The sequence below is a fragment of the Gymnogyps californianus genome, chromosome Z (genome assembly GCF_018139145.2).
Source record: "Gymnogyps californianus isolate 813 chromosome Z, ASM1813914v2, whole genome shotgun sequence".
Lineage (NCBI taxonomy): Eukaryota > Metazoa > Chordata > Aves > Accipitriformes > Cathartidae > Gymnogyps > Gymnogyps californianus.
Genome location: NC_059500.1, coordinates 45,365,648 through 45,437,736, shown reverse-complemented (window position 1 = coordinate 45,437,736; position 72,089 = coordinate 45,365,648). Strand labels below are relative to the sequence as shown.

The 72,089-nt window shown below is 36.6% G+C and overlaps 1 protein-coding gene across 1 annotated transcript; it reads left to right on the top strand.

Annotated features, from left to right (window-relative positions):
- Window positions 1-17,535: 17,535 nt before the first annotated feature.
- Window positions 17,536-71,887, top strand: ALDH1A1 (aldehyde dehydrogenase 1 family member A1). The gene is made up of 16 exons (XM_050913592.1): window positions 17,536-17,638; window positions 24,070-24,151; window positions 34,886-35,055; window positions 35,356-35,474; window positions 45,634-45,738; window positions 49,968-50,108; window positions 53,537-53,666; window positions 54,722-54,783; window positions 56,850-56,978; window positions 59,824-59,937; window positions 61,595-61,697; window positions 62,261-62,445; window positions 65,585-65,749; window positions 67,701-67,858; window positions 69,410-69,484; window positions 71,815-71,887. The coding sequence occupies exons 1-16, from the start codon at window positions 17,536-17,538 to the stop codon at window positions 71,885-71,887; spliced, it is 1,914 nt and encodes a 637-aa protein (XP_050769549.1).
- The last annotated feature ends 202 nt before the right edge of the window (window positions 71,888-72,089 follow it).

Here is a 72,089-nt window from a genome sequence, read left to right as displayed (position 1 = left end):
TTGCTAACCTCACATCCCATGTGCTGCTTGGGCTGAAGCAGGAAGAAAAGTAGATCATGAGAAAATCCCCAAACCACTGTCATGATACTGAGATTTTTCTGCTTGCAGAAAGTGTGGAAGTCCTATTGTATTGGGTTAGTAATAATAAAGGATGAAGTTCATGAGATAATTCTGCAGTGTAAGGAGAGTGTACTAGTTCAGTGTGAAGAGCATTTCTGGCTGTCAGTTCTGTTGAAGTTATTGATAAAAATCTGCGTTATGTATTTTGGATTAGTTGTCATCCATCTTGCTCTTTGATATGCTAGATAAAAAATACTTTCCATTTGACCTTGGTAGTGTTTATCACCTACATTATGCACGTGCAATCAACTACTAGTCTGATTTAGCAAGTTTAAACAGTATTTATATGTAAAAATATTGTTGTAACCTGCCAGGCAAAATCAGTCATATTTGTATTTAACTATATTTCTATAATACATCTTGTGTGGTAGGAATAAAATAAACTTATTTCCTTTCCTTAATTTTGTCTAACATTCATGATTTTATGGATATGGAAACTACAAGGCCAAAACATAATGTCCCAAAATGTTTGCTGCTGATAACAACACCGATAGAGTTGAAGACAAGTACACAAAACACTTTACAGACTCTGAGATCATGTCAGAGCACTCTGTGCTGTTTAAGTCAAAAGTACTGACAGACAACTTTTCATATTGATGCACAGTTGCTATTTCTTCAGCTTCCTTGTGCTGACTGCCAAGAATCTCGATTGTTAAACTCACTTCCTATTTCTTTTCTCTGGAAAAGTGTTGCCTCCTTTCAATCTGAACAGTTAACTGATCCTCATGATTCAGCAATTATTTTTTATTTCACTCATGTTTTCCAGTAGGTGGAAAACCTGAAGACAGAAGCAGGACTGCTACAAAGCCATTCATTGAGCATATCTACAAAAGATACATGGTTGTGCTGTTCCCCTTTTAGAATTTAAGTAATCATTCTTCTGCTCACAATTCCTTGCTTCTTTTGCTCAGCACTTTATGCTGAATCTCTTTCTTAGCTCTTCCTTTGAAAGACATACTAACAAGACTAATCTGACTGAGATGGTAATATCTTTGCCTCAAAGCTCCCTTAAACAGTGCCTTAGCTATCGTATTTTTGCATCAGTGTTTAGGCCACATTACTCAGTTTCCGCTCACACCTCTCCACGTGTTTGGAGTGTGCTGGCTTTCATTGTTTCAGATATCTGTTCTCACAACTGAGCTTTATTGTTTCTTCTATTTACTCTGTGTGAAAAGGCATGATTACATTGCCCTGTGACTTTTCACTCAGCCTTTCTATACAATAAAGCCATATTCCCTTTTGTTCCTTGCATCTGTCATAATTTGCTTATTACTAACCTTCCTGAGGTTAACAGACTCTATTAACTTGTCCTCCCATGATGGGAACAAATTTATAGTATTCTGTTGTTTTCAAATTTTATCTTGTTTGTTTAAAAAAAAGTAAGAAAAGCTGATTGCATTTTTCATTTTTTTATCCTCAAAAGACAAAAATGTGTTTAGAAGAAATGCAAATTCTTATATGGATTTTTAAGGATAGGTAATGATCCTGGACATAACAAAAAATTCATCATTTGTCTGGTAAATATAGGACAAGAACTGAACTCCTAACCCCTTGCTGATGTAACATTTTGCTCCCTGTCCCTCCATGATGAGTGCCACTCCAAAGACTTCTATTATGGATACCATTTATTTATTCTATATCTGGGCAGTAATGCTAGATCCATCCTTATTACCTGCATGTGTTGTACCACAAGTTGAGCTGATTAATCTGTCTTAAAATTCAGTGCAAACTTTAACTACTCCCTAACAGTGACAACCGCTAGTAATCATTGCAGTGATCACTTTGTCCTGCAGAGAAAGGCCATCTCAGCAGCTCTATGCCTGTGTTCGTTTGCTACCCCAAAATGAAAATGACATGTTTGCAGAAAGCTGATGATGAATTTGTGTTTGTACTCCACGTCTCAGCTCCAAAACAACTGTATTGCCACAACAAACCAGAACATCTGCTACTTTCTTTCAGGGATCTGCTTTCAGTTCCCCCACTCGAACACCAAAAGCAATGCCTTGACTGAGACATGTAGCACATCCAGCACACTAACCTATCTGAGGGTGTTGCTCACTGGGTGCCACTTCAGTGATACCCCTTCCTGCCTAGAACTAGGAGCTGCAATTACCGGGGAGGTACCCCTTCTGCTGCTGGTGGCTCCCATCCTTGCTTATGCAGGCATATTCAGTGAAAAGGGTTGGGGAAGTAAGTGACAGTTTTAGCTATTGAATAGTCCTTGTAGTTGCAATGTGATAATTTTTCAGCCTGTTCAAATAGATGCTAATTTTCGCTTCTCATTGGAAGTTAAATGAGTGAATGACAATCAGTTCTTTAAAAGATTATGGACGATGAGAAACCAGACAGATTAACCGTTTCATGAAAAATCCAGTCCTCAAGGTTAAATAATTCTAAGGCAAGCGTTTAATATTTGGAAATAAGTACTGCTGTGTCATATGAAAAAAACTGTGTTGAAAAATATGTGGTGAAGTAGGAAACATACGAAGTTCATATTAAAGTAAATTCAGTTTGGGAATATCAGTGGTCCAGAAGCAATCTCTTTGGGTACAACTACATGGTCAAAGAGCTTTCTCATTTACTGGGAGATCTTGGGCCACTGTACTTGTTAGTTTGCTTTCAGTTTCTCTTCCGAAGCAAACTACTGAGCTGCTTCTGACACAAAATCCAGGTGGGGTCTGGAATACGTCCTTCAGGGAAAAACCTTGTAAAATTGTGAAGAAACTGCACTTTCAGCAAGCTTCTGGCTTCCTTCTTGGCAACTATCTGTGCCACAGATACTCTTGGAGAAGAGGAAAACAGCTTCACGTTATTTCAAGAAGTTTGGACTGAAACTGCATACATAGAAAACGGCACCTTAAGGGCATGGGTGAGCCATCCATAGTGTGACTCAAGCCCCTTGGCACTTCAAAGGCTAGTCTTAGGCAGCGTGGTCAAAACCCACTCTGTGTCATTCAATCCCAGGGGCCAAGGTTTCTCTGGAATAGATGACAGGGTGTCATGACATAGCATGGTGGTTAGGAAAAGGAGCTTTGGGTTTTTGCGGATTGTATCATCCAGAAATATAGTGTGAATTACTCCATTCTGTCTTCAGTCAGAATAAACTGTGGAATACAAATGGTAGATGGTGGGAAAAATAGAGGAAGGAGTGGAAATCCTCCAAATTCTCTCCACACCACATTAGTTAAATAGAAATACTAAGCCTCTTGACTGAAGTCTTGGACTGAAGTCCCAAGGACCAGGGTTTTCAGATTTTTAAACAGCCTCATATATCGCCTCAGCTTTTGCAGAGGTTTTGGAGATACAGATCATGAAAGTCTGAGCACTCCAGCCAGCCAGCAGTCAGGACTCCAGGCAAGATTTTCTTCTTTCTTTTGCCTTGGTAAAACAGCATTTTGATTGACATTCTTTCTTTTGCCAAAAAAGTCCTTATTAGGCCAGTGTAGTGCTGTGGGGAGAACTCTCCAGCAGGAATTTTGCTTCAGGCTAAGTTCCACCCCCTAAACTAGAAATGCAACTCCAATGCTTCCAAAGGCATGGCATACTTCTTCCTGTGTATTCAAGCAGTCCCTTGTCAGCTGTGACTCCTTAACTCCTTATTCTGCATCTTTAAATATTACTGTACTGTACTGGAAATGCATGCTGGAAATGTAAGCAAATGATTTCTACCTAGTTCTGCAGTCATGTTGGTAAAAGGGTCACAGTAAATTGTGTCACCCAGCCTTCACTAGGTCTGTTCTAATGCATCCTCAGTGGATGCATTCCAAGATGTAAGAACATTGAGTCACCAAAGTCACTCAAGTTTTGTGACGTTCACAGCCCAAGGTTGCATGGCTGCAAGTTAAGCAGTAGTAGATATTTAACTTCAGCATTTAAGCACAGATTATTTTAAATCTCTGGCAATGTCTTCAAAAAGCCTGTGTTGCGGGAGTCCTAGTTTCTATTGACTTCTATGTATCTCATTATCTCAGTTTCTTATTTACCTTGCTCTGCCACAGATCTCTAAGGTTTCTGATTCACCACAATGTTACACTACTTTTATACTGAATCCACCACTATGCTTGGCAAAATGGAGTAACACAGTGGTGTTATCAATGAATTTTTGATTTTAAAATCTTTGAATAATATCATTACCAGGTCATTTAACACATATAAAATAAAAACACACAGACAAGCCTTATACTGAGTTTGAGTCTGGAAATGTACCACCCTGTAAGTTGAAATCAGTGCAAAACTTTATAGCTTTTAGTGGTATAACAAAAAGCAGATGCAGAAGACAGTCCAGCAAGGCCAGTAAATCATTAAGAGTCTGTGAACATGAAATTGCTTTATGAAAAGATTAAGGAACTCCCAAACATTACTCAAATAAAACACCAATACAATTTTACTCTTCGCAGATAAAGAACAAAGTTCATTCTTATTTATATTAGCACCTGAGCTTAGATTGCAGTTAAAATCATCATACCACCACTATATCACTATCACTTCACTGATGTATTATTTATGTAAAGATCTGGCTAAGAGCATGATTTCCAGATATCGCTCCTAAATATAGGCAGTGTTTAAGCTATATATCAACACACAGAGGTAGCTTTACGGTTGTGCTGTGTCTGTATAGTCTTGAACAGGGTTCTAGACATTTCTCATACAGATGTAACAAAGACAACCACAGTAAGCAACTATGAATGAGCAAAAAAAACATTCAGATGAAATCTCAATGTATATATAGTAAAACTGACACTCTATAGAAAGGATAGAAAGTATTTTCAATAGCTGTCGCCTGGTTCATCTCCATTCTGAATTTCTAGAAAAGAGTGTTCCGACAACCTAGAAATACAATAATACCCTTAAAAGGGTTGAGCAAAATGAAGCTGGTGAAAATTCCACAGTCAAGCTTGTTCTTCTAGAGCATGCTCAATCTGGTGCCCATGATTTCAGAATCCAGACTGAGCCTTTCCTTGAAAGTGGTCTCTCTTCATTGCCTCCTGCATGGTCTCTTCTGCCATGACTGCTTATAAAGGTGAGGATCTCATCATGATGAAAAACTGGCAGTTTTAAACAAAATTCAAAACATAGGCACAAACACAAGAGGTATGCTGCTCTGATGAACAAGTTGTGTAGGAACTTTTGTCAATGATGGGACAGTCCCCCTTCCTCCCTCTCTATGTTAGTGAATTCCAGGAGCCAACAATATTCAGAAGCACTGCTGCAAAGCAGTAGAGTAAGGCATGGTAGGAGCACTTTAGACTGGAAAATAGTAAAGAGCACAAACACCTATAACTTGTAATCCCCAATTTATCTTTTTTTTTTATCATGTTTGATGGCAAAAATTAATTTTCTCATTTGACTTTAATCTTCCATGTTAAGTAGATTGTTAAAAAAGTTAAGCAATAATCTTCTAAATTAACAGCAATAAAAAGTATGGTAGCCTGAGTTCGAACAACCTTCAGGACTTTACAAAGCATCTTCCTTAAGAAGTATGTGTTTCTGTGTTTAGGGCAGGGAATTGTGAAGAGAGATACATGCACATAGTGGAGATGAGAGTCTTTAGTACCCCAGAATGAAGGATTTCAGTAGCAATAGGCTGAGGTGGGGAGGAATGGGACACCCATTCAACTGTATCTCTCCTGGGACTCCAGGATCATGGATTTAGAAGAACTAATATTTTATTCTTCAGGTTATAGCAATGACTGGGTGGGTGGAAATGGGAAATAGGAAGTGGGTCCCTGTCTTGTATATCACTACACGTCCCTGTCTCCTGGCCCTTGATTAGGTAAACCAATATCACCTTTCTATTTACACATATTCAGAAAACCTAGACTTCAAGGCTAAATTAATTTTACCCTTACTTTTTAATGAGATTGAATGTCCATGGGTTATAATGTATTACATACCTTAGTACAAAGGCAGTTTACTAAATACAGGTTAATGGAAAACAAAGCTGCCTGCAGAATTCCTTCTTTTTTCTTTTTTTTCTTTTTTCTTTTTTTTTTTTTTTTTTTGGCCTTTGATATAATGTTGATACTTGGCCTTTATTCTTTAGATGTCTTCTTCAACAAAATGGTTTCTAGGCATTTTGAAATCTTCCACTCAATATAACAAATATTTATTACCTGTTTAATTGCAATCATGCATTAATAGAAGCTGCTTGGTTACCTGAGACCCAAACCTTTTTTTCATGTGCAAGCATAGACTTGAAAATCTATGCAAGAGTTTAGTTTTAGCAGCCCTTTTTTTTGTTTGTTTTAACTGAGAATAGTTGGCCTTTGGTCTCTGGTTACAGTGTTTTTGAAATTAATTGGAAAAGATTTATTAAACCAGTGCTCATGCAGAAATCACTCCTCTTATGACCAGAATTTACAGATGTTAGATTTTTCTTCGGGAAAAAGTTCACGTCCACTTGCTGCACTAACTTGGTTAAATTAGTGAGCATCAACTTAACAATACTGAAAAAAGAGAAACTTTAGAAACTTCAGCAAAAGAATGGAAAATAAATGCTGACAATGAAATCTAATGAGATAAAGAATTAGAGCCTGTAAATTAAAACCTAGCTAATAAAACTTAATGCGCGAGAGTCCAAGTAAGTTAATCGATACATAATAAATCAAATTCTGTCTGCAGAATTCCACAACTAACCAACAATAATTAAATGGTATTCAGGATTACCTTGATGAGAACAAGCAGATTACTTTCATTCACTCTTGTGAAGGACTCAAAATAGTTTGGATAGGAGAAGGAACAGAACAGTGAGTAGCATTTGACAAATTCCTTGGTTCAGAGCTTTTTCAAGATTTAACAATCCAATGAATACATTTTTATTCTTAATCTTCCATCTATCAATTTTTTTCTGTGAGAAAGAGTAGGAAATTTTTGAAGGAAGGAGGAAAGAGATATTTAAAGATGTAATTCCCTATTAAGACAGCAGGTTTCAAGAAAACTCAATAGAGAAAAAAATTATCAATATACACAAAAGTCATTTATTTCAACACCCATGGTGAAACAGAAAATAAGGTACCTTAAAACCTCATTTGGATATACAAATTTCACAGAATGAAATAAAAATTATAATAATCAGAGATTTTTATTATGAATATAAACATAGCCCCAAAAGTGTATAAGAAGAAATGATGAAGAAAGGCATGAGACATTGTAACAGCAAAATATGAGAATAAAGGTAGTCTTTCTGATGGAGCAGCTACATTCTGGAATTGCATATTAGATGTGAGTGTTACAGTGGGAAGAAAGAAAATAACTCTGGTGGTGCAAGCTCCCCATTAAAGTTGTAAGTAATTTTAGGGTATTTAAACTTGGAGAATAATGTGCTTTCTAGGAACTAACTCCAACTTCTGCTGAACAGCTTGAGCAGAAAAACAAGCAAGCAAAGTCAATTAAAGTAGGTGGTTTTGTTAATGTTTTTACTACATTTTAATATAAAATTAATTTTCCTAATTATACACTGGCCAAGTCTTATGAAACCTTCCCCAATCTCTTACTAGTTAAAGAAGGTATGTGCAAGCCTTGCTTTAGCAACATTTACTGTACAGAAATTGGAACAGTTCAATTTTTAAGTACAGTATTAAACCCCATAGTAAGCCAAGCATTCTTAATTTTTCTACATTAGGTCTTCATTTGAAATTGTAGTCTACATAACTGCAAACTGACATTTCAGTCCTGCTATTGGATGTAAAAAAGAGGAACTTGTCTCTGGTCAAGTGGTGTAAATGCTAATTGATTTGCTAAAATATAGTTAATTTCTACTTTGCCATGTGTTTTTATTTCTATTTCATATTAACAGTTCTAAAAAAACTATAGGATTTTCTTCCTTTGCTATTTTGATTTTCTTTTTCTAATGCCTAGTGACAATTTGAAAACTCTTTGGTCAGCCACCAATATTAGAGGTGCACACAGAGGCTAACTGGTCTTTGCGGTTACAGCACCAACAGCACAACTGTAACTGAAGTCTGGTCTTTTCTTTGGTAAATACATGTTAGCTCAGAACTTAACACCTTTCAGACTCCCACATTTTGATATTGGCCCTTTTCTCACTTACACCAGTTATTTACAGCTGATTAAGACCCAGTTTGCAACACTAAAATGGAATGATAGACAGTAAAGGAGTAAAAACACTACACACTTCTCTTGCTCCTTTTTTTTTTCTGTTGGAGACAGCAAAAGATAACCAGGAATAATTGCTGAGCTTTCTTTGCTTGACCTACTGTTAGAATATCTGCAGTGTTAATGAAAGTAACAATACCTGAAGCAGGAAAATAGAAGGATTTTAGGAAAGGCAGATGTAACCTCAGAAGAAAAACAGTTGCAACTATTGAGCATAGCCCTTTGTAAAATAAATAGTGATTATATCCATTGGACTGAGATGTCACTTCAGATACAATCTTAAAAGTGCTACCAATAACTATTAACAGAAAACTAAACTGCAAGAAGTTTCTCAGATAACGGTAAAAAAATTTAACTGATTATTAATGCTTGGGTATCTGACCAAAGCACTTTTGATAATGTAGCATAAAAATCCAACCACATCTGCTTTCATCACCACAAAGCCAAAGGGCGTAATCCTGATTACACATGCTATAAATTGAAATTATTCCACTGTTAATCTGGATTTGCTAAGCATGGATGTAAATTAAATGAGAACTGAGCCCTGAATTACTTTGTTTTCCTTTATTCCAAGAAAGACAGTTTACTAATACTTCCCTGACAAATCCTAATCATGTGCATAGCATTTCAAGTGGTCGAAGTATACTATGAACAGTAATGAATTGGCAGTATAAGAGTATTTACTACTGCAATGTTTCAAGTAACTTGAGTAGGTTTGAGGGAATTCAGCCATGAAAGTTAGGTCTTGAATTCAACAGATTTTTATCAATGGAAATAGTGAATAGGTAAGAAGCAAAAGACTTGAACTTTTACTAAACATTTTGTAATAGTCTGTTATGTAATGTTTATAGTAGATACTGTGTTCATTTATCAGGTTTTCAGGAATAACTGCATTTATATTAAAGATAGGCTGCAAGATAATTGATTTTAACAATTCATTAGTCAAGTTTTGAAGGACTTTATTAACGCCGTTTGAAAGAAAACATAATACAAGAAGTACTGAGGATTGATCATGTGTATACTGAAAATCTGCTGTTGATACCTCAATCATAAATGAAGCAATATCATGGGATCTCTATAGTACTTTTGAGAATGACATTTAATTATGAAGAACAACATGTTAAAATGCCAATCAGAGAGCAATGTATATCTGCTGAGTACACAGTCTTAAAAAATCTTTGGGACTCAGTCAATATTAATTCAGTCCACATGTCCCCTAGGAGCAGCAAAATTTCTTTCAATACAGAAGTTCTTTTAATACAGAAAATAGCGGATTTGAGCAGTCATACTCAAGCGACACTTTTCTGATAAAGCAGCTGTCTTCAGAAAAGTCTAACACCTGGTGAAACATGAGAGTTCATAAAGGTAATAAAAACCCACTCAAAAGAATGACTAAACAGCTAAATTAAATCTCTTTGCCCAGTAAAAGCTCTTCTTCAGGTTTATTACAGGTAGTCATCCGCAGAAGAAAACAGCAGCAGAAGAGGTTTTTTTATTCAGACACATTGCTATCTTCAAAGACATCACAAATTAAAAAGACAGCCCTTGAAAAAAAGCAGGGTTCATTTATACGAAGAAATAAAAAATAAATCTTCATGTGACAGGCTCTTTACACAGCTCGGTCACCTCTAATTCAACCAAGATCACCATGACAAGGTGCAAATAGATCTCCTCACAGTTAACTCCTTCTTCCTTAACAATAAAAAAGTCAGAAACAACAAACACCAAGATAGTACTTTAAGACAGTAATTAACACAAACACTTCCAGGTAGAAGGACAGACAGATCCCACCTGCCCCAAGCAATTTTGATTGTCCCATTCCGGGCATCCCAGGGAATCAAGCGCTTCAGAGCCAACCTGTCAGCTCACATACAACCTGAACAGCGCTGCACTCCAGGGGCTTCATCCTCTGTTCCTTCAACATCTGAACACTTCTTAAAACTCAGGCATTTTCCTGACTGCTCTGGTGCTGTTCTTTTCAACTGCAAGGACACACGTTATAAAAGGTAGCACAATGACTAAAGCATTTCCCATAAAATTGTCTGCTGTACTAATTTTCCAACAAGTGGCAAAGACTCATCGATTACTTTTGTTTTGAGGGACACTTTTCTAGTTGAATTTTTTTACGGGAACATGACTGTGAGTTTTGGAGCTAGAGGTCTGTTGCTTGGCAATAAATTTAGCAGTGTTGTGCCTAGAATTTTCCTAAATAACTTTTTCCCAGACTTCATTTTCCCAGATACAAGTGTTTTATGGATAATAGAACATTTAAACATTTTTCTCTCTCTTAATGAAAATCTGACTTACAGTTAACATGGAGCACGTGCTAAATGTTTGTATTATTTCTCACTTAAGTGAGCATGCTGAATACTTCCTTTAGGGTGGCAGATATTTGCCGCTTACCTTAATTTCCAATATATATCAAGTTAAACTGAACTGTGCTTTTTATGCTGCATACATGTGACAAAAAGAGTGTTTTATCACTGAGGTGCCACAGACAAGTAGTTCACTTCAAGAGGCTGTTTTGTCCTGAAAAAAGTGTAATAACAATAGTGTACTGTATGACACAATTGTTGCATCTCCTCCGAAATGACATACATTGTTTCACTGCCATGGACATAGATATGCTTGAAATAAATCCATAATAAATGAGACACTTGTAGATTCAGTCATGCTAGACATCATTGAGAGGATGGATTTGTCTGAAGTCCCTAAGCTCCTGGTAGCTTGACTTGGTGACTGCTAGTACATTTTACAGCAGAATGAAGACCAAAATTGATGGACAAGTGCCAAACAGTCCTTCATCCTCCACTGATCTTCAAATGATTGAGTCAAAAGGTGATGAGTAATATGACAATTTCTCTATATGTTAACATACTGCTTCCCCTCTGCAGAGTGCATTACCATCTACCAGGAGATATTCAGCTTTTGTGAGCATAACATTACACCACATTTACGTTTCTCAGGAATCCACACTAGAACTAATGGAGACACAAAAGGTGTTAAAATATTTGCAAACTGTAAAAACACATGCAATCCAAATAGCAAAAAAACACACCTAAAATGTAAATCACCTCTTGTTATAAAGGCCTGACCTTGTTCCACTGCTGGAGTAGTTTAACAGTAGCGTGACTAAACTCATTGAGTTGTGCTGATGTAAAGCTGGTATGACATTAGCTTCAGGCATAAGTCTACATTGAGTGCTGATAACTATTTTAGAGCTCTCCATGCTCCAAGGCTAGAAAAAGAAAGATGTAGAAAGGGCTTACATGCAATGAACAGACTTAAAACCTAGGGATGGATTGCCAAATGCTGCATCATTCAGGTAACTGACGCATGTACAAGTGGATAGGGTAGTCACAGTACAGACAAGTGCTGGCATAATTTATGCAGGACGTACAGAATTGCTAGAAGTAGCTGCTAAGGTAGCTGACCACTCTGGTGTGTTCACATCTGTCTGGGCACTAATGCCTGTGCTTGACAACCTCAGTGACAAAAATTCATCAAGGTGCTCAGGAGGGATTGTTTTCAAGTTCAGGCAAGTGGCTTATACCTGCCTGTTCCCTTGAGTCTGCTCCTAGTGTGTTGGCTGCTGTAGAGCTGCCTGGATGACTGGATCAAAAGCCTCCTTCCCATGAGTATGGCAATTCATTCCCTCTCACATGAAGAGCACTAGGAAACTCCTAAGTTTCCTAAAGCAATAGCTTTAGGAAATTCCTGCTAGCACACAGTGGTAGAAAACAAAATGTGGCCTGTGGCAGCAAAATGGAATCCTTTGTGATCCAATAATTAATCCAAAATTGAAGATACAGATATCCATGCCATCTTCATTTTAAAAAAAAAGTTTAGATTTGTTAGCTACATAGCTCAGCAGTTATAAAACACTAAATTGGATAGTGCACAATTCTTACAGTGATTTTTTTCATGCTCTCTGAAGTCTCAGGCAGGTGCCTACTCATAGAGACTCACTGGGTTCCCACATGCAGAGTTTTCAGAACAATACTTTTCTTAGTAAAATGTAAAATCCAATGTAAATGTGATTGCTGAGTAATCACAATATCTATGGGACTTTGCTTACCCCACAGTAGGGTACATGTTGAAAGTGGGGTTTTGTTATGATGGGTTTTTTTGATAATAGATTTCCAGAGCAACTTTTAATACAGTTAGAATATGTATTGCTTTTTGAAAGCAAAATCTAATTCTGAGGTGATTTGCCCAAGAAGTCTATGACAGGTATTATGCAGAAAACATTATTAATTGCTTGACTTTGCACCCTTCTTCTCCAAACACAAATTTTATTTGAATAACTTGAAGTTAATTACACACATATAAAAAAGAATACCTTGATATAAAGAGGAGGAATGAATAATTCTATATTATTCAGTGGAATTCAAGCTGTAATGAAGGACTGCTACAGGTAAGCGTGACAGAAAGTTTTTAGCTGGTGTTACTTCATTGATTCCAACACATACCAGTAATCTGAATGTAGTTTCTCGTTATTTACACCGTGTGACATAAGCCTTTCCTTTTTTTCTACATTAGCATTATACCAGAAGTGCACATTATTCTTTTTTTTTTTTCTCTTTTTGTCATGAAATGACTTTGTGTAAGTTGCTATGTGCGTTTTGTTTCTACATATTTTGGAAAACCTTTTGTTCTCCAAGAAGTTGATTTTTATTTTTCTGCAGTCATTCCCATTACTGTGTCAGTTTGGAAAAGGACAGACTAATCTAACCCTCTTTTTAGCAAGCTATTCCAAGAAGCAGAATGGAAAAAGGTGCAAGCTGGGGCTGTATCCTTTCCTTATATCCTCAATCCTCTGTCCTCCCTGACCTTGACACAGAGTATACCACACTTACAGCCTCCCTGAGAGCTGGAGAGATCAAACACTCGATGTCTAATCCTATGGCACTCTAGTTTCCAAAGTCTCACAGCAGTTGTAAACCTACATTTCTGGCAGCCTTTTGTGCCAGGATACCCATGGTTGGAGTGGTCTGTTACAGCTTCATTTAGTCAAAGAGTGATACACTAGTCTAGTCTGGTGAGACAGGACTGTCTGCCTTAGCTTTGTGTAAATATATAGCATAATGTGTGTATGTAACAGGTTTCATGTCAGTTCTCTACAGACTTTTGCCTATTTGTGCTGGAACTTCAGCCAAATTGTCATCACTTTTCCGTTTTTCTTCTGTTTTCTCATGAATAGAATTTTTCAGGTGACATACAATATTCATCTGGATTTATGAATGTGTGCAAATCTCTTTGTTAAGGGAAGAAAAGGGATTATACACTGTAGAAGTGTATATCAGAAAGATAAGTTAATTTACAACTTTGTAAATTGGATCTTTCTCATTTACTTTTGTGTGCACCCAAGTGCAAAACAGAAGGGTCTGCCAATTAAAGCTGGCAAAACAGAGACCAACTTTTCTTTTTTTTGTCTTTAAAAATCTCTGTGTGTTCTTAATAATTATTGGGAACCATTGATTTCTAACTTGTGTATTTTCCAGTGCAAAGAGAAAGAATGTTGGCCTGAGCACAGATATGTTATGTTCTAGATAATCAAGTATAAAAATAGTAAACCCGTTGCCTTTTTGGCATCCTGCACCCAGCTGACTGCCTTTGACTCCAAGCAGCACTGTATGTTAACCATAATATCACTTCTGTAAAATACTAATCCCTAGTGCAAGATTTACACAGTGAAATGCAGCAGCCTAAACTTACCCACTGTTACAGCTTACTCTTGTATTTTTGAAACGTCACTATAAGATGAAAGTTAAATCTACCCTACTCAGAACAAACGTATATTCTACTGGTTTTGCATTACTAAGGGCAATAAACTGTAGTATATATATTTTTTTTTTCCTTTTCAGTAATCATTTTCTCTTATTATTTCCTTTTTCAGGAAATTACAGTAGCAGGGGATGCAAAACACAACTGCCCTATAGCTACATATATATTTGTCCAGATCTGTCTTTTCTTGCTTCTAAACCCTAGTAGCAGTTAGTTCGTAGTTCCCATGGGAAGAACTGTTTAATGGTAACCAGAATATTCCTTCCATTACTTTAGCTTTTTAAATTATAATTCACATTCTCCTTGTTTCTTTGCTTTGTCAAACAGCTAGACTTAAGCACAGGTTAAAAGAGAACATCCCTAAGTGTACTTCAACAGCTTCTCCTAAAAGTTTTCAAGTGAGGTACAGTTATACAGTAAATTCTCTGGGCCATGTGGACCTGGATATATACACATGTCCACAGAAAGAATATTCCTGTAATTATAGAAACACATGGTCAACAGCATGTTCAACTTATGATCTATTGCAGCCTTACCTGTTTGCCAATGATGTATGTTAATGTCTTTGGATGCCCAAAGTCACTTAGTGATTGCAAAGATACAGGTGCTCATATACTTAGGGCCCAGAAGTCAGGCTGTTTATCATTTTGCTATGTCACTGAATGCATTTTGGAAGCTAAAGTTTGTGTCTCTCTCACACACCACATGCCCCCCTCCCTGCAAAAAAAAAACCCCTCTGTTGCTAATGAGATGAAGATGTGAGAATTTTTATTTTTTCCTATGTGAAGTGGATGTGTCAAAAAATTCCTTGGAAAAAGAAAAAAAAAATCAAAGAAAACCTTGTTGCAAAGTTCTGTGTCCCATTGGCCGAGTTTGTAATTAAACTCGTTTTTGTGCTCAGTCTGAAACAAGGTGTTGTAGGGCCCGGTTTTCTGTCCTCCCTCCCCAGCTCCTTCTCCCCTGGACCCAAGCCCAGGCTGCGTCCTGGCACCCTGCACTCCCGCCATCCCTCCCCTCACTCTCCCAAAGATGTCCAGGGTGGTTAGGATTCGTCAGGTCACACCTCGGCCTGTCAGGACGCGGCGCCTCCTTTGCCCTGCTTCAGCCCATCGCTTCATTTCATCTGCACAGAGCCTGGCGACGAGCTGGCCTTGTTAGACGCAAATAACCACAGCCGGCCGAATCGAGCTGGCTATTTCCTTCCCGCTTACCTGTCACATCCCCTCGGCTTTTGTTAAACCAATTAACCCCAATCCGGGCCACGGTAGAAAGGCAAGCACGTATATGCACGCATGTGCACATGCGTGTGCAGGCACACACAGGCATGGAGTCCAACAAGAGCTTCTGGTTTTGGGATGAGGCTACACCCTCAGCTCTTGCCTCTCCTGCTTCCCTCCTTTCTCCTCTTCCTCTCTCCACTGCACGCCACCTGCAGAAACTCCTCCTCACCCAGCCCCACTCTATTTTCGGCCTCTCCCACCTCTCCGCATGTTGCTTTCCCAGTATTTCCTTCATTTCCCCAACATGAAGATTTGACTCCTTCCCCCGCTTCCACTCCCTTGATCTGACACCATGTTTTCTTCACCGCACTTCTTTTCCTTCAACTTGACTCACAGTGATTCCCCCCAGCCTGCCCTCCTCCCTGTCATCACCAGCTTTCCCTTTCCACCTCCACCTCTCCTATTGCTTCCCTAGCTTTTACCGCCCCTCCTTCCTCCTGCCCAGCCTGAATCTGGAGCAGGGACATGTGTTGAAGAGGTGAGGTCTCACTTCTGGCAAACCCTACAGCCTCAGCTGCAACCACAGCAAACACACTCCGATCATCTCCTCCGCCTTCAGCAGGCTCCCATCCCCACCTCTGCACGTGGAGAGAGGAGACCTCAGGCACGGAAATGTGGGATTGTTGGCCATAGTCTTCTCCTGGGGCTGGGGCAAAAATGTACCCCTCTAAACATAACATTACACACAGTATGTGCACACCTGAAACTCGACTCTTATTTCATCCTTGCTCTACATTAAAGTTGGTCACTGCCATTTTATTATAGGTTGTTCTATCAAGCCCAACAACTAACCTACTGGTAACAGCAGTGTGAGAGCAGAATCAGGACAGCACTGAATGTATTTAAGATCACTAGAGATTCAGATTTGTGTTTTTACATGGGAAATCTTCCAAAGAAGGTCTACCAAAAAATGTGTTGTAATATATTCTATATAAAGATGTCTACACACAAAATAATTTATGACAGTAAAAGTGAAGATTGAAAACCTCTTTTGCATGAACACAAAAACTAGAAATTACTCTATTCATAGCTGAGAAAATAACACATTGTTTTTACACCAGGATCATTCCGTTCTATCTTCCTTTCTGTGCATGTGTGCCTATTTCTAACTCCCAGCATAAGGAAAATTACATTTAAATTTCCTTGGTACAGTACGACAAACCTCACATTTCCCTGGCATTTTTTGTGAGGCTTAGAAAGAACAGACCACTTTCTTCCATGAATAGTTTACGTGGTATTTTCTTGGCAAAAATAACTGCATCAATAAATTGTGGGTACATGCCAGATAAAGCTGTTGATAGCAGAGCAATAGCTGGATTTTGGAATCTGAGCTGTTCTCCAGTGGGTGCTGAAGTATTTCCTAACAAGACGTAAGAATCTGACTTCAGTACAACGTTGGATTGCTTATATTTCTTTGGTGTTTTTGCAAGGCATCTTTGCCTTTTCTTGGAAATGAAGGGCAAATCTGTTCTCAGGCGCTTCTTCTCCCCTACTTTTCAGCCTAACTGTATCTGCACCTCCTCCCCCTCCCTCCTTTTTCTTTTCCTTTCTCCATCCCCTTTAAGTTGTAATTCAATCTCTTCCAACTCATGATCTCTTTTCTCTTTTTGGCACTCCCTCCACCCTCTCTCTCTCATTAGTTTAACTTGAGTTAATTAGGAATAGTAGGCAGCCCTCAATCTGTTATGTGTTAAAATAGAACAATCCAAAACAGAGAGGCACAGACACAACTATGTGATTTCATTGTCTAAGGGAGACAGAAAACCAGTGGGGATTCTCTTATCTAGACTAACATCTTCCCAATGGTTAATCTAACTGGCTTTAAAATGTTCCGCAAATGCAGATCCAGGATAACAATCTTTCCATGTTTCCTTTTCTTTTTCTTTTTTCTTTTTTTTTCATTTCATCATTGGCAAGAATGAGTGAATTGGATTGACATGGAGGTGATAGAGGAAGAGAAATAGTCTACACGTCAAAATGACAATGTATATTACATGGTTAACAGAATGAGTGGTACGTGCAATGGCTGCGGGTATTTTCATCTGCTGTGTCGTACAATAAGCTCCTTTTTTTTCCCAAGTGTATCATCAAGATCACTCCCAATTCAATGCAGATTAAGTGTTTGCTTGAAGGATCTCTTTCTATGAGTAATATCACTTGATAAATGTGGAACTGAAGTAAGAATCTAAGTATTCACTTGTTGCTATTACTGAATTGTGTATATATAGAGGTCATGCCTGGTACTCTGACTGTAGTGCTGATCACAGACCTTAGGGCAGAGTGTGCTGTGGAAGTGAAATATAACAGATCTAAGAAATCAAGCCCTGATTGTAAAGGTAAGGCCTTGCATTTTTGTTTGACTACATATGTTATTGTTTGGATGAAATGCATGCTCAGGAAAGACAGGTATAACTGTGCAACTAATACAAAAATACATGCCTGTATAAAACATATATATGTCTGTGTGTGCTTATATATTTATATATGTATATGTAAATAAATACATAAAGTTTAAGCCTTCAAAGAGGGTTGTGTAAGATTCATGGACTATCAACAACCAAATTTACAGCAATGGTTACATTAAATTTCTAATTTTGTATGTGCCTGCATGCATATGAAGATGTGTGGCAGTAATTAGTGTTAATAATTTATCCATTAATTAGCAATGCTAATGCAAATATGCTTTGAAATCAAAAGAATTCCAGTGGTGTTTTTGAAATCTGATATCCAGGAAACAGAATGAAAAAGCTATTTGAAAAAAGGGAAGAAAGAGAGACATTGAAAGTACTGCAATCAAAATGTCATTATATATGTTAAGAAAAATTAATTTCCTTTCTGTGAAAAACATCTCTTTATGACAGAGAAAACATCAGACTAATGGGGCACAAAAGGAATGTGTAATGAAAGAGAAAGTATAAGCTTGATTATCAGAACATACAAGAATGTTAAAGTATTGGAGAAGATAATATCCTCTCAAAAAGACATCCTTGGCTGTTTCTTTTGGGGGGGTGAGGGAATTTCTAGCTGGACAGAATAAGCATGAGACCAAATAAGGAGATGTTGCATTAAGTTTAGGGGTCTTTTACAGTTTATGGTTAATATATTGATTATTCATTTCCCCAAATATTGGTACAATTATGTGCAAACTGTATTAGATACAGTGAGGAGAGACAGATTTGGCCCTTATAATGATTCTCTGTTTGATCTTTGCTTTATATAGTAATGCAAAAATGCAGTGATGGGTGTTGGTCTATTTTACACCACAAATGAAAAATACTTTTCTTTTTCCATGGAATTAAAAGAACTTACAGTAAAACCTCTGTTTCAATATTGATAATTAGGACTGTTTAATTTACGCAATCTTTTTCTCTCTATAAGCATGATAGATCACAATGTGAGAGTTGCATAAGAAAAAGGTATAAATGTGTGATTTAATAAAAATCCAGGGCATTATAAATCTGTACACTAGATGACATTAATAATTTTATACAGTTTTGACATCTGAGATTGTATCAATTCCAGTTCTACATGGATGCTGAAGCATCTTCAGGAAGCCATAAAACTCATATGAACTCACACATAAAACCATTGTTTAGTCAGAAAGTAAAATAGTAGGGAAAAATAGTAAAACTAAATTAATCTAACATCTATCCAACAGATATCTAGAAAGTGCATACCTTCAGAAAGGCAGAAAATAATTGCCATTCTAACACACATATAGTAAACATACTGGTGATTTAACACGAGTAAACATATTTATCCCCCACATGCAGCAGATTAGAACCATAGTTTCTGTCATTCCTTGCTGCTTTCGCCACACAAAACTGATGTGCAAGCCCCTGAAAATGCTCCATGCCTATAAAAGCACACTTTTCTATGCAATGCACACAAAACTCCTGTCTTCCATCGACAAGTGTACCACCATGGCAAGAGTAGGAGAAAGATAGTGCTGTCGTCTGAGAAGAACCACTTTAATATGTAATAAACTAGGGCAAGTATTTGTAACGAGCTGAGTGGAATGACTCTAGATTGTTATGTAACACAAAGAGGAATCCACAGTGCTGAGTGTTTTCGACTCACTGCTATCTATGAAATTTAGTCCGGACAGAGTTTCCACAGCAAGCTCGGTTTCAGCCATACTGAGTATGAGACTTTGTCAAAGCTGCAGAATGCAGGATCAGATAATAAACAGCTACAGAACCAAGAGCAAAGTAACTTTTAAAATGCACAGGTAACTCAGGGGTGGCTGTGTCCTGTGGGATTTTATGGCACATAGCTATTCATACATGTGGTTATCTAACCCGAAATATTACAAAAGCATAAAGCAAATAGTTTTAGAAATTATCCTTCAAGAAACACTGCTTCAAGTGGATTAATAACTTTGGTACTAAAAACTGCTGTAAATCTTTTTGGTGTGATGACAGTTTATCATGTGTTATCAGTGTTTATGTTTGTATGGCAGTTGATTCTGCCTTATTCTTGAGACATATATAGATAGATTCACAAAGATAAATATACATATAGGATGAAACAATGGTATTTTGGCACTTGAAACAATGGTATTTTTAGATTTGATATAATGCTAAAATTCACCTCAGAACTAAAACTCAGACTAATAAATATTTTAAAATGCATTGCTTATATGTTTAGACAGATTGCTAAAAAATATGTAAAAACTAATAATGCTACCTAGACAAAGAAATCCAGGAAAACAGAAAAGAGGTGCTGAAAGCATAAAAGCAATAAAGTTCACAATGTTTAAGCTGTAGCAGTATAATTCATGATCTCACAGAATTTGTTTAGGCTAAATATAGAGAATATTAACTACCATCAAACAGAGTTGTCTTACGTGCTATCCCAGAAACATGCAGAATATTAATCGGATTGCTAATTTCCTCAGAGGCCAGAAGTTCAGCAGAAAATTTTGGTGGTTAATAAGCTTTAATGTGTTAATAGGGACACTGGAAAAGGATTTAGATAGTCAGGACAGCTTGCTGTATAGAGAAATATCTTAGAATTTTAGGGTATGCTCCTACAATATGTTCCATCCTGCTTACTATTGCCTTTGGCAAGAAATTCAGAGATTAATTAGATCTGCACCTTTAAATGCATTTATGTTGTTGGACTGATGCTAAAAAAGTATGATATATTGGACAATGAGGCCCCATATAAATGTTACAAATCTAACATTTTCACATAAAACATTAACTCCACACTTTTAAATCAGGAAAAAACTTCCTGGGATTTAGATTTGAACAGATTATTTTCAGTATCTGGGTGAGAATAACACAGTTGGGAATACGGATGTTCTCCTCTAACTTCACAAATTAAATGGAAAACATTGAGGAAGGACTACAAGATCCCAGCAGACATGAGAACCACCCACACCTCTAGGTGAGGAAGCTGTGCTCGACGACAACATCATGCACAGACCCTGCCACTGTAAATAATTTTCCCTCACTGACAAATGGCATGGTCCTGTCTTCTGAAAGATGTTTTGTTTCCATAAAGCAAACCCTTATTTCAAGGAATAATGTGGCTGATATCTCTAGTTTTAAACCTGATGCAATACGATGTGATTATTCTAACTGTTACATGAAGTTTTCTTGCTGTTGGGGTCTGGGGATTTTGGTTTCTGTTTTGTTTTTTTTTCTTCTTCTATCTTTTGACTGAAAAAAATAGAGGTATCTAGGTAAAAATTCTCATTAAGATTTTGGATGGTGTCTGTGTCTTAGGTGACAGTATTTTCTTTTTTCATCTTCACACAGCAGCAAAAAATCTATAAAGAACATATTTTCATCTTTTATCCAGAGATATTTGAGTGTTTTAACATTTTAATCATGGTGAGAGATATCTGAAATTATTAGGACAAAAAGCAGACAGATTCTTACTGTAATGGAGTCACCTACCCAAAATATCCTTTGCTTTTTGGAACCCTGACCATCCCTTTTCACAAAGACTCCCTTTTTAATCCACTGCATGGCATTACATAGAGACCCTGCTTCTGCAAATGCTCACCATCAGGCAAAGCACTTTCTAACATGAATATTCATGCTGAATTTTCCATATTGGCTGTCCGGCTACAGGCACAAACCTATTTGACAAAATGTCTTTACATAATACTCAGGTTAGTATCTTTTCTTGATTGTTAGCATATTCCTTAAGCCTGAGTTTGAGTAAATGAATTTAATTTGTCTTGTTTTCTAACTTCTATTAGCATTAATAATTATTCCAAAACTAGTAAAGAAAGTTTAGAGCCCTAAGAAGTACTATCTTTTTAGATCAAAACAAGCAGCTTTTCTTATTTTGTGGTCAGGTCTGGGGGAAAATGAAAAAGAACTCAGAGAAATTTTATTTGCAGATATTTGTGAGGTTATGACATTCTCATGTGTTTGGAATTTTAAAACTTTTTCCAAAACAAATTGCCATGACTCATTTTAAGAAATATTCTTTGTAGTCTTTGTATAAACTGAACAATGAAATATTGTACAAAAATGTATAGACTTAAGAATATATTGTCAGTGTATATTATTTAACTAACCCTACACTTCAGTTCGTGACAAAATTAGGGATTGGATAACACACAAAGGGAATGGATTTGAAATGCCTTGTCAAAACTTCATTACTTTTAAGTTCACTCTTGCAATTTCCAGAGAGCTAGCATGGCCAGATAGCTATTCCTCTACCCTCATTAAAAAAAAACCCCACAAAAATTAGTAGATTTGGTGTTGGCTTGCATTTAAATGCATTATTTGTACAGTTGTAGCTACACTAAAACCAGATAAGACACTATAGTCCAATCTAATAAAATGTTCATATTATTTTGTTTTACATGCTGTCACAAAGAGAAGAAATGGGAAAAAAAATCATGAGACTAATATTGTCAAAACAACTCGTGCACTTTGTCTTTCAGAGCTTCTTACATTATCGTTCCATCCAAAAGCTGCTGTCTATGATTAAATATTTTTAATTATATTAGGTGAACTGAAAATGCAATTCTCCAAACATTGAACATTTCTGAACTGTGAGTACTAAATGTATCGATAAATTTACTTACATACTAAGTGACATCTTAATAGTCCCCTTTGACTTAATATGAACTTGCATGACTTTTCTAGATAGATGAACCTGCTCTCATCTTACAGTTGTTCTTCCTCTTCATTGCAAATTACAGCACTTGAATCTCATGTAATTTCTCCTCAGAAAACAGATATTCTATAGTTTTTCTAAGAATGATTCTGAGTAGAAACAGATTTTTCTCCGCTTTTTGCAGAAGTATGACAGTATTTTCTTCCACTATTAATTGTCCTTGGCAATGCAGGACACTTAACAAACGAATGAACAGATAGGTTTCTGTTTCTAAGAACTTACAATGCTGGGAAGATATTAGATAGGTATTGCACAGGTATTACACAATTATTACAAGTATCTTTTTTATTATTATTTTTTCATTTGACTTCTGACAAGAAATCAGCTACGTGGATTTTGCTGACAAACTGAAGGCTGAAAGAGCTGGTATTGATGAAAGACTGAAAAAGGGAAGCAAGTCTTGTGAAAAACAGACCACAAAGTCTAAGGATTCACAGATCCTAGACTCCATCCTGATACTGCAGTTGCATCAGTGCATAGAGTTACTTGTGAGAGAAGAACAAAATGGAACATATTCTAGTGTACAGCATATTCTAGCTGCCAGCTTTACCACTTACACTTGTAGTGTAGTGGAATGATTTAAAACAAGACAGAGGAAAAGCAGGTTTATTAAAGGGCCATGAAAGAGAAAGTGAGAATTTTCAGCGTTAGAAAGAAGATCGAGAGCCCCTGTATGACCCCAACCACAGTGATTAACTGATTAGAGTAAAACGGAAGAAAACTGGTTTTAAAAATGCATTTGCTGCAGTTTGAGCCCCCGTTCCCAGCAACTGACAAATTTTGCAGTGGCTTTGGGAATGTTTCAGTTCTAAAGGCACATCACATAGGTATGGACGCTTATGCACTGAAAGAGAACATGAATTGTCTGCTTGTGCTCTCACTAAGGTGGTGAAAGGAGGATTTGGCCATCATTGACCTATAATGGGAAAATACTCAGAGTGCAAACTAAGAAAACAAAATTTCGTGTTGAGGTCTTTTCTAACAATTTTGCTTACATTTTCTCAGCTTGTTTAAATAGGTTGATGTATACAATTCTCTTTGATTCTAATGCATATCTTAGCCCACAGTAGCTAAGTCTTCATCTCATCAAACCTTTCTTTACCTTTATTAATGTTCTAAGTTTTAGCTTGTATGTAGTTTGATAATCTCTCCTTTCTCTACTGCTTCTCCCTTCAATCTCCTTTTTTAGCTTCTGGTTTGGTAAAAGTTTTCATACTTGCCTATGTTGAATTAATACAAAATTCAAGGTGAAACTTCGAGACAACATCAGAATTTTACTTAATTTTGAGCTGAAACCATAAAATTTTCTTGGCAATGATAGGCAAGGAGTAGTTTTATGCAAACCTTATCCTGAGCAAAACAACTGTGAATTTATGTTGGTTGTGAAAGACTAAATACTGTGCCCATGCCATGGCCTGCAAAACTTCTGTGTCAGTGGAGTTTGGCAAGCTAACTAAACAAGAAAGAGTGGCAGTATTTTAATTTTTAAAGATGAATTCATAACTTTGGCTATATGCAACTTATTTTTCAGGGAAAAATTGTAAGGAATAAATAGTAACTCTACCTTCAACCACTGTATCCTGCCTTTGACTCATTTTTGCCTTTCTGCTTTCTCCAGAATCTACTGATCATCCAGGTAAATTTCAGTTTATTACTATCATTATCACCACCCCAGAACACAGCTTTGGGTTATCATCCATGTAATGTATAATTCATAGAATTTTTTGAGTGTTTAGTATAAGCATAATTATTGTGCATAAAACTTAACATTCTCACTACCAAAGCAATATGTCAGATTATATGTATTTGACAAGCCTCAGCAGGATGTTGAAAAATGCACTAAAATGTTATAAACATATACTGATTTTTCTTGGGAATAAGAAACCTTGATGTTCTCAGCTCTCATATTCTTCCTTACACAAAGTGACAGAACCAAGAAGTTTTTTGGATTACTCTGCTACCTAGTAAATAGAGCAGTCAAACCAAAATAGACCTCATTTTATTTCAGAACTTTAAAAAGGTATTAAACTCCTCAGAGCTTTGCTTTAAGGGTCTGAATTTTTTTCTTTTCTTGGCACACTTTGGCAGCAGCAGCCAGATGATGTTACACACAAATGGTGTAAAAAAGGCTTTTATTTACATTCTTAATTATATAGATTACCAGTGGCCTGGATCCACTGAAGATCAGAGGAAGCTTTGGAGCATTAGCCTAAAGTTACATGAAATCAAACAAGATGAAAAACAGTGTGAGACTGAAAGGTACTTTTCACTGTTCAATGTGTTTATGGAAAGAAAAGCAGAACACACCCCACACCTTTATGAAAAAAAATAAAATTAGAGAGAGAAATGGTTTTGTTGCTCCTGTTTTCTTAGAAATTGTGTAACAATCTGAAAATATTTGCAGACATTTTTTGTCTCAGAATTACAATACATTAGTTAAGTACTGGTACATTTTATTGGACTACACTGTTCCCAGGTCAAACATTTTCGCTCCTTAGAGAAGGTTTTTTTTTTTCTTTCTAGTTTTCTTCTTAGAAGGGACATGAAACATATTTATTGAATCAGTCCCAAAAAGTGGATCTAGTTCCATCAGTATCTGCAATAATCTACATACATGTACAAATGCACACACATGTAACACATCCACAAAAAGTACTTCTAATTTTAGATGAAAAATTAATAATGTCGCACACCACATGCAGGGATGTGGTTTTCACTGTAAGCTTGGCTCCATCCAAGATTCACTGTTACTGGGTTTGCATTTGTAAATCTGCTGGCTAACATGTTTCTGTAACAAAGCAGGAAATTAGTTCCCAGAGTGTATATTATTTATCTGATTTCTTGTACTAGGATGTTATCATCTTTTTTCGATTCTGAGTTCAAGGGATCTTACAGAAATGACTAATATACTTCAAATTTGTCACAACACATATTCCTTTCTAAATGCAATTATTTAATTAAATGGTACACAGGCGTTAAAACTACTCTTTCGCAAGACAATGGGAAAGTTCTTGACAGCATTCAGTGGAAGCTGGACTAATCACATCACTTTTTTAAAAATCATAGTCAAGTATTTTAGCTGTTAATTCTCACTTACCAGTGATTCTAATGAGTAGCATATGTACACTAGTACAATAGTTTTATCAACAAACTCATGAGAATTGGATTATAACCATGACAAAGTAGAGAAAAATGGGAATTACAAATAACAAGCTAATGTGGTCAGCTCACTACATCTAAACTTGAAATGAAGATATAAGCTACAGGACAGGGGATAATGTCAGTCTTACTAATTACCTGAAAAGGAGAGTAGATTCTACTAACAAGAAAACAAAGACTTTTCATAATGTGCTGCAAAAGTTTTAGTCTATATTGGGATTTGGATTCTGAGTCCTAGTCCCCCAGAGCACATGTGTGCACAGATCTACTATCTGGTTAAAGTCCACTTTTCATTAGAAACACCAACCTCTGACAGCATCCACAGAAGGCTCCCTGAAATTTGCAAACAAAGAGAGGCCCTGCTTCATGTTAGTTGTTTGTTTGTTTAAGTTAAACTAAACAATTGGGAAACAGAGAAGTTGGAAATCCATCAAAATCCTCCATTGTCATTACAATACAAGGAAAACACTTGAGTGTCCCAGTTAATTTGAAAATGCTACATGATGAATCACTGTGCCAAGTTATTTTTTATTTCTAATGACTCATATTCCCACTGCAAATATGGTTCTTTCCTAGCATTTCTCATTCCACCGCAAATGTTATAAAGGTGAGTTTTGACCCGAAGATTGCTTACACGTATGGGTGGTTTCTAGCCAACTCTGTAGCAACTTTCTGGGAATAATCATGGTAAAAGCAATTTGGGGTAGGGGGGGAACAGGATGACACAAATGAACTGTTATTGATTTCATATTAGTTGTACATCAGTTTAATTGTAACTTCAGTAGACACCCTTTTGATTTCTTCTACTAATAGCAAGTTTCAAATCATGTCCTAGCAGTTTACTACCATGATGTATGGAAAAGGCACACTGGCTCTTGAGTAAGAAGGTTTTTCTTATTTTCACTGCAGAGACCTCAGAGCCCAATACATCCTATACCAAAAGATACAAAAATAAATTTTTCAAAAGCACTGAGGGGTATGATCATGCTGATTATTAATATAAAATACTAACATTAGGAATAATAAAAAGTGATATAAGGAAATTAAGGAATATACATTTGGAAAACTATTTTTATATATCAAAAAAGAGATAATTAAATACACTTCTGACATTTTCTTTTTCTTATTAGCCATATAATATTTTTTTTAATATGATCTTTAAAACTTTAAAAGTACAAAGAGGGTTATTTTCACATGTGAGGCTTTCATAACTGAAGAACACAATCACTACACACAGGCTTATAAAGCACACATAGCAATTATGTAAAATCAGTTGAGGCTGTCTAAATCTTGGCTTTGAAACAAAGGTTCATGGAGGAAATGCTGAAAATTACTTGGCAGTAATTGTTGCTAACAATGCAGGTTAATAACTAGTGTTGTGTCTGATTCTGATCTAACCCTGACTAGTTTTGCACTTGCATGAACTCTATTGACTTGCGTCAAATTATTCATGATGTTCACTGATAAGAGCTTTTATCTGTGACCTGTGGCATAAAATGTACCTCCTTATTCACAATCAATTATTTGAGGAAACTTCAAACTATTTCATTACTTATTACTTGCTCTCATCTGACCTGTCTATTGAAAAAAAGTTTTAAAAATTTTTAGTTTAATTTTTAACAGGACAAACAGGAATAAATTTGTTGTTCTGAGTCATGCAAAATGGACTTTATTTAATGTCACACTTTTAAAGCATAGAATAGACAAAAATAACAATATCACAAAAAGATATTCTAAATATAAGTCATTCTATGCTTCCAAGACTGCCATGACTGAAGCTATAGTCAATAAAACTGTACTCATTTATTAACTAAGTTGTTGTTGTGATAATACTGTTCTTTTATCATTTCTCATTTTTACAGCCCAGATATTCTTTCCAGTTTTCTGAAAGCAGTATTGCAAAAGAGATATAAATGTCCATTAACTTTCAGCAAATAGTTAGAAAAGCAATAGACCATTATTAATATTTTAATTAAATAATATCCTGTTGACATGAAAACTAGTTTAGCCTGAGTGAAAAACGCATACTTTAGTCAGTTGCTAATTTACGAATGGACTGTTTCTGTGACCTTAATTTTGCAAATATTTGATGTCATGGTTGAATAATAAGGAGGAATTAGTAGAGTAGGAAAAATTCTGTTGATATAAGTAAAATACAACTGCTTATGTTCTGTATTTTAGGGCAAATGTGGATACAGACCTTTACAAGTCACAACTACATTTTTTGGTATGGTTTATCCCAGTTTTGTGAGAATTTACTTCTTCTCCAGAAATGCAGAAACATTTTTGATGCATCAGACTATAATGATTTCTTTTTATTTGTTTTTATTCGTTTGATTGCCTTCTTCACAGAAACTATCAACCCTTTTTCTTTTGTCCGAGTTTTTTGATGATAAATTCAAGAAGAGAGAAAAACAATTACAAGTCATTTCACTTCAAGGAAATGAAATATATTACATGTTACCAAATATGCTTGCAACTTTTAGGAAATGCTGTAAAGTTCAAATAGCTAGTACTTAGTCTTCTAATTTGTGTTACAAAGAAAATTGCTTCCTGTGGCTGAAATAGGTTCTATAGCTAACTGTTTTTAAAATGGTATTAATAATTCCTGAAACACTACTCTCTCTCATTGCCCCACAATATATCCAGTTCCTTTAACATTTCCTTTTATTTTTTCTTTGATGTTGTTTTTATGATTGCATTTTATTCATTATTTTATATGCAAATTGCCCTATATAGAAAAATAAAACATCTGTCCCCAAAATCAATACACAGTATGAAACGTGCTACAGAACAGACCACAAAGAGTAAACGTCCAGGTAGCAGAAAGAGAGATGAGCATTCCAAAAATGTATTTAGACTGATGTACATGCTTCTAATAAAGCATTTTGCTCTGGATAAACCCAGCTAGATTTTAAGTAAATATTCCTGGGCTTCCAGTCAATCTTTTAAGGAGCAAAGACTTTTCGGCAGAGAGGATGTGTTTATCTTCTCCTGAGGGCCTGCTATCCACAGAAGGATATTGTGAAGCTTTATTTATACTCCAGAAGCAATACAATAGTTCATAAATGATAGATAGGAAGCCCTCTCCCTGTGGTGGGGGAAAAAAATAAAGTGAAAACCATCTCACCTGGCAGTACATATCTCCAGTAAGGTATTTGTATCAGAGGTAGATGAGTAGACTTCCTTTATAGCCACCAACAATAATTATTCACCTATGGGATACTGTCCAGTTTACTATGAAACTGAGCTACTTTAGATACCTCCATTGGAGTGAGAGGATTTGTGCTTTAAAATATCCTGTTTCTCACCACTGATTATGGAGAGTTGCTGTACAATTAGCTCAGAGATAGATAGCTGTATGGGTGCAACATAAATTTGTTTAAGTGTGCCCCATTCCATTGGGCTAATCATGATATGTAGTGTTGTCTCACCCCATCAAAATCAGAGAGTGGAAATATGGCTGTTTTTCTAAAGGTGGTTTTTGACTGGTTTTCTTCAGCAAACTTGATTTGCAGAGCCACCGGTCCACAGGTTAACCTTGGTACCCCTGTGCTCAGGCATTATGCATTATTGCAGTGCTGCCCATTCAACAGTGAGTACGGGTTGTGGACTTTCCACTCTGAGCCCCAAACTTCCTTTCTACTTGCTCTGATCTCTCTTGCTCTGTTGTCATACTTTGTTGTCTGTTGTGAAAGGATTTATGGTGAAAAGGTGAAATCATCCTGAAATTTGTTATGAAGGTCTGTGTTCAGCATACAGTTGAGCAGAGAGTGTCTGATCTGCGTATGAAATCAGAAGAAATGATCTTGCTCCACTAGCAGGTGGGACTCTATGTGAATGAAAAAAACATCCAGCTGTGGTTGCACAGGCTTCTGTGTAGGAGCAGAGGAAGCACTTATTTGTTCCTCCCTGTAGAAAGTGTCTTGGGACGAAAGTGTCATTATGGATTCAGCAGAGAATAGTTGATGACAGCTCATGACAGCATCGGCTGTCAGCCCAAGCACTGATATGAAGAAGTTATTCAATATCTTTTGATACCAAGATTACAAAATTAGTAGCACTAGTTTTTCTACTTCTTGCTCTGCCTCTGCCCTTGTTGTAGTGAACCAATGCAAGTTAAATCTGGCCATTACTGGAGCAAAGGTGTTTGCATGACTTGGCCAAACAGTAGCTAGTATTATGGTGTGTGTTCAGACTTGTTTGTGGAGGCATTATGGAGAAATATCTTCCAGGACATTTCTTCATACACTGTTATTGTCCATGTAGCAAAAGGGAAAGATTTTTCACTAAGTGAGTTCAAATTTCAAACTCAAATAAATAGTTATGCATCTGTCAGCTGCCTCACTCCACGAGTTTATACCTCACAGAAATTTTATAATGACAAAAGAACTGCTAATTGTGCTCAGAGATACCTGTATTTATATAAAAGGAACGCTTGGCTTTTCAGAAATGCGGGATACTCAGTGTGCTGCAAAAGCCAAAGGAATTTGCTCAGTAGCCTTCAAAATCTTGTCATTTTGACTCCAGTGCTTCACAATTAGAGTTATCAGAGCTTGTACATCCAACCCACCTTTGGACTCTCAGTTTAGATGGGCAAAGATGGCACACATTTCATACCAGTTCTGCCTAGTTTCTGATGTGTCTGCCTTTCCACATCACGCTAAACAGTGACCACTGTTTCTGATCTACTGCCATTAATGGGATGTCATAAGGAATATTAACAAAGTGAATAAAGCATTTCAGAGCGAGAGTCCAGTGATTTCATGAATCTCAATGATTTCCACTTTTTAAACATATTTTGGTGCTTTTGACACTTACATCTTCCACTCCTAACTTAATCCCAGTTTCTGTCAGTACCAGCAGGGGATCTGTATGAATCACCAAATAATTCCCTTTCTTAACTCCCTGTATAATCTGAGTTTGGAAGAAGTGGTTCAGATAATCAGGATTTTCAGTAACAGTGATATTGTCTCAATAGAGACTTTTCAAGTGATTTTTTTATCATAAGATTTTAGAAAGTGTAAACATGTACTTAATCATTAAAGACTGTCTAAATTCAGGACAGATGATACAATACAGCTACCAAACTGCAGAGTGCAGCAGCCTATTCTGTTTATCTCCTATTCCAGGGAACTTTTGACAACAGCGCCCTAAGTCACCATGGAAGATTATTCACCTTAAGTGTTTTGAATTATAACAATTGTAACTTTTTGGAGGTTACTTAAGTTGTTATGCTACCTTTTAGAAGGCATAATTGTTATGGAGTTCAAGATGTAATTTTGATAGATCATCAGATGCCAAAGATATGCAATTTGGAACACTCCCAGGTCAGTAAATGACAAAAACTGAAAGTAGAGAACACCTACTGTCTGTTTACCTGCAATAAAATCCTTGCACTGTCCTGCATTAGAGGTGATCCAAGATAAATATTTGCAGTCTTATGTGATCTACGTAGCTTTGAGCATGTCTAGTATAAGATAATAGTTAGATTTCTTTAATGATCAAATATATGTATTTTGAAGGGCAAAGTCTGCTTGCTCTAGAAACCTATGGACCAGAATTTCTTACTGCTGTGATTACAATCTCAGCATTATACAAAGAGTAAGTCACCTGTCCCCTATTGCTGGAGAATGGAGACACCCAGACTGTGGGAACTGGGAAGATACTTTGGCAGTCATTCAAAAAAAAAGAAAAAAAAAAAAGACTGCTTTGAAAAAAAACAGGCTTGTACCTACTTCTGGGGGAAAAAACCCAACAGTTTCTGGCCTTTAGAAAAGTTAAAGTAATTTCTGGGTAAGAGATAATTCTATTCTCAGAATAATTTCTTCTATGACGTGAAGTAAATATTTCTCTATTAAATGCTGGAAGAGGTATTTCTATAACAAATATATGGCTTTCAGACTGTATTAGCCCAGCATACACTAACATAAAAATACCGAGTAGAATCATAAACCTTCTGATTATGTCAAAGTCATTTCCTTTGACACAGGAATCAAGTGCCTTTTGAGCTGCACAAGGATTTTGAAGACACTGATATGACTTTGGCAAGGTGACATAGGATCTACAGGACTCTCCTGGACTGACATCTCAGGGCAGCTAGGAAAGGCCAGGGCATTTCAGATAGTGCTAGTATTGTGTTTAGGGAAGAGAATCCAGTCACAGGTTACATCTGGCTGATCCTTGTGACACTGATTTCATTAGCTGGATTGCCAGCTAGCCCAGCTAAAAGCTCTGCTTTCATCTGTGTGCTGCTGGCTATTAAATCATATCTCATGTAATGAATATGGGGCTGCAACGAACCTCAATAATATAGGCCAAATAGTTTGCCCACCCAGACTACAATGAACCCAATCAAAAAGTAACTGCTAACAACATTGGCAATATCCCACTGTATGATCACATCTGAGGAGAAAGGTTACTTGTACTCTGGAATGCTGTGTTTGGTTAGTTATTAATTTTTTTTTAATCTTTGACATGATTAAAGACATGGACAAATGATTTACACCTTCTTCTAGCATAAAACTTTCATTTAACTTACTGACATAGAATGACATAAGTCAGAGCTAAAGTTCATGCAGCCCTCGATATTGTGTTTTAGCACCGCCAATGTCATGCAGCAAGGCGTCTCATAGCTTAATTACAACTTGCATGGTGAACCACTACCTTTCGTTTGTTCCTCTTGATCTTGTATTGAATAGGGGAACTCAGTAGGTTTAAACTGTGAGAAACGTTATGCATTAAAGTGTAGAAAGCACTATCACATAGTCACATAATATATCATGTAATTCTCCAAGGTGTGGAGTGGCTAAGGTTCATTCCTTAGCAGTGAAAAGATGACAAGTAACAATCAAATCGTTGACCAAAAGAAAGGAAAAAAACTAGATAGAATATAACATTTTCCAAGAAAATATTGACAACGAAATTATGTAAACTTCCATGTACAAAATCTGTAATATCTGAGTGTTGTATAATTCACTATTTGAAAGAATAGTACAGTCCACTAAAGTTATAGTGCTTGAAGTGCACATCTTTATTTAGGCGAAATGTGTAACCGTAGTGATGCAGGGTGGGGAAAAAAAGTCGTAGAATGAAAATAGCAGGAAGCTGTAATAAACAGGAACATGGGATGTGAGGAAAAGGAAATAATTTCCACACTAGGCTAAAAGGAATCCCAGGCTGAAAGTGAATAGGAAAGTTACTGGATGGGAGACGATTGGGATGGTCATGAACAGCTAGTCTAAGCAATGTTAGAATTTCCCAGAAAAAGGGAGGGGAGTCAGGCATTCATAGATAAGAGAACACAGAGAAGTTAAAGGAATTATTAACATTAATGGTAATGCTTGGAGCAAGTCTCAGCAGATTAAGCTCAATGATAGGACAAGCAAATTACTCAAGATAACAAGTAATCTTTTTAAGAGATGAGACCTTTTTAACAATACACAAGGTTTAGAGAGAAAAGAAAGGACTCACAGGAAGCATGGTAGTGAAGGTGATTCATGCAATCCAAGAGTGAAAGAGGGAAACAGAAAGGAAAAAAGAGGGTAAAGTGTGTGTTAAATGAATGAATGGTATGGAAAATAAAGCAATGATTACCAGCATGTTTGGAAAAGTTGAAACTTTTCACCCAGGGTAGTATCTCTAAAGCCTGTCTAAGCAGATTTCAGGCTGTCCTTATAGACATGAGGAGAGGATAAATGCTATCATTTTCCAAAGAGGTTATTATAATTCACTTGTAGCTTAATCATTTAAAAAAAATCAGGAATGCAATGGTACCTAAATATGAGAATGTATTTAGAACACCCCCACTTGGGAGAAAGATTTTTTTGCTTTGCTTGAAACCTGGTAATTCCACTGATCTCTGTCTTACAGCTCCAGTCTGAGCAATTAGCAGGTGAATTAACTAGAGACAAACTCTTTGTGGGTTAATGGAGAAATGAGTGGCAGGAAGATTATTCGAGTAAACTGTAGTGTCTAAACCAGAAAATTATACAGAAATTTAAAAAAAAAAGGAAAACCACAAAAATTTGCTACATCAAGATAGCACTGAAAAGCTATATTTCAAATAAAAGTGAACAAACCCTATTTAGACATTGTCTTTTTTCATGAGATTCAAAGACATTCTCTAAGGCAGGCAAACATTGTAACCCAAAATATTAAGGTCTGAAAGTGCTGTTCACAAAACTTTCAAATACACCATTCTACATTGGAATGTCTTGAGCCATCCAGCTGAGGCAGAAAAGCTGAAGGATGCATCCAAAAGGAAGTAACTGAGCTGGTAACCTTGGATATCATGGCATTATAGCAATGGGAATGGGCGCCCTTCATTGACATGACAGGGTGAATGGCTGAAACTTGTTCAAGTCCACACAGCTCTTTACATCTCACTGAGAGATGACTATTCTGAGAATAGAATTCTCTCTTATCCAGAAATTACTCGGACTTTTCTAAAGGCCAGAAACTCTTGCTCCAACCATACGTCCAAACACAAAAATCATCAATAATAATTATAGCATGCTCTTTAATTCAGTAGAGTATGTTACATATAACTGATGCATCGTAAGATTAATCTCATGATACCTCCTATATCATCCATCAGTTAAAAGCAACAAAGCCTCCATTGCCAGATGGTTTAGATGATGCCTGATACATCAATTAACTGAGCTCAGTGAGTTTTTCAAGCGTCTGTATAGTCTCAATGAAAGCAATAAGATCATTTCTCTTTATTTCTATGGCACAAATCCATTGTGCAGAGATCAGAAGCTTAGCATATAAAAACAAGGACTAATTCAGTCCCAGTTTGTTCTGTGATATCATTCATCAGAAAAGGTAGGACTTAATGAAGAGAAGAGTTTCTTGTGCCTTATAAAATGATTTGCCAGTACCAGAGATAGGTTTCTCATTGAATAATCAGAACTGGGCATATATGCACCAGTGGGTTCCTCCCTGAGTATAAAAGTCCTGTCTATTAAACAATTTGTTTTGAAAGGCACAAACTCATATTTTCCAAAGGGCATTGTAGTAGAAATTTTGTCCTTAAAATTGTGGTGCTATCTGGAAAAAACAACAAGCTTTTTCTTGGTTCTACCCACAGAGTATTTTTTCTGGATCAATCATTTTTGTCCTACCTTCACATTTCTTGAAAAACATGTGAAGGATTTTGTATCACCATAGTCATCACTTATATCTGTGATCTACAAAGCAGGTATTAATTACAGGAATTATAACGTACTCTGAACATATTAAAGTGTAACTTAAGGTGACTTGTTTTTCAGTGAACACTTTCCAGCTCTGGGAATTATTCTCGCCAACTCTCCAGTGAGAAGGGCTTGGTCTGTTTCCAGAGCTAACAAGTCTGTCTTTACCTTCAGAGCTGCCTTCAAGTACGTGAAGAACTTCACTCAAAATCTGGGCACCTGCCTGCTGAGAGAAAGCAATTTTACAGGTAAGACAAAGAGGCCTTAAATTGTGTTTCCCAGTAAGAAATTCATAGTGTCTGGCTAAGCAGATTGTTTCAGCAGCGTTTGCTTCGTCGAGGTCTCAGCTTGGTGAAAAGGCTATCACTTTTGGTCTTAAAAATAAGTAGTGTCATTTTCTCTTTGCAATGAATTCTTTCATCCAATCATATTCCTGTATGCAAATATACCATAGCTGGTACAGATAAAAAAGCACAAATAAAGCTAAGAGCTCAGTCAGGACAAAAATCTCTGCGCTTCCCTTATACCTCATTTCACCTGTGTTTCAGGAACGTCCTCAAACTCCTCAACTGAAAATATGAAGAAGCAAGGGTCAGACAGCAGTCCTGCTCCAGTTTTGCCAGCACTGCCAGAACCACTCAAAGATCTGAAAATTAAGTACACCAAGGTTAGTAGCATTTGTGTTTCTTATTTTTTCTTATGCAATCAGGTCAGACAGCAGGATGTGCTTGTTTTAATCTTATATGAACCATGGAAGCAACTGTAAATCAGTGCTTAAAATGTTTATTCTGACCTGTTTCTGATATTATACATATTAGGAATTAATAATCAGTGATCCTTTTAATCTAAGTATTTCAAAAAGTGTGCAAGTGTGATAGAATCATTTCATATTTCGCTTGGGGTGAGTGTTGTTTTTCTCCTGAAACAAACTTTCTGCAGTGATAAGTCTCTCAGAAAATATAAGTGGAGCAAAGAAGGAAAAGTTTCTATTATTACATTATTTTTCAGAACTGGGAGAGCAAATGAAAATGTTAGCGTATTGCATCGTATTGCAATCAGATTTAAATAAATATACCAAATAAGCTTATGTGGAAAGGGATGTGTGAAAATGAAACTAAAATAAAATTCATTCCACTCACATATTTTTCTTAGAGGTAATAAATCTGTTTTTCAGCTTAAACAAGTAACTATCAATAAAACAGGTAAAGTCTACCATCACTAATTACTCAATATTACCATAAACTTTTTGTAATAGCAAATTCTTTCCATATGCAGTTAGAAATACACAGATAAAGAAGATCTGAATCCAGACTTGTGTTCCCAGCTTGCAAAGACCCTTTGCCTGTTTTATATCATAGTACACAGATATCTGCAAGAACTTTGAACAAACTGTTGGCAGAAAATATTGAAATTCTGCCCTCTGAAACATTCAGGTAGAACAATGATCAGAAAGGACCTCTTCTCTTTGGAGATTCCTTGGTTACTGTTCTTTTTTTTTTCTCATTACCATTGCAATGGAAATAAATTTTAGTTTCTAGAACCACTGCTTATTTTCTTTTCCAAAAGCAAGATGTTCGGCAATTATCTAGATTAGTCCTTTTGAATTCCATTCTATCCTACTCTTTCATGGAAAATAACCTAACCAGATTTCAATGCAAGTCTTTCTTGAATAAATCATACAAGACCTTACTTCGTAAATATTTAAGATGCTACGAAAGCTACGTAGTTCTGCCATGTGATAGCTCTCCACTGCTCTTTCTATCTCAAAAAAAAAAAAAAAAAAGCTTAATTCAGAGAAGATACTTTAGTACCTAGGTCACAGTGGTGTTCCAGAAACTACAGTGCTATTTGTTTGATTTTTTATTTTTTCCAAAGGAAAACAACTAATATGAGCAAAATGCCAGCTCAGAAATGTGATGTAACTGAATATGCAAGACATAAATTCCTGCAAACATTTCTATCCTTCTAAAAATGTTTAGTTAACAAAAACTTATTCCATTAACACAAAAAGCAACCACAAGACAGCCAGCATGGCTGAAATGTCTATAGTGCACAACTAAGGAGAGAGTCACATAGCAAATGCGTGTTTCTTTTGCCTTCACAATAGATAGCATTTCCTTAAAAACTGCATATAATGTGTAACTGTGCAGAAATGCAATGCACTTGTTTGCGAAAGTGTGTACCTACAAGTGATCAAATCCAACATACCCTTGCGGAGGCTTAATTTTTGCAATGCTTCCTCCTCTCTTCAAATATCACACAGGATTGTCTGAAAGCCACAACAGTGTACTGAGGGACAGGGAGAAGGGATAACAGAAATGTCATCCCATACCCAGCAGTCATCTCACAATTTAATAAAGCCTTTCCACTCTTGTCTTCTTACCTATCCTGTTCCTCTCCTGTCCCGTACAAGTTAGAATGTGGGATGTGGGATTGTTTTGACTAGTTACGTTGGAGGGATCAAGATGAGGGAAGCATTAATTACCTGATGTATTAACCTTTCTGTCTGAAGCACCTTGAACATCAGCAGATCCCTCAGCTCTGGAAACTCAATCTTCTCTTTTTCTACCATGGCATAATATCAACAGTCATCACACAAGGATCTGAAGAAAGGTCTGCAGGAGATGTTCCAAGGACTTTCCTCTTTACTTAACACTCTGTCTATTTTATATTCTATGAAAGGGATCATTCTGGGCCTTTTACAGAGATCATTTAACTAAGTATTTCCATATGTCTATGGATCTATAGGTTGGTATAGCTACATTTCAGATTATGCTTTTCACATATAGCATAAAACTAAGCACTTTGAAGGGAATTTGAATTTCAAGAATTAAATTGAATTCATTTTAAACAGTTAAATGGGCTTGGAAGTTGAACCACAAAGTGATCTTGAATTGGTTTCATAGCTGAATCTCCCTCAAAGATATTCCAATGAACTGAGTGAGTGTTGGTAGGTGGCTAAAAAAGTAGTAGTAAATATTTTACTTAGTCAACACTGAGGAATTAGACAATGATTGTTTGACAAATGATTTCTGTCATGATGCTTTCACGTACACTAAGCCCTGTGGTGCTCCTTTAATCAGAGAAACTCAGATTAGTTAATTATTAGGTTGTCAAATTACATGAGGGGGAGAAAAAGACAGCACATTCTCTCACTAAACTGCATGTGGAATATCAGAAAGTGTGGAAGGGTAAGCCATTCTAAGAGAAGAAAAATTGTAGCTGCATATCACATATGTTGCAATCACTAGCTTCACAAATAAAGATGAGGGGTAAAAACACAAAAATTTAATTAGAATATCTGGGAAAGGTAATCAGCTATAAAGGTACTATAGAAACATACTCTTTTTAAGAGCAGCTGACTTTGTAGACACAATGCCACTAACTGACAAATCAAAAAGTTTAAATAAATAACGAATAGAAAGAGTATGTTCTCTGATTATTAGTTCATTGCAGCAGTAAAATGCAATTCCTGCATTGATAACAACATACAATTCCAAGAGGAAAAAAAGTTACATGAAATATTAGCCAAATATCAAATTCTTGTAAGGAAAAACCTGGGGAAAAAAGATCTCACAACAGGTATTTTATACTGATATATTTGTTTAAAGCTTACAATTTCAATCTTTAGTAGTTCCTTAAATAATTTCATGTTTTAACTGCATTGCTTAAAGAATACAGTAAGACTCCATGACATATTTTGGGACTAATAAATCAGAACTTATAGCACTTGAAATGAGCCTCCTCTTGGGCCAAAAATCTCTTTCAGGTTTAGATGTAACTGTAAGATTTACTGCCATCGTCAAACTCAAGAATATCTGAATGACTCTCATAATCTATAAGAGTGGGTATGAATAGGGGCCAACAATTTTTCAGCACTGTGCATCACCTCACCTTGGTGATGCTGAATTCTGTCCAGCATGCGGGAGCCCAGCCACAGCCCTGGTGCCTCTTCACTGTTCCTGGCCTCTAAAAAAATGCTAGTGGTGTCATTCCCTGGTTTGCTGCCTGCACTAGAAAGCTTGTGAGCAGTCAGCTGAGCAGCTGTTGAAATTTGGTGATCGCTTTTAGCTCTGTAAAACAGGCAGCTGGGCTCATTTGAAGAACGTTGTCAAGAAAAGCTTTGTCATAGCAAGAGTTGTAGGCTACCTGAGTGCAGATTTATGGTGGGAAGAGGTTATGCTTTTTCTTGTACCATAAGTTTGGAAGAGTTTCTGGTATCTAAAGAGAAGATAGCTTAGACATTTCATTCCATATTTATAAAGCTACCCTTAATAGCTAAGTTTGGGATAGTCCACATTTTAGATAGTTCTATTACTTTTCTTGACTACATCTCTGTAGTATGGATTATAGTTTATAACAATAATAGTGAATTACATAAAAATTCTTCTCTGATGAAGAATAAGTTTATAGACAGATGCTGAATATAGGATCATGATTAGGATCTTTGCAACATCAGAAATGAAGTATTTTCTTCTCTAAACTGCACTTTTAAGTCACTTCTACAGAAGCACTGAGGCCTGAAACCCTGTCCAGACTTTGCCCAATATTGAACCCACAAAAAAGGGATCCTTATTCTAAGGAAGATGCAGCAAGAAGTTATGTTTCATAAGGTAATGACATCTAATGTAGAGGCTCTAAAATCTGTTTCGGCAGAGCTATGGTATGGTCAATCTGAGACAAAGCTGTCCACAGTCAAATACTTTCTTTCCTCATGCAGCACAGACACAAATATGACACTTCCCATCTGGCAGATACTTTACAAAATGAACTCATGGTCCTTTAAAAATACTCAAGGACTGAAGGGAAAAAAACCACTTGGACAACAAAGAAAGGTAAAGAGCAGGTCTTGTCTCCCTGTTCTCTGCTTAGGTCATTTGAGTGACCAAATCAACTGTCTAAACAATGACAGAAATACTGTAATCTTGAAGGTAACTTCAACCCCAAATGGTGAATGGTATCTGATTATCAGAACTGAAATCAATCATTTCAGAGAATCAAGATTTTATTGCACTCTGACAGTGGCAAATAAAGCCAGTCAGAGGGTTTTGGCCTGCAATAGCCTGTTACATGGGGTTTATTTTAAATACTAAGCTTTAGTAGTGTACAGTCTCATCTACAAGAAATGTATATTTCCAGGTCTAGTGCAAAGAAGTCTGAAAGTCATTAATTCTTTGAATTGTTGAAATAAAAACCATCTTGTCTCCTAAAAATACCAGTGAAATAATAGTTACAAAATCCCTGCAACAACATTTCTAAATCCTTGCAAAATAAATTTGCAGCCTTAAACCTCATGGACCACAGTCAGTCATCACAGACAAGCCCCTGCACCGCACGTGCCACAGAAGGGTAGGTTTTTTGCATTTCTGTCTGACAAACCAGCACAAAAAAATCTAAGCTGCCAGTGGAGTTCTGACTGACAGACAAAACTCTGTAACGTATTGCAAGATGATCCCAAATATTTTTTTTCAGCAGGACAAGAGTGTTGCCAGAGGCTGCTGTTGGCTGGTACTTCAATGTAGCCTGGATTTAGAGACCCACATGCTGTTTGTTTGCAGCATACTCCACAGCATTAAATGAGCACGGCTGCATGCACATTTATAAAGTGCAGCTGCTGGCAGTGTATGTAACACTGCTTACATGGAGAGTTTTGACTTCTTTCTTCTCTTTCCTGTCTTTCACACCTGCATATGCAAGACTGCTATCTAGCTTATGAAAGACATCTGGATAGTTTGATTTATACAGCCCTGATACAATGTTGTGTATATATTTAATATAATGAAGTTATGTTTTAAATGGGAATGGTATTAGAAACATTAATAAGAAAGATATTCTAAACTAATATTATGGGTGATATTGGTTGGTGCAATAAATGTAGTATTTAAACAAATACTTTCAAAACTTCCAAAAATGGTACGTTTTGCTATTATTCCTTTCAGAGACAGATATGAATTTGGCATACTGTAACATCATAGCAGTGTTATGTTAATATTTACCTTTTACTTTGTCTCTTTTCTTGGCAATGTAGCTAGTTACTAAAGATGACTTTTTTCATATTAACCATTTAACTGCCGTCTTTGCCCTTTCACAACAGCCAGAATTTTGGGTGGATATTCCTATAATCAACTTCATCATATAACTGAAGTTTCCAGGGACTTACTTACATATTTACTTCCCTGACAGCTTTTGTTAAATCATGAGTTTGCTAGTCAGTCTTGATGGTTGGAGGCAGCAATGGCACTCTGTGTATGGTGCCCACATAGAAACAAGCTGAAACATACAGGAATGTATTAATAGCAAATTGTTACCATATCCATTTAGAGATAATATTTTTAATGATCTTGATAGTTATTACCAAACTATTCCCCGATTATTAACAATGATTCAGGCAGTCAGTGTAAGCAATTTCAATACTATGAAAAAAATCTCTTCCCTGAAAGCTGTCACGTTTTCATAATGTATGTGGTTGTGGTGGTAGGGTTTAAATCCTAGGTCTGTGTGACAAAAACCATTTATCCTGCAGTTTTGGTGTCTTGACTTTGTCCTGCCCTGAGTCAACCATCATTTGCTTTGCTTTGCCTGCCCCAAAGTATTGTCTGGTTTTCTATTTAAATGTTCCTGCTACTCTGAGCAGGAACAGTCAGTCCTTTATCCTAATGGAGAGGAAACGGTAATCATATCTTTTCTGCTAGTTGGTCTTACAGCTAAGCTCCAGTGACTAAAGGTGAGGCAAGATGCCATGACCCTAAAGGTAGGCATGGTTTGAGCACAAAATACCTGGTACAGTCAGTCAGAGCCTGCCATGGTCTCCGTGACGAGCATGATCAGGATCTCACATGTGTGCCAGTAATGCAGCAGCACTGGGAGAGAGCAAGAAGGGAGGGCACCAGACCGCCAGCAGCAGGAAGGTGGGCTCAGGCACTGGGAGGGCAGCTTAGGGTGGCAACCCCATTTCAGCACTGACCTGAACCCAGAGATCACAGAGGTGGTTAGACAGAGGATGACAGGTATTGTTACCATTGGACTGTATATTATCATGTCCACTTTAAAGAACAACCTGCACAACACTTCGTAGCAACATAGCCTCCTCTTTTCAACATCTGTGCCATGTATCAGATCTTGCCAATGAGTTTTTCCTTTGTTTCAAGGTTAACCTACAATACCTACAGAACCTACAACCTAACCAGAAATAAAAAGTTAACCCACTTTGACAATTTTACCAGCAGTGGCTCAGAGATGGCAGGCTCTAGGGTAGCACAGATCTTGTGCACCTATGGGTAAGGTCCAGCTTCTATTTTGTATTTGTGAGCAGAGATAAGTTTCTCAAATTTCACCCAGAGGTCCTTAACATTCACTCTGCTTGTCCTCTAAATTTTCAGAGCTGTGTAATATCACATAAATTCTCAGTAATTACAACTGAAGCAGAGCATATTTTTAGTAGATTATTTTATTCTCTGTCACTTAACAATTGCTGAATCAATTCATTTTGTATCATCTTTAATATGTGAGAAGAGAAAATTCAGAAATATTATAGTTATTTTAATAATGGTATAGAGTACATCTTTTAAAAGACAATATTCACCTTTTTAGAACAGTATGTATGATGCCATATTTTCCCCACACAATTGAAATATATTGATTTTTCAGGAACAATTGCAGTGGCTTATTTCCTTGTTTGTTTGTTTGTTGGTTGGTTTGTTTTAATGAAAAAACAAACTAATTTCTACAGATTTCATCAACAGTTTTATTAATATTTAGTAACCAAAAACCTAAAGAGATGCAGGACTGCTCACTCCTGAAACCCTCTTTAGACATAGTTTTAAGGGATATATAGCACAACTGAAATTAGGACACCAGAGCTTGAAAGAGAAGTGAAGTGCCATACCAAACAGACAACAAAATTAACAGTAAAAGTAAAGCAGACATGGTGAGAATTTTGTGCTGTCTTTGGAGAAAGTATTTTTGTATGACACTGATGTCATTTAGACTTTATAAGGACTTCAAACATTTAATTGTTCTTTCAGCTGTAACGGTACCTTTGCCAATTACTTATTCCCATACAAAAGGACCAACGTTTGAATTTCTGGGGTGATTATACCACAAAAGGTTACAGATCATAAAAGTTAAATATAGGAAACAACAATGCCCACCTTGCTTTGTTTAGGTCTTGTTCTAAGTGCACCAGCAATGTTGCAATCAAGAGCTGATATTATTTATTCCAGCCATGCAAAGTAAATTCAGTACACAATGTGCTTTCAGCCGGTATAAAAGTTTCATCTTTGAGTAAGGACACAGTTCCTAACATTTATTAAATGAACTTTGGGTATCAATTTCATTGCTGCTGGGTAAGCTGTTACGATTAACTTTGGTGTAGGCCAACTGCTGTGCAATTGTTGTTCTTTTGTGCTTCTTAATTGCTAGCTATATGTTTGGCACTCTGAAAAGCTTGAAATAGAAAGATCTTAAATAAAAAGACATTAGATTCTAGCAAGATTGAGGAAAGCACAATTTTAGCTCATTTTCTTGGTTTTAATGTTAGACTTTTTCCAGTCCCTGTCAGGTAAAAGTCAGGATAAAACAGTTAAATAAGCAATGCATCCTGGCCTGGTTTTCCTGGTATATGGATGTTCCACAGGAAGGCAACAGAGTAGTAAAAGGGGTTAGATGATGTCTGGGAGGATGGAAGATCAAGAGTGGTGGTGTCTGCTGATGGAAATCAGTGTAGAGTCATAACAGAGATCCTCAGAGTTGGAATGAAGTATGAAAAACTATCAAAATGGACACAAATAATATTAATTTGCTGTAATACCTCTTGCAGTTCAAACAATAATAGTCAGACATTGGCAGCTAATAGTCAGAATAACAGGAGTATGTTTCTATTTTATGCCTAAAGACTGAATGGGAGGCAGGGAAGTGTCACCAATGTCAGGGAGACAAAAGATTTGATAGCTGTGACCATTAAATTAGAGGTAATCAGGGTATTGATAGAAATTACTGAAGAAATAATGAATAACATCAGTTGGTTGTTTGAAGATAGTCATAATGATTATAAAGCAACAGGAGCTAAAAGTTACCTAAGGATTATCTCGTCAAAGCCTGAAGTCATACACGGCAAGTAGCTTCACCCTTCAAAATCAGGAATGGCAGCATGTGCTGAAGACCAAAACCAGAGACGTTTGAATTCTTGGTGTTTAGCACAGAAACTTTCAGGAAGGGAGGGGAGAGAAAAGAGCCCCCTGTATACATGACCATCAGCCGTAATCCTGCCAAGCAATGAGGGTGTATACACTGTCAGCATCCACATTTGCTGGATGTTTGTATGAATATATGCACATACTGAGTGCAGGATTACGGTAATATAGCAGCATCCCACTTCTGGCACCCATAATATAACCCCTGGGAAATAATAACATTGTGACGTGAAAATGTTCAGATTGAGATCCTGCAAATAGTCTTTCCAAAGGATGAGTAGGAACTAGCTTTGAAAACTATGATTAGAAATGCCACTGTTTCCCTTAAATTTTCATCTAGGACCTACTGAGTTGTATAGGGTTATATGTGTAGATGAGGGCCACAGTTGTCATCTGCCCGTAAGCCACCCTTGGAATTCCCGTCATTGTCAGCTCTTGGACATTTTAATTTGGCCAGTGTAAACATTTTGGTATGTGCTGTTTCAGTCTGGAAGGCTAGTCCTCCTTTCCGTGTAAGATTATAACAGGCAGAAAAACAGCAATTAAAGAAATAGGTGTTTGTGATTTCATCAACAAAGTAATTCAACTTTTTTTCAAGGCAACAATTATGTATGAGAGAGGGCTTTTCTCCCAGTATGTGTTGCTAAGTGTGTTTTTAAAAGAGTGTCTCTGCAAAATGCACCAACTACCAACAGCAAGGACAGTCTAGGCTTTCTCTAAGGTTACTAACAGTGTACTTCTGGTGAATATATCAGTCATTTCCTCTTAATTCGTGATTACTATCTTTATTTAATGGAGTAAATTCTGCTTTTTCTGTAAAAGATTAAGAGCATTATGTTTCTGCTTCTGAATCTTGTTCAGGATCACATTCAATGAAGCAGCAATCCACAAAGCCAAAGGATTTTGGTGAAAAATAAAAGAGCCCCTCCCTAATCTCTAATTGTTTTTCTCCTGTAACATGAAAATAGAGAAGTATATTTGCTTGCTTTTTACTCTGCTTAAGTCGTTCATTCTTTGTTTCATTCAATTGACTGGGGGGGGGGGTTTAGTCTTGACTTTAATTTCAGAAAAATGTGCTGTTTATAATTTTTTGTTGGGATTTTCTTTTTTGGCAGGAGAGAGTGAAGAGAAACCAAAGCAAAGCTAAATAAAATAGTGTCCTCCAAGATACTACATGTACTATATATACTAAACCCAAGGATTGGGTTTACTTCTGTCGGGGCATGCAACAGAAAGGCACTCCATTGTTACCAATCCTGTGAGCATAGGAAACCTAGGTAGTTTTAGGCAGGTTGTATAGGGCTATACCTCCCTTGTACATCACAGACTTCAGTTTGAGATAGGAAGGATCCCTTTGTAACAGTATCTTTTTATGATATGAAACAAAGGGAAAATATCATGCAGACAGAGAAAGTTTGCCTCTCTGAAGGAAGTTAATTTTAAAAAGCTGTTCCTGGTTAAGTGCATATGTGATTACTCACCTCTTCAGAATAACGTAGAAACAGCGATTCCATTTTTAATTCAGGTACTTATCAATCAGGTAGCTCTCAGCTACGAAAGATAGATTTAGTCATTAAAACAGATAACAGCTCTATATATGTTACTAATATTGTTGCACTATTTCTTCCTCTGCAGATATTTATAAACAATGAGTGGCATGATTCGGTCAGTGGTAAAAAATTTGAAGTCTTTAACCCTGCAAATGAAGAGAAAATCTGTGAGGTTGAAGAAGGTGACAAGGTAGGGTTTTCTTTCTTGCTCTTAACTCTACCTTTAAATTCAATTCTGCATCTTAAAAACAGAAAGGCAAGCATCCATCTGTGGAAGGACCACCTCAGAGATGTACCTACTTCATCCCATGTAACTTCTTCTGCAAACATAATTCTTAGCTTTTTTACTAAGCCTTAGTATTGTTTGTAAACAGATACTGAAAAACTGCTTTACTCTTAGGATCTTGCCTATATAAGGAAAGCTCTGAAGAATATTTTTTGTTAATTTTTTTTTTGTTAATAATATTGATTCTTTTTCTTATCTTTGATCAGTGACATCTAATAATTTATTTGGGGGGTTTTGCTATTTTTTTCCTGGCTCTTCTTTACACAATGATGTAATCTAATCATTACACATTTATACAAGGTTTTTCATTATAGATAACATGAAGTGGACAAATACTGATATTTTCCCACACAGACTCTGCAAAGATGATCATTACCATCAGCATTTTTAGTTATGAATATGTCTTCTCAGTACTGCTCCCTTCAAATATTCAGTTTTGTGAAAAATTTATTGGAACTTAGTCCTAAAAAAGACTCTGAAGCTGAAGGTAACCTATTAAATAGACACTAATTCCACCAAAACTGGTTTCCTTGCAGCATGTTGAATTGATTAATTTAAGCAGAGGACTAAAAAGATTGTTGACACCTGTAAACAAACATTTATTTTTTATATTTATGAGGTTTCTTAGTGGAAAATTACAGATAGATGCCATGTAATCAAAGATATAGTGAAAACCTAAGCCCTCAAATAACCAGTGCTGTATTTTTGTTATATTATGTATTTTTCTGCTGAAAAAGGATTTGCCTTGTGCTATCATATAGTTTAAATGTAAGTTATCAAGTACGGGGGGCAGTTTTTTAAATAGAACAGACAATGTTGCTTAAACAGTTTTAAAACCAATGATCAAACAATTTTTTTTTATAAACTCTGAGAAAGTAAGTATAAGAAGTGAATGTTTTATTTCCAGTACACAGGTATACAAAAAGTGATGACTGTGACTGAAAACAGAATTTATTTTATAATTACTGTTTTGGTTCTTGCAAATATTTATTTCATTTTCTACGCTTTCCCCTTCAAAGTCAAATTTTTACATCTAAAAGTGAGAAAATTTTGTCACATTTCTCACAAAATGACATCTGATGTTCATTTTAATCAAGAAATATGCATATCTAGAATGATTTGTATAACAAGCGTGTTTTAAACTTAGCAGCAAAATGTCCATTAAACACCTTTTTATCCATGAGAACTACTATAAAAATTATAAGCTGTTTATCTGTGTTATAAGATCACCAAAAATTTACTGCCAATATAATAAGCACAGTCTCTTTCAGAATATTTTAATTTTCTGTACAAAGATTCACTCTGAAATGAAACGCTCTTTTGTGAAATACAGAGAAACCCAGCTCATTCAACACCCTGTGCTCATTTAATCTTAGTTACTCTGTTCTGTAATTTCATCATGAATCTCCTAATAAACTTTGGCGCAAATGCTATCTGTCTAACACATAAGCAATAGTGATCACACGTTATTAAGAAGCTCATAGTGAAGACACATTTTAAACTTTTTGTTAGACAAAGATGGCTGAGAAAGTCTGCATGAATCTGGCTGTTGATAATTTCATATATCTAATCATGAGTTTTTCAAACACTTTATTCTTGCTTTTCTTTAGTCTCAGTTACCTGTATACAGTGCTCAGAGTCACTGAGATTATTTCATGCGCTTTTTGTCCTCAGCCAAAGAATTTCATAAGCATGTTGTTAACTTCTGAATTGTATCCCACTAGAACCATACATGCTTTTGATATAAAATGCTACTTCTACCTCTTCTCTGTTCAGTGTTTAAAAACAAAATTACATTGCAAATCAGGTTGGCCTGATATTTGATCATCCTCAAATTAAATTACTCATGACCTGCAACTGTTCACTTAGCATTCAGAATTTTTGTAGCTTTCATTCCTTACAAGCAATCTAACAACTCATTAAATAAAGAAATAATACTGTTCGACACACAGGTTTGCTTTCTCTCCAATAATTTTGCAAACTAATGTGCAATGACAACTGCTATTAACTAAATTGCCAAGTGAAATGTACAAATCTAGTAAATTACACAGTCATTGTGAACCTAATATTCTAGAGCCTAGTCTTTAGATAATGAGCCAAGAGATTTTAGGAATTTAATTTGTGTGTACAATAGGGTTGGCAAAGGGCTGTACACTGCCTTGCAGTGGTATTTAAAAAAAACAAGTGGAGATTACAAAGCACAGACACATATGTGGGTGGGAACTGTTTTCCTTTCATTTTGATGGCTCTTTCAAGCTACAATCACTAATCCTAAAGGCCCCTAGTAATAATAAAGCAGCTCAACAAATGGTCAGTAGAATGTAAAGTAAATGTACTTCTGTAAAAAGTCTAAACTAGCTCTGAAAGGAGCTATCAGTCTTTACACTCATGGTGTAGATTTATGTACCCAAATTCAGTTTTGTACAGTTGAAGACGACCTTTTTTTTCTCACTTTTCATTCACAGCCCTGTATTAGCTTTATATAATTTTTCCTAGTTTTAATTATTTCTGCACTTGTAGTAGAAAGAACACATGACACTGTATTTAGTTTTAATTTACATCATTCACACAAGTGCAACTTATCATTTCCCCTTGTTCTTTTCCAGTAAAGGCCAAGGCATACCCCCGAAGTAATGTTGCAAAGTTTTAGAATATTTATGATAGAAAGAGAAGAGAAAAATATAGAATGAATTAAATATTCATTGAATGCAGTTTTCTGAGTCACAGATAAGTGATGAGGTATTTGACGACATTCTGACAGATTCTGAAGAAAAGTAATTCTTTTTAAAGTGGTAGATTTCAGCTACCTGATGTAGGTGACTGGTCAGTATTACCCTATAGTAATGACTGTGCTATTTGTAGAGATCCTTCCTATCTTTTCCAAAACTTCCTGGAAAGAACTTTGGGAAGTTCTGTGGGCCTCCTGCCTAGCGGGTCTGTGCTGGGCTTTCGAAGCCACTTACCCACCCCACTCCCAGCTTTTAAAAACGAGTTGTTAGCTACCAACATCAGTTAAAGATTCAAGATCTGGTTCACATTTAGAACAACTGACTTTGGTGTTGACTTAGTCAACTTTGCTGACTTAGTCGACCTTGATAGTGATTTCCTCAGAGGAGACTCTAGCAACCAGCAGTACAAAAAAAAGTTTGAAAGAAATCCTTTAAACAATGCATGCAAATTTCAGGGAAATGTGCCATGTATAGATTCCTCCTTTTTTTTCTTGAAATTTGTTTTTAATTTCCAGCAGAAAACTAGAATAAACCTCCTTTTTATGTCATTGTTTTCCTGGGAAAACTTTTACAAGAATTGTGAAACATAGAATTCCAAGTACTAAAAACCTTTCTCTCAAGAGATTTTTAATTGGGTTTTTTATATCCTGGAACACCCTTGCACAGAAAAGAGTTTCATATAATTCATTGTAGATTTTCCTGCTATAGCAAAAGCCAGATGATAAATAATAAATTATGCTATAAAAAACATTAATCGACTGACAAATTAGCTTGCTTAATGCAAAGGCAATGCTTAGATTTCAGAATATTTAGGCTTAGCATTTTAAACCTACCCAATTGTTAAAATTATTTTAAATACAAATGTTCCTTGAAACTTTCAAAAACAAATGCATTCATTTGCCTTCCTCAATAATAAATTTGTGTTCATTTTATGAAACATTCTAAGGAACAGATTTTTCTAACCTGGTCTTCATCACACCACCAGATACTTTTAGATAACATTGAGTAGTTAAATATTTAACTTACAGATTCGGGCATCTCTTTGTACATAAAAGAGATTAAATTGCATGAGCAGTGTAATTGGTGGGTGTACCCCCAATTACAGACACTGGAAGGCAGAGGGTTTAAATATCTAAATTTTAAAAATAGAGTTCCTTAATATGTTTTCTATTTTAGAAGCTTTGAGAACCCATCTGTTTCTCATACAACTTCACATTGCTGAAATGATAGCAGAAGGGTTTGAAAGAAAATAACCCATGTACTTAAAATTACTGTATTAATTCTGATTAGATTGGGGTTGGTGTCTCTTACTTATCTTGCAAAACACCTTGCATGTTTAACAACCAACAATACTGATGATGGAATCAATTATTAATTACAAAAGTTTCTCTGTTTTTCCCACAGGCAGATGTAGACAAGGCTGTTAAAGCAGCTAGAAAAGCTTTTGAGCTTGGGTCACCCTGGCGTACAATGGATGCTTCAGAACGAGGAAGGCTCTTGAATAAACTAGCTGACTTAGTTGAAAGAGATCGGCTGATTTTAGCTGTGAGTACGATACATGAACAAAAAGACTGGGAAAAAAGCCTATGTCCTGATTTTTAAAGAAAGATATAAGCAAGTGTAACATGCTAAATCCCTGGAAAGTCAGGTTGTCTCAATACTTGGTTTTCATCTGTATTGCAAATGGACCTCATTAAACTGGCTTGCACTCTGGTCTATTAACAACCCACACCCACAAAGTACTTGAGTATTTGATTAGTTTTAAGGTGATACTTAAGCCACCTACAATTGATGCAATTTCAGTTGTTGATTCTTAAGGACACACTAACATAGACCACGTACTTGACACTTGTCTAAACCAAGGCCTGAATCAAGGCCTAAACTCAAAGCCTGGCTCAGCGCTTATAGATGATACAAGTCAGAACTGGGAGAAATTTTGAATTTCATGGGTATATATTTTGTTATCACTGGTCCTTCATTAACTCCAGCTTGCAGCTGGCAATGAGTGAAAAACCTTAACCAGAATCAAAGGCAGCGATTAATTACTTACTAGTAGGACGAACACGGGGGGGTGGGGAATGATATCCTGTCTTTACCAACTACTGTGTATTGGCCATTTTACCACTCTTAACATCAGACACATCAGTTGCAGCAGCACCACCTACCTATTGTGCACTAAGGCAAGAAAGAACATTTGAAATAATAGAAATGCACCACCAATTTAATAGTGTAGTACCCCCCACCCCTTGTTTTAAACCCCACATATGATTCTACCATTAAGATAATCTCTTTGCTATTTCAAGCACCTTCTGGAATTAACATTTAGGCAGGATAATTGTTTGCACTGTCCTGAACGTGAACCCCGGTTTTCTGCCAACAGTGTCAAAACTTTAAGAGAGCAGGAGGAGTATCCAACATTCAGGATGTTCACTCAGACTGATCTAGTCACAATTTGAAGTGTTTAGCCGTTAGCTACAAACCCCAACCAGTGATAAGCTCATAAAATTTAAACCTTCAAAATATGTAAAACCTGCAAAGAATCTATTGCCCATTCTATTGTCCTTATGGCTGTGGTATAGAAAGACACTTCCATGTGTCTCAAACAGGTTTTTAAAAGAAAAATGAATATTCGAAGGAACTGAGGTGATTTCCTTGAACTCCAAAGCCTGCAATTGTCAAATTTACAATTTTGTTCAACCAAGTTATTTCTCTAAATTAATCTTCTCACCTTGATAAGGACTGATAATCACCTAGTTTCTCAGGAGAAAACTTGGGTGGCTAGAACTTGTGTCCTTAACAATGCTAGATTTATTGGAGTTGAGAGAGATAAAATATTAAGAGAGTTACATTTTTAACAGGAAAAGTATGCCCCCTTGCCAGTTAAATACTGGATAAGCTGGCATTTGCTTCTTTATTGCACAGCCTAAGGCATTACACATGCAAAGAGGATGGAGAAATAATCTTTTTTCCACAGGAAAGCTGAAACATTAAGTTAGTTTTTGGTCCCACTTGCCATTTTCGTAATACGAAAAGTTTGCTTTTCTCTTGGGCCCCTCCCACGTTTCTACTTTACTGACTTTAGTTTTATTTCTTACATCTTACATTATTGACTACTTTGCCCTTTTCGATAAGGTGTGTTTGAGTGAAGTGCTTTTCAGACTTCATCAAAATGAAGAGAGATTTTCTCCACTCACAGCTTATCCTAACTGCAGAACTAGTGCTATAGAACAACAAATAGCCTTGTAAACACTAAAGGTCAAAACAGACCCCCACAGCTCATTGCAAAGGCATTTTTCTGTGTTCGTGCATTTGGCCAAGATCAAAATTATTCCATTTCGGTACTTCATATAATGATAAGAGCCTCTCCTGAAGCTCCAGAGGCTCAACAGCCCTATAGGTAGGCTACTGGAAGAATAACTCAAAGCAGGGTACTGAAAGAGCCACTGAGAATTTTGTTTCTCAGGTTTCAGTCTGTTGTGATGTTCAAAGCTATAGCGTTCACAAGTTTGAGGCCAGGAAAGAATTTTGTCCCATGTCCAAACAGAACAACACAGTGCCAGATATGTTGCCTGGAATGGTGAGGGCATATCTCATTTAATCAGTTCCTTGTTGCTGAAAGCCATCAAGCATTGCTGGCTTCTCTGTTTGTTCTGTTCTCTTCTCAAGTATGATATCTGCAGTGTGTCCAGTTAACTAAAACTGCAGACTTCGCAGGGGAGTTGTTGGTGAAACATTATACTTGCAGGATCAGTCTGTAGACTCAGCCTGAAATGCTAAAGAACCTTGGACATACAAAATAACAAATTTATAAAAGAAAATAATATATCTAAGATCTGACTAGATCTTGAAACTATAGTTTGGGATTTTCCAACTAAGTATCCTGACAGGATTGTTCACAAAGCTGAAGGTCTCCAGTGTCTCTGTGCTGGAAAACTTGAGAAAAAAATTCTAGCAGTGTCAAGAAGATGTTGACACTACTTAAGAAATGCACATGGTCTTTAACTAGATGTCCCAACAATTAGGGGTATTGAAATAGCATTAATCCAAACCACACTCCCTAGATTTGGCTGGAAATCAACCCTGTTTTGTGCTGCTGTCTCTGTGGGATCATTAAAGCACTGTGGGTGGAACAAAATTGGTCAGCTGAAAAGTTATAGATGTTGAATGGATATTTGCTGATTATTATTCTAAAGGTTTATATCTGCCTGGCATGGAGATCCATGGTATGGAGAGGCAGGCCTGGCTTCAAATAAGAGCAGTTAGTTCTCTCAGTAATTAGTCAATAAAAGAGAGTCTCTTCTGTATAAGTATCTATTATTCATAGTGAATTTTTCTCAGTTAAGAGTTCTTGATGGCTCAGACCTTTCCTTTGCACATCAAACACTCAGGGTATATTTAGGGTATTTTATTCCACACTTTGCGTCTTCTTGCTCATATAAGTTGCTAATCATGCCTTGATTAAACACCTAGAAAGACGTTCCTTAATAATTAAACAGCACAGGATCCTAAGTTAATGCAACAGTTATTTCCAGGAAACTACTGTCTACCTTGGATGTCAGTGCAAATAGGCTGAGGGTGGGCACTCCTTTTATTTGCATCAGTTGTTTGCACAGACTCCTAGCTGATCTTTCCATCTAAGCTTGTAGAATATTTAATATAAACTAGAATGGTGTAACTGATTCAGATGGGAGAAATGTTATTGTTTTTTCAGAACATCTCACCATTACAAATGTGCCATGATCATGTTATCTGCATAGCTCACTGTGAATAAACCATCATAAAAATTTCTCATTTGTAAATTGCTACCATGGGTTTTTCAAATGCTAAGTATCCTTCAGAGGGGAATTAATCTAAATGTTTGTCCTAAAGCTGAAAACCTCTGAACTGAACAACCAAAAGCTGAATGACAAAGTACAAGCATAAGAACTATTATTAATATTTGATATTAACTTTGTAATTGCTGTTGTCTGCAGACAATGGAAGCCATTGATGGTGGGAAACTCTTTTCCACTGCCTACCTAATGGATTTAGGTGCCTGTATCAAAACATTATGCTACTGTGCAGGCTGGGCTGACAAAATCCATGGGCGTACTGTTCCAATGGGTGAGTAGTTTTGAGATAACAAAAGTACAGAATAGAAGCCAGTGTGATCTGTAAAAAACTGCCTTTTTCTAAAAGTTGTGCAACACAAAAAATATCTCATATGGAAAATATTTTAGATAGTTCTTAATATAGGTTATTTAAGATTTATTGTAGTGCTCGTTTTAAACATTTAGTGCAGTTACTCACATTTATTTCTTGTTCTATACACCACTAATAAGTACCGTTTATTGACCAAAAGATTTTAGCTTGTATGTACATCTAAGAAGTCTGGTAGGTTACTTTTGCATAGCAGTGTACAGTTTATGTAATGGTACAGTAATGAAAACCAAGTATTTGTTTATTGAAGCTAAGATTAGCACAAATAGTAGTATTTGTTTCAGTTATTGGATAATGTATTAGGAAGCGTACTAAGAGATGGGAATGAGGAAACATCCCTTTATTTTGCTGAAATTTCATTCTGTTCCCGCTCCCATTAAGCAGCTCTATGAAAACATTGTTTCTAGCTGCCTTCTCTCAGAAGGACAAAGAAAAGAATGGTAATAAAGAAGGAATTAAGGAAAACTAGAGTGATAAATACTTCCAACTTTTTTGCGTCACGTAGATCTATATACTAGGCTTAATGGAACACATGTTTATTTGAATCAAAGAGAATTTTATACTTAATGGATTTGATTTAAGCTAAGATCTAATATTAAAAAATGTCTGATATGTACCTAGGATTGCAAGTAGCTTTTAAAAGAGCACTTTCCAAAAGAAAAGGTGATAAAAGAAAAAAGAAATGAGGAATGCTCATTGGTGTGCTGTGCATACCATATTGAAAAGCAGGGTTATCACTGCAAAAAGTCAGTCAGACTGGCAGAATCAAACCTTGGAGCTATGAAGAAAGTAGATATTGAATCCAGATGTACTTTTTTTTTGCATAGTTAAGATTTTGAAAATATCATTTATAAGTAAAGTTGTATCCAGCTAAGTTTGGTATCTAACTTTATCTTCTGATTTAACTGTTTCTCACAAATGCTTTGTCTGAATGACTAATTTATTTCTTCTTCCCCTAGATGGAAACTTTTTTACATTTACAAGACACGAGCCTATTGGTGTGTGTGGCCAAATTATTCCTGTAAGTTGGAGACACTTATGTAAAACACAAATGTTCCTGTTACAAATGGAAATGCTTTTGAAATTTTGTCTATGCAAGTACATTTGTGAAACATTACCAATCAGAAATTTTCAGGCCCTGAAAGATAGAGACTACCCTGAGTACTTACCAAATTCTTCAACATGGAGTTTTTGATGAGCCAGTCCAGTCCAGCCTTGTCTCTTTCCTCCCTGTATATGGAGGGAAAATAAATCTCAAAAGACTGACTGATGGATTAGTTTGAAAGACAGAATTGTGTTTTGTTGGAACTGAAAGAATTAGAGATAAACAAGTAAGAGAGAGTAACGTTTATAGCCTATAAGCAATAAGCTCTTTAGTACCTGGAATATCTGTTCTGCTCTGTACAGCATCCAGACAGCTGCATCTTTATTCATGAGTAAGACTCATTCACCATGTTGATGGTACAAGTAACAACACAAAGAATGTGTCCAATAAGCACAGTGATGCTGAGCCATATGATCCCAAGCTCCAGTTCAGAGTGTCTAAATTCCCAGTTTTGAAGTCACTTATTTTAAGTGAAGATTCAAAAGGCCTGCCTGAGTCTGAACATCCAAAACACTGAGGAACTCAACTTTTAAATTTATTTGTGAGGTCTATACAGCTTCAATGAGTTGCTGTGAAAATGGTTATATGCACTAGACACTCCTAATCCACCCACCTCTTTGTACATGGTAAGTGTGAGCAGCCTGACCAGACCTGCTTGACAGTTTACTAGATTCTGAAATAGTCAGCTTGTCTATCAGGTTTGCTCAGACATGTGGGTCCCACACATGTTCCTCATGTCTTTCAGTTGAGCTTGCAGATTTGCTATCTCTTTAGACCACCACATTGATTTAGAGAAAATCACTGGAACATATTTGGATCCAGCCTCTAGGAGAGCTTGGGAATCTGCTAGTTTAGATTCTCTTGTAGGTCAGGCACAAGATATTTCAAGGAAAGCGCTCAGAGTCAAGATATACTAAAGAACTAGAAACACTAGAAGTGGCTATTTCTAAATAAAATTGCATCCTGGAACTATAAGCAGTTAGTACAAATGCTGGCTTCCCTTATAAAATGTTCAAGGACTTCTGAGTATATCTTTATTTTCTCTCCATTGAAATGTGAACCCACCCAGTTGGAGTTTTTATGTAAACCAAAGACTTTGAGGACTATGTGAACGCTGCAGACTTACTTTGAGGACTATGTGAATGCTGCAAAACACTTTTGCTAACTCATCATTTCCATTTCCCTTCCACTCACGCAGTTCTACTTTCATGATGAAGATCCAGAAAACCCTGTAATCCCTTTCTTTGTGTTATTTGTGCTTCTGTTATTTTTGAGGGTGGGGTGAGACTGAAAAGAGATAAGGAGAGAGATAAAGAACAGTTGCATGTATACTCCTCCAAGCCTTTCTGACATAATAGGTAACTGTTAACTGCCTTTTTCTCCACTTTTATAAAGGTAAGGCACACTGCGTCTTTTGTGCTGAGGCTCATGGGCTCAATGCTTTCAAAACTATTAGAAATATTCTCAAAGGGGCAACCCATTTTTCCCCTAGCCATGTTGTCCCTCTTACTGATGAATAAGGGGTCCAAAGGAGTCAGCTGCTCTGCAGTCTGGCTGGACCGACCACAATAAAGACCTGCCAGTGAAACCTCCACAGAAGAGGGCCAGGGCAGTGTTACATGTTATTACCTTGTCTCCCTTAGAAAACTGAATTGATGATGAATGTGACCATTTAAGATAGCAAAACTCCCACTTTCACCACTAATCCAGCAACTTTCTGTAAGGCTTTGTTAGAGGAGTACACTTATTGTCTCTTGAGCTTTTAACTAAAACCTTGGATCCCCTGGACTCGCATATACCAAAATCACTGATCTTTGTATAACATGACTTGCCAGTTGCTTTTTAAAAATATCTTCATTCTGAAAAGCGTTCAACAAAGAGTTCAACCACCCAATTGACAATTTGTGCTATTATCATAGAAAAAGCAAAGGCATTTTGGTGATGTATTAGAAATAGAATACACCTTCTCATCTGTCTTTCAGTGGAACTTCCCATTGGTTATGTTCATCTGGAAGATCGCCCCTGCCCTTTGTTGTGGAAACACGGTGGTTGTTAAACCAGCAGAACAAACTCCACTGACTGCCCTTTACATGGGATCCTTAATTAAAGAGGTAAGTCTTCAACAACAGAGTTTTTTGCCATTCTCAGAAATGTAAGAGTATACTGCAGCTGAAATGCCACAGAGGTAATATAAGCCAGGCTGTCCTCTGCAAGTACTTCTCATTGCATGTCTAGCCTTGTACTATGGAGCTTACCTCACTGTAAACCAGTGAAGCAAATCCAGGGCAAAAGCATGCGTATCTTTCAGCCTAGTCCACACACACAAAAAAACCCCACAATAGCAATTTAGTAAACTCCATTCCCTGGCAAACATATTTGTATTACAAAAGCACAGTACCTTTCAAAGTCAAAAGCAAACAGGGAGTCAAGACTAGAGTATTTAGAGGTGGGTGGCAATGACTTTATTAGCATAGTTATCACAGAAAAGGACCTGTTTGTACAGCTAATTATTATTTTTTAATTGAACAAACTTTTCATCCACCTGGGTTTATTATTAACAGGGAGCTGTAAAATTGAACTGGTGGCTGCTGCCAAACTTGTGAACTCCCTCCACACAGAAACTGGGAGACTACACTTTGTGCTCTTGAACACAAGGAGCGTGATAGTTTCTCCAGTGTCTCCAAAGTTATGTTGACTACTGGGCCCAGCCCAGCAAACACCCAAACAAGAACAGCTAAATAGTTTAGCTATCTTGCTTGCCAATAAAATCAACAAATGTAATCTAACACGTTTGAAGAGTTGGCACAGATGTCAATAATCACCAACGCAGTAACCTTGCAGAGTGTTAATGGAAATGACTTGGCACATTTTATTATTCTGCTTCAAAACAATGATTCAGCAGAGCATACTGTCTCGTTATGCATTAATATTTCGCAGAAACTAAATGAGTACCAGGAAGGAGCCAAGTCCTGCTGCTATTGCATCACATAGTAAATGCTATTAGATAATATTGGGAAGGAGGACTTGCTTTAAAAAAAAATATCAGAGATATCTTCTCTATTCATTTTTAACAGTAAGTATCAGAAAGTATATTTCCCTGAAAAAGCAACTTTACAGGGAAAATAACTCAGTTCTGCTCTGAGTGTAATGAAATATCTATTCTGATATTCTGATTTCCTGAAAGGAGAGCTCACAAGTGGGAATGCGATCAGTGGTCCATTTTGTATGCATACTCACAACGGTTACACAGTGGTAATGACCAGCATACCGCCAGAGCATTTTTGGTAAAAGGCAAGATGATTCTCATTTTACCGATTCATTCACTGTTCAACTGGATAAGAAGCTTAAGTATATAATTGTTAAATGTCTTTGGTGTATTATCTGGCAGATATTGTGGAGCTTTAAAAAAAGACAAATATTTATCTTAGCACGTCCTTCAAGAACTGTTCACCCAAATCTAGCTGAGTTTTAATTTACACCCAGATTATCCAAATAAAGTTGGAGCCCAAATCCCTAATAGTTATCAAAACCTCAGTGATCACTTCAGTAGCTGCTTTAGACTTGTGAAACTATCTAAAGATCTAATTTAACTTTCTACTTCTCAAGTGTCCACATTAAAAAAAAAAATATAGTCACTTTTGGTAATCCTCACTGTCCTTAATAGTCCTCACAAGGCTCCTTTGTTAATATGTAGAGACTAGCTTCTAATACAGACATGGAAATTAGATGCCCAAAGTGGGACAGTGTGAATTAGTCCCATAAAAAATATTCTTACTTTTCTCTACAAGTTAAATATGAAAAACAATGCTAAGCAAATGGAAGGAACCTCATTGTCTCATCAGTTCCAGGGTAAATATTAATCTGGAATATTAAATGAGCATAAAAAGCATTGATAGAATGTATCTGAGCATGAACCTGTAAAGAACCGAAGCTGCTCAAACAAAAGTAATTGTCTGATGTCCATAATTCAGGACATGAGGTTTAGGAACTGTAAGTCACCAGCTGAAATTCACCACTTTCCAAATGAAAATGGAACCTTTGCATGTAATTCCAAAGTCCTGTTTAATGCTAAAAAGAGACTCATTTAAGTGATAATACAGGTGATGCATCTTTTTGGTCTTTTAATTCTATGCTTGCTCTGCAAGTGTCATTGAGATCCCATAGCTGCTTCATAAGCCGACAGGAAATCCAGCCGCACTTCACACATCCATGGGAGTTTGCCTGACAAGCTGTTGGAATAAAATAACTTATTTCACCTATTAATGGAAAATAACAAATACAGAATTGGTGGGAAACAATAGGTTTGATTTGGCCCACTGGAAAAGCCTCTTTAAATAGAAAATTTGCAAGATACTGGAACTGTGTGTATCTCAGGTAGCCAGCTTTTTCATGCTTGGTACCTGATCTGCTTCTTTTGTGCTGTAAACTCTCATGTTGCTCACTCTCTGCTTGCAACCCATGTCCAGAGGAAGAAGCAAGGACATTGAGTTTGAAGTACTATTTCCATCATTGTTCTTAATAGAATTTCAGTGTAAGTCAGCAGGTCATTAATTAAATTTCATCTAGCGTGAGGGATAATGAGCAGAAGTCAGGAAGCACACAGGATGATTCAAATAGCTTTAATGAAGCAGACATGAAATTAAGCAATCTTTTTCTTTACACATCTGACAGGGAGAAAAGAAAAAAAAATTATTCCTTGGCAATGGCGCTGAAAAAGAACTAAAATAAAATGTTCCTTTTTTTAAAAAAGAGCCAGTTCAATAGTCTAAAAGACAGGTGAGGGAAAGAGGGCGTAAATCATGTGAGAATGAACACATTTGGGCCTCTAGGCTGAGAATAACTGTATGACTGAGAAAAGGTGGCTGGAGAACTGAAAAGGGAAGTAAGACTCTATGAGACGCGTTCTTCTAGTCATTATCCTTCCCCAAATTTACAGGATTCTCTCTTCCAATTCAGGCAGGATTTCCACCTGGAGTTGTGAACATTGTGCCAGGCTTTGGACCCACCGCTGGAGCAGCAATTTCTCACCACATGGATGTAGATAAAGTAGCTTTCACAGGCTCTACAGAGGTACTATAATGAATGCAAGAAAATATAAGCAGGAAATGTGCCCCTCTGATTCCCAGTAATGATTTAATGTCTAACTTGTTCTATGTAACTGTTTTAACTTTTTTCTTTCTTTTGGCTGCTGGTTTGTTAAACAAAGTCTGTTTAATGATTTGTTTGTTATTATTAACTTTAAACATATTTTAAAAATGTTTGTATTGCAGGAAAGCCCTTCAAACAAAGGTACTCCATGAGACACAATAAGTTCTAGTATACCAAGGCTATGTTAAGTCTTGTCCTTTAAAAAGAAAAAAATTTCATAACTTTTGTTTGCTTTTTTTAAAAGAAAAATTATTTTAAAAAATTCAAAAAGTGAAACAGACTGTTCTCTTTAATTTTAATAACAACAGGATGGTAGGAACGAAATTCAGAAATCTCATTCCTGGTTCCGCACACACTTAGGTGAGGTAATGGCTTTTTGGTATTTGAATGATACTGATGATCATCTGGGTGGTCTTAGAAGTGTATTTGAGTATGTATCAGTTTAATAATTGAAAGGAAGGTCACTGTAATTTTCCCTAACCTTCACTCTGAAGAACTGTGAGTGATATGATCGAAGATTTCTCAGTGCAGGCATTATATAACTATATCCTTAGCACAGTACATTATATTATGTCTGTATGCATGCGACACGGAAGATCTACCAACTGGTCTCTTAACTTCTTGGATGTGCACTCCAAAGATAAATATCATTGCCTCATGTCAAGAATCAGTACACACTAAGTGCAAGAGCTATGTTTACTCTTAGAAACCTTTAGCTCTAAAGTAATGGGGGAAGAAAACAACCCAAAACCCCGACATCTGAGAAATATCCCACAGATGTTCGCAATGGACAGTAACAACTACAATTCCCAGTGCCCTATGTGCCTCTGAAGGTAGGTGGACCTGAGGGTGTATTCATAGATTTTGGTGACAGTACTCTTCTTCTGACAGCATAATTTAGCAGTGAGAAATGAAGGCAGGAAGGCTGGCAGAGGGAGGAAGCTGCCTGATGGTTGCTACACACAAGCAGTTACAGACCAAAGCCACGAGGGCTACAAGCATGTTTTCCCTTCATAGTTTTTCCAGGACAATTCATATTAGGTGGTTCCTTTAATTATGCCGTCAATGGAAAGAAGCAGGGCAGGGGTTCTGCCTCACAGTGTCCATTTCCTCTTCTTCTTTCTTCTAAGGGAGAAACTGGAATAAGGAAGAGTTGGCCATGCAGGCAATGTAGATATCTACTTTTTCTCTCATACACTTTGTGCATCAAAGGGCTTTCCCATGTATAAAACAAAGAAATTTCAACCTAACGGGAGTAACTGGCAGAGCAGAGTCCCTACTTTAGATTACAGATACAAGTGAGTAGAGTGGTGTAACCAAAAAAGCACCAGACGTCTTTGGCAGTTAACTTGAGTGTGTCCAGGGGGAAACTCTTCTAGAAAGCATTCCCGGTTCATAGACTGCAAGTCACCTGTACTCTAACTCTTCAATATTTTTTTTTTAATTTATTTTTCATTTCTACAAGTACTGGGATAGTAGACAACTGTGAACTGGTTTTCACTTTTGAAGAACTCAAAGAAGTGTTATTGAGGTCATAATAAACTTTTTGAGATGAAGCTGTCCTCTCCCTACCTTTCAGGTTGGCAAACTGATTAAAGAAGCAGCAGGGAAGAGCAATCTGAAGAGAGTTACGCTGGAACTTGGAGGAAAAAGTCCTAACATTATATTTGCAGACGCAGACTGTTAGTAGCATTTTTATTATATAAACCTACTACTTTTGCAAGGCCCATGATCTTTTTCTTTTCTTTGTCAGTAAATCATTTCTACCTGTTTAATGAAGGAGTAATTTTTAATATTTTCTGGTTGTGCCATAGTTTTAAGTTAGATTGCCACCAAAAATTGGTGGCTCCTGAACGAATATGAACTTCTGACAACCTGTCCACCCTTACTGTAATTAAGGATCATCCTAATGCAACATGAATGCAGAACAAAAGCAGCTAAGGATCTTGTACACGTCTATTAACTTTCTAGCTGAATACTCCTCTTGGTATTGCTGATAGGGCAAATAATGTTGAATCTATATTTCACACAGAACAGCTGAATGTGTGTTTGTCTAGGTGTACCATGCTACTCTTGATAAGAGTAGTTTTGGACATAGGTAAATGGATGAATATCTGTGTTTTAAAGGGCCATGAAAATAAAAAGTGCTAAAAAGGGAAATGAGATGGAGTGACAAAGGTTTGTAAAGAATTTATGACATGGCCATTCAAGCTTATGATCTGATGAACTCTGTATTTCTTTGCAGTGGACACCGCTGTGGAATTTGCACATATTGGTCTGTTCTACCACCAGGGACAGTGTTGTATAGCAGGGTCTAGGATTTTTGTGGAAGAGCCTATTTATGATGAGTTTGTTCGCCGGAGCATTGAAAGAGCAAAGAAGTATACTCTTGGGAATCCTCTGTTGCCTGGTGTACAGCAAGGCCCTCAGGTAAGTAACGTTACATGTTTCCAATATAATTGTGACATGACATTACAGTTCAATGTACTTCTAAACCTATTGTTGCATTAGTTTCAAGGCTAAGTACAGTGGTCTAGTGGTTGGTCTGGAGGACCAGGAGGGAGAAACCGGAGTGATGAATGATTGTGCCACTATCATAGGCCTAAGGGTGAGGATTCTTTCTTTTTTCTAGTTCCTTTTATTACAGAATGGGAACAATTAGATAGAACTGAAATGCTTTGAGAAAGCTCCAATGCAACAGCTGTAAAAGTGCAAGTATGATCACCCATGTCAGAGATTGCTAACATTATATTCAAATATTGCCACTGTGAGTAGCTTGAGGAAATAAAATTTAATAGTGTCTTTTCCCCTTTTTCAAGGGGCTAGTGTTTCATTATGCTGCTCTTAGTTTTAGAATATTACACAATTAAAATGTATCATTTTGTACTTTTTCCTGCTTATGTTAAAAGGTTATGCCAACAGCTTCCCCATTAAATGAATGCTAAAATGCAACATTAAAAAGCATAGCTATCACAATGCTGTGGATTCAGTGGATCACATTAGAGCATTGTTAAATCCGATTTCATCTAGAATCTTATTCCCGTATCAGCTTGTACTAAAGGATATATACTTTCTTGGCAGAGCTATTATGCACATATTTGGTTGTCACAGAATAAAGGAACTGTATTAGAGACAAAGCAAAAGCTGAAGACAAAGCAGCTCCCACACATTTGATAATGTAACTTGTTCTTCAATGGTTATCACAGTCATTTTATGTAATCAAAGACACCACGTAAATTGGAAAACTGCATTCCAAGTCGTACAAGCTTTGGAGAATTTAAAAATAATAAGGATGCTGTTTTGATATCCTGCAATGTGTCTTGCTAACAAGCTAATATGTTCAGCTGAATACATTTAAATGCCCAAGAATGGGAAGATTGAAACAAGTAAACTCCAGGTGTCTGGTGTGCAGCTAATACAAAATTAACAGGAATCCACTCTCATGTTATTGTGGCTTTACTGAGTTAGAAATTCATGCTAACAAATTAAATGAGAGATGAAAGTAAAGTTTTACAAAAAAAAAAGGAAGGTTAAACATGTGGGGAAAAAAAAAAATTACTGAAAACTTTCAAAAGAGCATGAAGACTCTTTTCTCCTCCAGTCTCGTCATTTGCCTTTCTAGGCTTCTTTTTCTTCTTAGCAAGGTTTAGCAGAAATCTTAACTTTTTCACAGGTTAGCAAAGTTTCTCCTTTTAGAACTGGTATGATCCCACTTAATGGAAAATTGTAACTATGTGGTTTAGGTGCATTTCTTTTGTGGTAATTATGTTAAATATGTCTTTTTGTCTTCAAATTCCTTGTTGTGCTTTGACTAATTCTTTCTAGAAACAAAAAATAATAGCCTGTATCAGGCATATTCACTGTGCTCTCTTGTCATAGAACCTTCTTGAAAGCCGTATTTGTCCTCCAGTTCACAGGCCCTCTGGGGCAACACCTGCCTCAGGCAGCAAGTCTGGGTAATACTTTGCACAGTGGGCACCAAAGAAGAGCCAAAGGCCCTACTGGAATTCAAAAGACCATATATATGCTAATTCACACATTATTAAGAAAAATAATGATGATTATAATAATAACAAAGGAACGACTGACAGCAACGTGAGCTGTATCATCTAAACCTTGTCTTCTCTTCAAGTTGTTTACACACAAGAGAGATATGGCCGCCAGGGTAGCAGAAATTTTATGTCTTCAGCATGCAGTAAAGCAACTGTTTGAAAGCAAAATGACAAAGGGAGCACAGCAAACCAAAAATCAACTCCTTATAAATATCCTTATAAATTCATATCCTTATAAATATAAGCTTTAGTTGAATATCACAGCTTTAGCTGAATAGCTGTTTAGTCTAACATGCATCCAAGATTCCCCAGAACCTTTGAAAATATTGTTGTGTTCTATGACCATGGTAAAACATGTTTCTTAAACTGAAATGTGACCTTTTTATTGCACAAATAAGAGAATAAGATACAAATCTGCTCTACTGACCGATGAGTATGATCACAGAGAAGTTTCTGTGCAAGAGTCCCCCTAGAAGTAATCTCAGTATCTTCATGAGCCCGTGCTTGAAGGGCTGAACTCTGAAAGAGTGAAGGAAAGAATCATGAAAATGGAACAAATTAAAAAAAAAAAAAAGAGGGTGTTAGAGGCCTCTACCAAACAAGCTTTACCATTGAGTTTTTCTTGACATAAATGTTATCTTGTGCACAATTTCCCTTCAGGCCTGAAGTGGTGATTAGTTGACTTGGAGAATGGAGGAGAAGAAACGATGTGTGATCTGTTTCTAGTTCCCATTTACACTATTTCCTTTTATCCACTTTGTCACTGAAAACTGGAAGGGGTTAGAGAAATATAAGCCCCTATTGTACTGCCACCATAAACTCCTTTACCAGCCAAAGACCATGCATTTTGCTATACTATAGAGCCAAACTGCAATATGCTTGGCATACATTGAACTTGTTGGTAGGCTTGGGCAAATGGAGGGGCAGAGATTGCCTTCATACCATAAACAATCTGCCATCTATGTTTCTGAAACCAGAAACGTGTCTTTATTCCACTAATAAATCAGAATGAACTGAAAACAGCATTGAATTTCAGTTACATTTTATTGTTGCTTTTTAACTTCTGTTAATAGTTGAGGAAAACAGTATGGCCAACCTACCAGACCTAGTGAAGTACAGAAGAGTCTTGCTGGCTAGAGCAAGACCTCTGTTATTTTTGCAGAGTTAAGCTCAGTAATTTTTATTTTGATGAACTATTTGCAGTTGGCAAGAGTACTGGGAGAAGTATAAAACAAATTCATTTTATACTTTTTTTTTTTACTAAAGAAAACAAGGATATCAGTCCCTCTACAGCTGATTCTCCTATGTCAAAATTTCTGATTACTAGTCTATTTGAGAAAAACCTACAAAATTTTGAGAAGTTACTGACAAGAATATTTGCAGGGCTCTCCAGCTGTTCCACTTCAACACATGCAATTGAACAAAGCTGGAACATTGTTAGGTTTTGGTTAATGAGTTAGAAGAACAATTGTTATCAGTGTGTGCTGTTTTCATCCTTGTAATGTCTTTTCATTTAGATTGATAAGGAGCAGTTTCAAAAAATCCTGGAGCTAATTGAGAGTGGGAAAAAAGAAGGAGCCAAACTGGAATGTGGAGGAGGTCCATGGGGAGATAAAGGTTACTTCATCCAGCCCACAGTTTTTTCTAATGTTACAGATGATATGCGCATCGCCAAAGAAGAGGTAAATAAATTCTTGGCAGTCTGTACTCTCACTGGAGATTGCCTGTTTAAATGTCTGTACAAAATATCCATTTAGAAGGTCAAGTGGCTACATAAAAATGCTCTCAGTAAATCTGTCGTTCCATCCTGGTGGTGTTTAAAATGCTTTTCTTCGTTTCTGATGCCCATTTCACCAACTCAGTGGAGGTGAGGGAGAGGAGTATGAGGCTGGCCTGCCAACAAAGTCTCCAGCTTAAGCTGGCAGATGAAATATGCTGAGGTTCAGATTGTTTACATCACCTCATACTGCCCATGTCTTACATATCAGAGTCATGGTAACCTGTAATAGAGGAGCAAACCTTGAAGGCACAGCTTGTGAACTCTTTGTGCTGCCTAAGGAGCCACTTAAGTTGGGGTTTGGACATAGTATGCACCAAGCAGCTATTTTGCAATAAGAGAAAATAGATTGTGCTTCCACAGGCATTTTGTTGGTGGCAATTACAGCAAAGCGGAGTTTTGCTTCTGCAGGGTTATTTAACTTAGATCAGTTTGCAGATGTGTCTACACATCGTAGAAGGAGCTTTTACCAACCCAACTAAGGTGGCAGTGCCAGGGCATCAGTAATCATCTGCAAGGAACAGGAGAGTTAAGAGTGCAGAGCTGCTATGCCATTGAGAAAAACACTTCTGTAAACACAGTCTCAAAGTCCGGTCATGACCTCTTCTCTGTGTTTTTTTACATTCATCTTGATTAATAACTGCTGCAGTTGTGCTACAATTGGTGTCCATTATACTTCTTACTGGAAAGCTCCTTCAAAATTGTTACCAGTCTAAGTGTTGCTTTATATAGCCAGCCATACTGCTGATGTGGTGTGCTGAACATACTTAGTACATTCAGCAAGAGTCAACTGGTTGAGTTAAAATGAACATCAGAGCATCTACAGTTAATTGTGACGGGGAGAGAGCTGTAAAACAGGAGAGAGCTGTATGAGAAATAATTTGGATTGTTCCTGCCAGTCAGGGAGGCAGGTAGGAAACTGCACAGACGTATGTTTCTTCACAGATCTATTAGTTTCCTTTGGGTCAGCAGTACAAGAACTGCTTCTCTCACACTATTTTGAGTGTATTGAATGATGAAACCCCAGAGAGCCAAGGCAATTTAAAGAATATCCAGGTTCTGAAACTCACAGCTTGAACAGTGGGGGAATGTTCAGTGGTCTTCTGATCTATGTAAATCAATCCCTGCAACTCTAGTTAGAAACTAGCACTAAACACTTTCTGGGAAAATCAAGTGGAAAGCTCACAATCTATGGGAACGGAACTAATTGGATGTGGTAATGCCCCCCTGCCCTACACAGCATTAGCAAGGTGTGGTGGGCATGGGCACCTCTGGCTGAGAACACAGAGCAGCGGTAGTGGGAAAGCCGAGCCTGAGGGATTATTATCTCACGTAACACCCATATGGGAAGCAGAATTAGTTGTTTCACTTGGCATACATGCTCAGTTGTGCAGCTACCTGCAGAGATAAAAGTCTAATAGAAAGTTTAGAGGAAGGAAAAGTTGAATGTCTTTCTCAACTCTAAAACTGGAGCATACCAAGAAAATACCAGTTCGTTGGTAGCCAGTATAGGTATGTAACACACTGTGACTCCATGCTAACTACTTTTATGGTGGGTGTCTTTTCATCCTTATTTATTTGTTTTCATCATTTATTGTTTTATTTATTTATTGTTTTATTAATCATTTCACAATAGGCTATCTTGATTTGCTCCATACTACAAAAATCTTATCTTTTGTGAGTTTATCAAATGTGAATTTATAAGCCTTTTTAGAACTCTGTTCTGAGATGTACACTGTTGACTGGATGAATTCAGAAATAAGGCCATCTGACAGAAATAAATTTTAAAAATGTAAATTATTTACAATAGTAAGCTATACTAGTCCACTTCATATGTTTATATGTGTCTGAAACAGATATTTGGACCTGTTCAACAAATCATGAAGTTCAAAACTGTAGACGAAGTTATCAAGAGGGCAAATAATACTACCTATGGCTTAGCAGCAGCAGTTTTTACCAAAGACATTGATAAAGCACTGACGTTTGCAGCTGCTCTTCAGGCTGGAACAGTATGGTAAGTAATGGCTTTTTTAATTCTTCCTTCAGAACTGCAGGTGCCAATGGCAATAATTGTGGGACATTTTAACACTTCTTTGGGTGGTACATCTTTATATTTCAATTCTTTGACATCTTTAGAGAGGTAGGTTAATGTCATCCTCCTGTGTCTCTCTTCCCCTCAGGTTTCCATACTTAACGTACTATTAAATAAATACTTCTTGTCAGTCTTCACACAATTGTCCTGTAAACTTAGTCTGAAAAAGGAAATTGACTTGCTAAAAAGGAAAGGAGACAAAAGGAAATACAGTGAGAGTGCCACTTTTCTTTCGGTTCAGGATCTGGGGATAGCCCAATACATACTTAATTTGCAGGGATCATTTTCTGTACTGTGTAAAGCAATGAATTACCTGAAGTTCTGTGGTCATTAGCCTAGGCAGAACATCCACCTGTGATGGAAAAGATTGATAAAATGTGGTTGAAAAAGGAAGGAAACACAAGTGGGGGAGAACTGCTACAAGTACAAGGACAACTATTTCCAGCGATGGAAAAGAAAGAGGCAAACTACGTGGAGCTGGAAAGGCAAAGGCTGAGAGAGGCAAGAATGAAAGCTTGAAGGAATAGCAGACTGAGTCTAATGACTATCACTGACAGAGACCTACATTTCCCTACAGTTATCTCAATGTATCAGAAAGAGAACAGCCAATTTTACTTGAACACAAAACCTGTGTTCAATTTGCCTTTTATCTGAAAGAACTTGCAACCAGCACAAATTCCTGCCCAGGTCCTGTGACCTAAAAACATACACTTTCTAAAAATAAGTTAAGAGTTTTGACTTAGGAGTTGGTATTCTTTAAATGGAAGAAAGTTTAAAATGAAAGTAGAATCTTTGTTTTTTACTCTTACGTGATTGCTGGTCTGTCTAGGAATCCTTAACTATGAGCAGAATATCTTTTGTTGAAACCAGTAGACTGGCAGCGGGAGAAATTATAAGATATGAAAATAGAGAATCTCTGATTTGACAACGTTGCAAGACAAAAAGAGCTTCTCAGCGAGGGAGCAGGATGCACATTCTGCCAAAACTCTTCATATTACAAATTCCCTGTGAAATTCCTTTCTTACTCATTATTGTATTTTTTTTCTCAATCACAATACAGAATATGGTTTAACATTGAGTAGAACCAAGCAAAACTTCCTAAATATATTGAAGCAATCCTGAATTTATCTACTGGAAGCATACCTGCAGAAAACTTACCAGTGACTAGTCTTTGGTTTGAGAGCTTATGCACTAGTTAGGAAGGAATTTTATCATAACTATCAGAGAAGTATATGACTGTCACTCTGCTTGAAGACCCTTGATGAGTGTTAGAACCCTGATCATAAGTGTAATATCTGGTAATGCTTTGTTTCTCTGAACCTTGAACTAAACATATTTTTGCAAATATATTACTCAGATATAGTTTGTGAATATCACCATAGGTTTTTTTACAGTCAACAGAAAAACACTGATTTTTCAGAAGTGAAAAAAGTTGTTTCAACACTGTCAGAAGTAATTTTCCTGTTCTTCCAGGGTTAATTGTTATAGTGCAATGTCTGCTCAGTGTCCTTTTGGAGGATTTAAGATGTCAGGAAACGGACGAGAAATGTAAGTAAATACTTTTAAAAATGTAGATTCACAGGAACTGCAAAATGAAATTCCAAAACCCAACTTCAAACAATGATAACTAGGATGCCCAGTTTGAGGTGTTGTCAAATTAGTCTATATGGTGTTTAGAGGCTTCATGTTGTCAGAGACAATGTCAAGCAAAGAATTCCTCTGTAAAACAAATAAGAAATTTACTTAGATACACACTTTTTCAAAATGACCGTTTTTAATAGCTTGTGGTCTACTGATATGCAAAACTGATAATTGTGTTTATGGTTTACAGTTTTTGCATATATATAGAAAGTGTCATTCGCATGAAAACATACGCGTGTAGTTTGTGGAATCCCCTTTAAATGCTAGGTTTTTAAAAACACAAGACATTTCAAAATCCTTGATTTAAACAAAAGTTTTTGGTTTAAAAGTCTTGTGACAACAATGTTTTTACAGTACGTTCCAGCTTGGTCAAAAGTTACGACAAAAATAGTCTTCTATAGTCTTCAGACCTTTGGTCTTTTCCCAAACTAGAAGTGGAGGAGTATACAGAAATGATAAGCTAATCAAGTTCTTTCAAATTTCTAAGGTTTAGTCCAGTTTCAATTTGGATCCTGTCCTGTCTTACCTGTATTCATCCTGATCTTCATATTAGCAAGAGAATCATGTAATGTGTTACATCATGAAACATTTGATATCATACAGGTTCGTTACCTTATGTAGAATTATGTCTTCTGGGTTTTTTTGGAACGTAAATCACAAGCAGTCCTTTGTTAAAAATGCCATATATCTGGGAACAACAAATTATTTTTAAAGCAATGAATAAAAATCAAGACATGTAAGTTTTTGCTTTTATTAAGCCAAGTGCATAGTGCTTTTAATGAACAATGGAAGTAATTAAAAATATATGTGCAAGTGAAGTGCTTCAGAGCTTCTTTTTCTCTTTCTTCATATTTTTTTGTAAGAGATAAAGGCTAGGGTTTTCATGCTTGCTTATCACTGGACTCAATCTGCTCCTGATGGCAAAGCTCCCACTGACTTCAAAGGAAAGGGAGTTATGCCAATGCTGAGAGCTTTAGAAAATGTCAAAGTGAAAAAACCCAATAATTTAGGCCATTACTATCAAGGACTGTTTTGCATTTGCCGGGTGCCAAAAATTGGGAGATCATCAATTCTGAATTACAGCCTTTTGCAGAAATATTTTGGGGATTTATTTGCTGGAAATAACAGGAAAACAATAATAGGGTATCATAAAGATTAATATTTTCTATAATAGTGCATTTTGAAGGAGTTAAGCTTTTGTGCAAATGAAGTTTTTCCTAATGCTTGGTTCAAAATCACAATTAGTGGACCAATAAAAATATTCCTGCTAAAGGGCAAGGAAGGAATTAGCACCAGATAGATCTCTGCCATGGAAAAAGTTTTTGTAAACATGTGGCAATCAGTTTTAGGAGAGGGGGAAATATGTGTGAAACAAGTGCACTGAAATAATCAGGAAGTCACTGTGTCAAGCCATTGACTTCCTTGAATCCCAGAATAAAATTCCCTGTATAATTCTTGGAATGGTAATACCATTATGAATTAAACTACTGAATGTCACATACTAACAGAATGCCTCTTCAAAAATTAAGAGAATCAGTAAACATTTTCCCACAGCACAAGAGTCCTGAGCACAGATTTCTGTTTTGCATAGATATGTATCTATCTAGTAAGATGGCAGTGAGAGCTGGATAACATTATACATTAGCAAACCCTTGTTCTATAAAATAATCAATTATGTCTAAATAGTTTGACTGCGTCAGATGTCAAACATCTAGGCACACAAGCAAGCTTCATCTCATCATGTAAAACATAAAGATGGAATCATGCTAATAACGTGTCAGTAAGATTTAAGTGTTCTTCACTGTCTGGGAGATTTCACAGTGGATTAATTATGTCCCCCATTCACTTGAGATGAAGCATCTATTCTTTGACTCTGGAGAAAACTCTTGACATCAGAGGAAGGCCTTTGCGAATACCTTGTTGAGCACACTTGTGAAGACCTAACGTGCCTGATTTGCTGCACAGAAACCCAGTTTACAAATGCACTAAATTGATTGAACGCCATTCTTTTGCACAGAAATGAAATTGCCTCTCTCCCACTTTTCTCAGTAGACAGTTGCTGTAGCTTTTCTAAAGGCTTCCAGCAGCTGTCTAGCTGCACAGATGTCTTCCGAATACGTCCAGTATAATTCTTATACATCTGGCCAATTGCACAGCACCACCGAAAATCCCATCCAGGACATAACTCATATAAAAAGCATTAGCATAAATATTGCTCTTGGTTCTCTTTTATCTAGGGGAGAATATGGCCTTCATGAATACACAGAAGTTAAGACTGTCACAATCAAAATCCCACAGAAGAACTCATAATGCTGCTTGAGGTGCAGAATTTAGCATCTTCAAATATATCTGGAAAAGCTATCTGAATTCTGAAAAGTTTTATATCCCAAATTATTCATTAACTTTTTTGCTTTCTGATTGTGTAGGAGGTACTTGCTTTCATTAACAATATAAAGAATAATGTAGAAAATTTTAATGTGATTAACTGAGAAAAGGAAACTTTAATGTGTGG

What these genes read in the sequence shown, in the direction of transcription:
- ALDH1A1 (XM_050913592.1), top strand. Translation starts at nt 17,536, where the DNA reads ATGCCTGGTACTCTGACTGTAGTGCTGATCACAGACCTTAGGGCAGAG. An exon ending in GAGAGAAAGCAATTTTACAG is followed by an intron (nt 35,056 to 35,355) that starts GTAAGACAAAGA and finishes CCTGTGTTTCAG; the next exon opens with GAACGTCCTCAAACTCCTCA. An exon ending in TGGGCGTACTGTTCCAATGG is followed by an intron (nt 53,667 to 54,721) that starts GTGAGTAGTTTT and finishes TTCTTCCCCTAG; the next exon opens with ATGGAAACTTTTTTACATTT.